The sequence below is a fragment of the Coloeus monedula genome (assembly GCF_965178545.1).
Source record: "Coloeus monedula genome assembly, chromosome: 3".
NCBI lineage: Eukaryota > Metazoa > Chordata > Aves > Passeriformes > Corvidae > Coloeus > Coloeus monedula.
This window is the reverse complement of record NC_138783.1, coordinates 105,955,409-106,027,497: the sequence shown is the minus strand read 5'-3', so window position 1 is coordinate 106,027,497 and position 72,089 is coordinate 105,955,409.

Sequence of the window (72,089 nt, the reverse complement as noted above, 5' to 3'; positions counted from 1 at the left end):
TAATGATTTTGGAAAAAAGGTGGAGCTGCCTAAACTGTCTGATTACCGATGTATTACAGTGTCCTGACAATTATGAGGCAAAATCCATTTTCACATTTGCTAATAGTTCTTCCACAGCCACTGCTGCTATTTGCCTGACAAACCCCCATAAATTAGCAATTTGGCAACTGCTATGTCACCTACATGCAGCTGATCAGTAGTGTCTTATACAATGCTTTGGTGGAAGCAGCAAAGAAGTGGCATGCTGTTTATCACAGGAACCACAGTCCCCAATGTTTTGTTACTGTAGCTGTGGCTGCCTCTTCACAGTCAGTGTTCATCATCAGCTCAGTGCCTAAGTTGCACTCACTGCTGGTTCAACTCCACCATTATCACAAATACTATTTTTTGTGATAATGTTATGAGCCAGTGTCTGTAGCAGGGGCTATAAAAGTGTTAAGATGGGAACAAGGAAGCTGATTTATTGCCTTGAGCTCAGGATTGTACAACAGGACTACAAAGCAAGCCTGTGCTTGTCCAGCTTGGGTTCATGCTAGAGCTGGCTGGCATCTCCCTCTCAGGTTTGTAATGTAAGCTCAGGCACTGGAGCTTGTTCCCACTTTCCAGTCTTTCCTTCTCATAAAAAGAAAGATGGAAGCATGGCAGCCCAAGGTGTCACAGTTTTCTTCAGGGCACGTTGCAAGCCTTCCAGGCAGTGCATAGGTGGCCTTATGATCCTGACACCTGCAGCTGAGGGCAGCAAGAGGCAGCTGTCGTGGACTGTATGGCTCCCGTTGCAGGTGCAGCTTCCACTGCAGGTGCAGCTCCCATTGCAGGTGCAGCTTCCATCACCAGGTGCAGTTCCCATTGCAGGTGCAGCTTCCATCACCAGGTGCAGTTCCCATTGCAGGTGCAGCTTCCATTACCAGGTGCAGTTCCCATTGCAGGTGCAGATTCCATCACCAGGTGCAGATTCCATCACCAGGTACAGCTGCCATTGCAGGTGCGGCTCCGCATTTTGCATCCCAGAGCAGGGAGAGGGCTTAACATTTGCAGCTCAGCCACTTGACTTTGTGTAACACCACTTCAAAGTGTGCAGACTTTTAGTCCTAATGTAATGTTCAAGCATTTCAAGCCTGCCCCTGGAAAAGGCTCTGTGCCTACCTTACTGTGCAGAACCTATAGGTCCAGAAGGGATACAGCACTTCTGGAAGCTAGACTGCATGGGAGCAGTTGGCCTTGCACTTCCAGCAACCTATTTTAGTATATTGTTCAGTAAATAATCACTGTGAACATAAAAGACTGCCACAATGCCATATGAGAAGATTTTCAAATGTGAAGACGCTGCCAATTGAAATAAAGTGAGCTTCAGCTATGTAGAACTGAATCTGCAACAGGGTTTTCTTACAGAGAATTATTTTTTCCATCAGTCTGATAGTTCGAAATGTTCCAGATTTCATTTCAGGGAAACATTCATTAAGCAGTCGTAGCTGAGTGTCTGTTAGGTGGTTGGTGAAACAAAGTTTATTAACTGATCCATATCCAGAAATGTTATTAAAATCCAAGAATTTTATGTAATATTGTATTGCTCAGATACCAGATACTGCTAAGCCAAAAAATTTTAATATAGGGCAAATCTACAAAAATCATGGTTATTCTTTTAAGTGGAAGTTGCCATAAGCATATTCAGCTGCTGCTATAAATATAATGTGAAAATAGAAATTTGTGATTTTTGGTTAGAAAAAAAAGAAAAGTTGATCCAACTTCTTATCATTTCAGGAATTAGATATTTCCCAAAACTTTTTTTTGCCCTTTTCAATCATCTTATACTGGCTTCCTGTGGACAGTGAATTATTAGCTTGAGGATATAAGAAGAAACTGGTAATATCACCTGTGCTGCTGCTGCAAATCAAATGTTCATGAGCAACAGCAAATAACCCCACTGAAGTGCAGGAGGACAAGGAAATTTGCTGGAATATTGCTTTGGACTTTTTGTGACCACCAGCTCCTGTACAAAGCTGAGGACTGAATATTAGCCAACTGTCCTTTGTGAAAGTCACTTAAGAGAAATTGCAGAAAGTGAAGAATGAAGCATCAACATTTAGAATTTTAAAAACAGTTAGTAAAGGGAATAAGAATGTATCTCTCTGCTGGATCAGAGCCTTGGCTTGCAAATGGATCCCTTCAGCTGTTTGCATGAATCCAGAAATGGATCTCAGTTCAAGGATTTCTTAGGAAGCCTCCATTAGACCTAAGAAGGGCTTTGAAAACTTATTTTTAGACAGTAAAGGACAGAAATGATCAGCAGAATGATGGAGTCTGACCTCCTGCATAATTCTGCACCTCCTCCACAGCGGGAAATGAGCTGCTTTTTGTAATGACATGAAGTGAAGCCAAAATTTGGAGCAGTGGTAGTTGCGTCTGTTTGATGCTGTGTTTGGCATATGCCTCCCTGGATTTGGAAATCAATCCTGCAAACTTAAGAGTAGCTAGACACATTAAATTTCACTCCTAGGACAGTATAACAAACATTTCTAAGCCTGACACCTCTGTGTGACACAGGAAAAAGACCACATTTAGTTCTATTGCAGACATTACTGCTGGGTCTCAGGACAGTTGCAGTGGGTGAGGAAGGATCTTTGGTCAGGACTGTACAAACACAGCAGGAACGGAGAAGGCTATAGTCTAAAGGCAGGCAGAGGCAAATGCTGAGATCCATGAACTAACTTTAGAATATCTGGATCAGGCACTGGAAGTAACAGAAATACTGCTAAAGCACTGAACTGAGCTGCTGCTATTTTACAGCACTGCTAAATGTGAAAGAGCACTAAAACATTTCATGAGCTGGTCTAGAGACAGAAATCTATATATACAGCATGTTCTTAAGTAAAAGGGGAAAGCAGAAACTAAAATGATTTCCCCCTTTGTCACAACTTAGTCACAAACCTACACTTAAGAAAGTGACCTTAGTGCAATGTCAGGTTCCAGAAGGACCTGGACTGCAGCCAACTGCCAGAGAGAGATCGCAGGAAGATTTGGAAATCATTCTGAAGGGAGTGACCAGAATTTGCTGAGGAACGGAAATCAATCCAGACTGGCACTTACAGGGAGATAAACAGAGCTCCTGTATGGGAGCATCACTAAGGATACAAAACCCAAGAGAGAAAGGCACCAGAGGCAGATAACTTTCATCTCTAGAAAGGAAGGTAGTTCATAAAAATTGCATACATGTGCACATATCTGGTGTGAAACAAAAATGACAGTTTCTTAAGTGCATTGTGTTAAAAAGAGACTCCACAACTGTGGCAATCAATAAAAATGGATATGCCTTATGGAGAAATTCATTGTGTTCCCTCCAGATTTCAGGGTGACGGAGGCTGGGTTAGTCACTGGCAGCAATGTGTCTGGGATTCTCAGTTCTAGAACTGATGGACATTCACTCACATTTGCAGGAAGAAAAGAGAGACTGCTGCTCCCTGATGCTGCCACAGAGTACAGGAGTGGGTGTAGCTGCAGCAGTGGAGGCAGAGTCATGCTTGGCAGCTCCTCTCCCGAGGTGTCAGGGAAGAGAGCCTGTGCTTCCAGGTATGCTGAGAAAAGGGCAGAGTATACAGATAATTGGTTAAATGCTTCTGTAGTCTCTTTCTCAACTGGTTAAAAAAATGGACTTCTTGCCTCCACAGATTTTACAGGCTCATTATTTTGTGGCTCATTCATATTCTGTTGTTGTACTGTATGTATTATTGTTGTGGAATGAATAGATCTAATGGGGACACTTTTCTTACTGTCATGCTTTACATAGCTGTAGAAAGCAGGGGAAAAAACAACATATGAAAGTATTATAAGGAACCAATTCATGCAAACTTTGTTTTTGCACTAAAACTGAAGCAAGTTCTGTGTCTCGGTCTGCTCTATTAAAAACATTCCCAAGGCCTCCTTATGCACCTAAGCTCAAAATTGGCATCTGACTTCCAATGACATGACAGGGCAGTTTCCTGCAGCACTGAGGAAATGAGGAAATGAGGAAAGAAGGGATCTGCTTGACTCCTCTGATGCTTTCAGCTGTGATTGTGGTACTGCTTCTCTTCTTCACTCTGTAATTAATTGCTTCTTCAGCATACCCCTGAGAGAAATCGTTTTTCCTTCCCTCTCCCCTTCCATTCCCTGCTAGTTTTCCAAGAGATGTCCTGGAACTTCCTCCTCTATCCCTTTGTTTTTCCTTGCACAATGAACTTGTTACTAAGATGGTAGTTCAGCAGTGATCCTTACCCTGAAACTTGCAGGTGTCTCTGTTGCTGTCTTGTTTCCTTCTTTTCGGGATAATACTTTCTCCTACCTCTGATTTTTTCAATGGGTGTCAGGTTCAAGACAGCTCACTTATTTGTCTGCAAACTTTTCTACTGCTTTCTTAAATGATCAAACACCACCACCATACCGCCCACATCAATCAAAGTGAAAAACTGATCCAGAGCCCATTTCTGTCCCTCTTAAATTTGTATGCAAGACTGCCGACAAAAAAAACCGTCATGAAGATGACCTCTCTATATCAGATCCAGAGTTTGTTAAGTCTTTCTCCATTTTCACAGATTGCATCTCAGATTCTTCCAAAGCAACAGACAAATTTGGAAGGACCATAGCTTTAATAGTCAGTGTTCTTCCAAGTTCCATTTTCAGGCAGAATGAATTTAAAGCACTGGAGGACAACCTAGCAACTTTATTTTTTAATGATGTCTCCACAGTTTTACACCTTTGCTATTAAAGTTTTGCTAGTAATTAAGGAATAGTGATTGTGCGAATCATTTAAGTAATTGAGTTAGTGAACTGAGGTTACTCTACAGTTAATGAGGTTAAAGTTGCTGGCTCCTGTATACAGTATTTAATTCTGTGAGTAGTCATTTTGAGGTCATTATTGCCTGTACCAGTTCCTTAAGGTAGCTTTGATGCACGTATTTTGTCTTGAAATTACCTGACCTTAACTCACAAAGTACTATTCTAAGCGATGAAAAGTGTTGAGGTATTTGTGTAACTTTCAGTTAGGTTTTGAATTACAGCAACACTTGAACAGGGGAATTTTTCATTGGCTGAACTGTCACTGAAAACACACTTGTTACCATCACTGTGATGCTTAAGATGTTATCCTGTTGACCTGATGTCAGGTCTTGGTGGGTTAAAGTTTCTTTTTATAGGAGTTTTGAGAGGATGGGCTATAAATCCATTTTAAAGATGAAATTGGTGGTTCAGCTATGGCCTTCCAACAGTGATTTCCTCTACTTGAACTGCTTTTAAAATCTTGTTATTTCAAATAATATAAATTGAAATTCCTCAATGGCTTTTTTTAAAGAGTGAATAAAGGGCCACGCCAGAGAGGAGACACTTAGCAAGGAAGTCATGTCAGTCATCCAGCCTGTAAAGCATTTTCCACGGAAGCAACTGCAATGTATGGAGAAATGCAGACAGCAGGGAAAGCCCCCCTTGCCTCTGGAATAGTAGTGGCAGAACCTGGAACACGATTCCACACCCCTCCCAGGAGTTTGGCCCTCTGCACTCAAGGGCATGTCTCCAGTCAGAAAGAGATATTTGAAAAGCCCTTTTTACCTTTGGGCTTTTTTTACCAAAAGCTGGAAGAAGGCTTCCCATGGCAGAAGCTGGCCACAGCTGCTTGGGAATGAGACTGCTTCCTGCTTGGGACTCTCCACAGTAGGTGTTGCAGCCTGTTGCTTGTGCCTGTACACACACTAGATCCTGGCCCTGACTTGTGGACTGATTTCTTGACCTCAGGCCTGATGTCTTATTACTTATTTAGGATTTTTCAGCCTGGAGGGTATGGGGGGACCTTATGGCAGCCTTCCAGTATTTAAAGGGAATTTATAAAAGAAAGAGGGAGAGGAACGTTTTGCATGGGCATGTGCTGATAGGACCAGGGGTAATGGTTTTGTAATGAAGGATGGTCGATTTAGATTAGATATAAGGAAGAAGTTTTTTACAATGAGAGTGACAAAACACTGAAATAAATTGCCCAGAGATTTTCCATCCACGGAAATATTCATGATCAGTTTGCAGGTGGGTTGGACTTGATTTTTAAAAGATCCATTCCAACTCAAAGTATTATATGATTCTGTGATTACCAACTTGCCTGTCCTGGGATCTTACCTCACACAGTGTGGTGAGACTGGGCTCTTGCTGCTGATACCATTGCCTTTACCAGCTCTGTCACCCTGCTTGGCTCTCAGCTTCCTCTTCCTCATGGAACAGCTCCCTCATGCTGCTTCCTGACATAGTAGGACCAGAAAGCATCATAGTACATCCAGATAGGATGCAATTATTGCAGCTCTGCGCTCCAGATCCCTGGGAGTGAGGTTGACAGATACCAAAATTCGCATCTGCTGAGGGAAGCTCATTGATAATGCTATTTTCAAGTCTGAAAAGTAGAGGAAGAAAATCAGAGACCCTGTTCTCTGAAGAACTTTGCAAAGACCAAAGAAAAAACTACTTGTGGCTTGCTCAGGCATTCCTTGATTTTTGCTTGTTGGCTTCCATTAGTTGGTGGTCTGTCAGTGACTTTTCAAAACTGAATTTGGAAGTCTGTAAACCAAAAACCTAAGTAGCTTAAAAAAAATTACAAAAATAAAAGAAATATCCATAGGCCCTCCTCAAAAAATCATGGAGTCCCCAGGGGTAGAGGAGGGAAAGATAATTCTGCACTTGCACTTGTGTATCTTCTTAAACACTTTGCCTGTTCAGTCATCATGGACCATTCATCATGAACCATCCAATGTTAGAAACTGCTAAGCTTTGATCTCACAGAATTAATCTGTTCTAATGCCGTTATCATGCACTATTCTTTGATGTGGGTAGTATTCTTGGTTGGTAGAATAATAGCCTTCTACTTGTGAATTAGGATGGCACTGACACACAGGGCACAAGAGCCTTTGCATGACTTCTGGCTTTGTTTCTCTCTCAAGTGATTTGATTCCACTTAAATACTAAATTTCTGAGACCAATGCAGAAATGCTGCTGCCTCTTTTGTCACCTGAGTTTTTGCAAGAAGTCAGCAGGGCCTGACAACCTCTTGTGGGGAGCAGCAGGGGATTAGGTGAGTATGTACTTAGCAGAAGTTACTTGCTGCTTTAGGTATACAGGCACTATGTAAAATGTTGCTACCTACTTGTCCACAGAATGTTTGGAAGAAAATGTGGCCCACATCACCCTCCCAGGAAACCTGTAACTTCTGGTCACAAGAGCTTTGTGTGTTCATTCCTTTCCTCTATATGGTGTGTGAAGGGGGACTGGACAGTAGGGGAATCAAAAAGTAAAGGTGTCTTTTACTCTTTGTATACTTACAACAATATATGAAGATGACACACTGGCAAAACCAGCTAAATTTCAAGCATGGCACTGAAGTACCTTGAGTGCCAAAGGAAAACTGAGACTCAAGCACTAGTGAAGTGTGTTGTAAGGTTCAGTCATTGTGAATGTCATGGGTCATGTACCCCTCAGCCCCAATTACTGCAAAAATGACTGGTACCTGCTCTTGCATTTTTAAACTATTTTTTGTATTCTAGAAGTGGTTCATGTGAGAGACTGCCATGGCTCAGTGCCTTAAATGGTAGCCATAAAAAAGCACATGCAAAGATCGAATCCTTTCTGGGGGATAAAAGTCATGATCCATCAAATTAGAAATGTGCTGGCAAAACATCTTGTTTTCTTGCTGTATGTGATAAGGCCATAGTCAGTGGCTTAATAATAAAAACATAAGAGCATGAAAACTGTTGAAGATGTACCCTAGTGTTTTGACTGAGAAATATGACTCCAGCTTTCAAGTGTATCCTTCTCTCACTAGAGCTAAATCTTTATTCACCAGAGAGATAAATGTACATGCATCTTTGCATGTACATTTGCATGACATACAGCATCTCTGCTGTAGAAAGTTAGATTTTCTTTGCAATGTAGTACAACATTTATTGCAGCATCTCTTTTTCTGGCATGTTTTTCATTGATTACTGTAAGGGTTATGTGAAATGGTACATCAAATGGAAGCCATGTTGCCTGTGCTGTCCCTCTCCCTGCAAGCTAATCAACATAGGTTGGAAAAAGTCAAAGGCATTAAACAATCAAAATGTGAATAACTGGGGCTGCCCAGAATAGTTGTGGTGGTACATGCTAAGCACCAGGAGCAGGTATGACTATTTGAATATCTAAGTTGCCTTAGCAGGCATTTTAAGGCCATTAAAGGCACTCTTGTCAACCCTCTGAATGGTTGTAGGTTGGTTTGGCTTTTTTTTTTATTTTTTAATTAAGGGTCTTCTATCTTCCTAGCATGTATTAGAATTAAAACATATGTGTGTGTGTATATATCTATCTATATCTATCTATCTATCTACATATAAAAAGATATGATTTGAAAACGACACAGCTTAAAAACACAGGTTATTTTACACTATTACCATCTGGTGAGTCTTACTGAAGTAAATATAGCTATGCTCATCTACCACCGGCAAAAAGCTGGAGAAAGCAGCTTGATCTTGAGAAATCAAATTTTTTTCTATGTAAAAATATGAATATTAGAAGATAGCATTTCTTTCCTACTTTTCTTAAATGACCTTTCAAGTTCAGACTTAATCTATTGGCTGCTATGCTTAAAAGAAATAGTACTAAAATACACATAAAGCTGGTCGCATAAGCCAGTTCTGCTTTTATGCTACAGACATTAGTCTTTCCTGTGGTTTGCTCAGTTCTCTCCATAAAGATCTATGGAGATAATTTCTTCACATTGTGAGGATACTGATGAGTACAGTCAGCTTTATTCTTCAAGTCACAAGAGTAGCAGTGCTGTACTGATCAGTAGTTCTTAATCTTCATCCACAAATGGCAGTGTTCTGCTCACCAATACATGGTCAAGGAATCTTGTTGTCACTTAAAGTTCCCATTCAAAGTACCCTACTTCAGACAGCATGTGGAACCAGAGGAAATAAGTTTTTCACCATGAGAGTGACCAACCACTGGCACAGATTGCTCAGGAAGGTTGTTGAGTCTCCGTCCGTGTATCCGTGTATCCTTGGAAATAAGGACAAGTTCCTTGGCAGCAAGCCCCAGGTGGCCCTGCTTGAGCAGAGAAGGTTGGACAAGATAACCCCAAGAGGTCCCTTCCTACCTCAACAATTCTCTGATTCTGTGGTTCTGTAACATTGGAAAAAAAAAGGCTTTTTTATTTGTTTTTATTTCACTTCAAACTGAAATTTGGAAATGTGTGGGTGTTTGTGCAGAAGTTGAATGTCAACATCATTGTTTGCTGGGTTTTAGAAAGGAGGGCAGAGGATTTGCTTGGCCATGTATAGCAAGATTTAGTTCCAGATTGAGAAGGAAGATATTTAAATTCAGGTTGGCATGGCCAGTATAAAGGCAACAGGGTCGATTGGTTGGCCAGGAGGATTCAGGCCTCTGCAGAGTAGAAGCCCATGGGGCAGAGAGCTGTGTCCCTCTGCAGAGGTCACTGAGTACAGCAGGAGCAGAGGTACCTGCCACACCCACAATCCTGTGCTTCAGGTACTAGCTGAGTCCCAATCAAAGCATCTCATCAAACCCAGAGAGTGTGCAGACTGGAAAATGCATCTACTCAAAGTGGAATTTGGCTAAAATAGGGATGGTAACAGGAAGGAACTTCTTGTAAAAATACATAAATACCCAGGGTCTTTGAGTACTCAAAGGACTGTATTTTTACCTTTTCAGATGTACTTCAACTTTAGCAGCAAACTGTACTTGGTGCATTTCTTGGACAAAGATTTGATCAAACAGATGGATTTACTTGCTACTGATGAGAGCAAGAAGTGAAAATGTCTGCTTGCAATGAGCTCTCAATCTTTTATTGTGTATTTTGATAGAAATCCGTAATTATTGAATGTTGGATAACTTCCAGTTATCCAGAATCCTGTACCTGCTGGTTTTGATTATTTATCAGCTTCACTCCCTTGCATGTATCCAGCATGAAAAATGGACATTTCCAAGTATGCAACGCTATTAAGTGCAAGCATTAAAAAATTAGGAGAAAATCTCCTCCGTTCCATATAACTCCCGAGAATTCTACCTAATATTAAATACTTAAAATGCAACTCACTTGACCATGGATTTCAGAAATATATATGATGGCCTACTAGAAAATCTGACTTCTGCATGAACAAAATACAGGGAGATGACTTCCCTGTGGATTTTGGGAAAGGATTGCTTTTGGGATGACTGAAAGTTCAGATTCAGTGCCATGTACTAGACACAGTGAGGTGAATTCTGCATATATTTCTTTTATTGTTTGTATGTTCTGACTGAGAGGATTGTGACTTGCACTGCCATTTTCCTATTGGAGCAGGGGGTAGTGAGAAATAAATGTGCATTTCATTATCCATCACCAAACAAGCTACCAATCTGAAGGTTTGCCTTTACAGAAGTGTACAGGTTTTAGTTCTTTGTCTCTTTTCTGGTTGGTACTGACTTGGCTGTGAAGAGATACCTTCAGCTGCTGAGGAATATACTTCAGTTCTTTAATATTGCAGCAGAAGATAAAACTGTTAATGTTTCCCTCCACAATCAAGGAGGTGATTACTGCATTAAAACTCTTATCTATTATGCTGTGCTAATTATATTACAAGATCTTGAATGGGTACTCTTGGTTTTTTTTTGTCTTCCATTGATAAGTAATCTTTGTGCTAAAAGCCCTATCATAATAATATGTTTCTTCAGTGACGGCATGCTGACATCGAGGGCCAGCAATGCAAACAATTAACATGAGACTGGGCAAATAAGTCTTAGGATATGTAAAGAAGCACTGTGTGAGTCAGTACACAAAGTATTTCCATAGGCTGAACACAGTTACCCTGTTCCCTTCTTTGTATGAAGGGAACACATCCTGTGAGTCTGATTTAATATCACACCATTATTGTCAGTGGATGTTAGATTGGACCTTACCCATCTAGATGCAGTGTATGGAATGGAAAGTCTTACTGTTACAGTCCTTGAAGAAGGCAGGTGTGAAATGATGAACCAGTAGAGTTGTGTCAAGAACCTAAGTGTGAAAAAATATTTACTTGCAGAGGAAAGGAAGCACATTTGTTTACTGAGATTTACCACAAAAATGTAAAAGACGTTGAATTTAGGATAAGCTGGTCAGCTGCAGGATGATGGTTCCAGGTTATGAAGATGTAAATATGTGTGGAAGTTACCTCAGTTTCCCTGTCTGCTTTAAGTGAGGAAAGCACAATGTGGGGTGTACACATTTGTCTCTCTAGCGAGAGATATTTATGTCTAGCGAGAGATCAGAGCAAATGAACGGTAGAGGTCTAAGATATGACTGAGGAGAGCTTGAGGTCCGATATTAACTATTATGAGAATTTTACGTAGCACCAGAGCAAGGAGCCTCTGCTAGGCTGGTCACCAAATCCCAACTGGTTTGCTGTCTGTTCCAAGCATCTCAGAGAGACAGCTGTCCTCATATGTGCTGTTAGTCTTCTCCAGCTCAGAGATTATTTTTGTGGGGGGTGGCTTTGAAAACCAAACAGATGAGGTGTATATTCCATCTGGTCAGACAGGCTTCTTGATGACAAAATCATATGCTTATCAGTAATCTGGGTTGGTAAAAATGCTCTGTTTCACTTAGTCCTTCATTTGGGAAGTGTCTTGCATTCTTGTACTTAATTTTCCTTTACAAATTGGGGTGAGGGCAGAAAGAAAGGAAGAAGAGATGGCTCTAGAAAGTGCTTGAGAACTCCAGGAAATGGATAGGCTGGACTTGTTAATGCTTGTGAAATGATTTTTGACTCAGGCATTCAAATGAAAAAATGAGATATTAGAAAGATCATAGTCTTTTATCTGCTGAGGAAGATGGATTGGTATGACTTAAGATGTCATGTGTATGAATGGATGCTATAAAGGGATCATTCTAATGACATGCTGTAAAAGACAACTGTCAGGAATAAATTATTCTTCTCTTCTAATGATATTGATGGTAATGCACTCAAATTCCCCATGACACATTTCCTCACCTAAAGTTAAAAGCTTTTCCTAAAATGTTTAATGGGCGCAAAGGTCTTTGTTGTGCATTTCTAACTCCATGAAAAACATCAGGTAGTGGCTTACGTAACAGCAATTTTGCCTGCAATTAGTATGTTTGCATACAAGTACACAGGCTTTGATTAAGCAAAGGAAAGTACTTAAGCGCATGTGTAAGTACCTTCAGCAGCAGAGCAATGAAACTGAAATATGAAGGAAGAGAGCCTGACTTCAAAAATAGCAGGGCTGATAAGAAGAGCAGTTCTGAGCAGCTGAGCAGATCAGGGCTCCGTCAGGGGTGGAGATGAGCTGGATGTAGCTACCCCCAGGGATACCTGTGCAAAAGTCTCGTCCTGCCTGTACAACCTGAGACCAGTACCACACTTTACTTGTTCAAGGAGCAGCACTGGTAACAGAGGGAAAGACAAAAGGCCAAAACCAGGGACATGTCCGCAGGTATTGACCACCAGCTGTCTTAAGAGCCTAGAGATGAGGGCCCTCAGGCTGGAGGCAGCTGAGCACCACTGCACTGCTGCCAGCCCCTCCTCCCTGAACTGCCCATGACTCACAGGCAAAGCGTGTGGCTGCTGCTCGAAAGCGGCTTGGTGCGGCTCCAGAGAGGATGTTGTATCTACCTGTGGGCACCTGTTTGCTTGGAGAAGTCAACAGACCTGCATGCTTGAACATGCTTGGGGAAAGGACACAATAGGGAGATTGTGGCCATGGTTGACCTATGATGGGACATTGCTGAGGGGCTGGGGTTCGTGGGTAACCCACACTGCGAAAGGGAAACTAAGGAACATGGCAGGAAACCTTAACCATAGAGTGTTAGAATGAGTTAGACTGCTTCAGCCTCCCATACAACCATGCCTCACTGGAGGAATTTTGGTGCACTGAGATTAAAAAAAGGCAAAAGTGAGAGTACTTGAGAGCAGGAAGGGGAAGGACAGGAATTTAAATAGGTTTTTGCACAGTGATTTCTGTTTGGCTTTTTTTTCCCCTTACTGTGAACCAGTGACTGTATGTTTGTGTTGGTTGGCAGTAAATTAAGTCAAGTAAAATTCTCTGACTTGATGCAGTTGTATCTTTGACAGACTGGTACAAGAAGTGATGGGCTAAATTACAGTAAAGAAAATGTACCTTGAGCATTTGGAGTTTTCTGATGGTAAAGGAGGCTGATCACAGCCTAGATTGCTGAGGGAGGCTGTGGAGCCACTGGAGGATTTAAGAGCAGATTAAATGAACTTCTGTCAAGAACAATTTAGAAGAAGTTGATCCTGCCTTTGGGACGAAAGGCGAATTAGGTGACCCTCTCGAGGTGCTGCTGAGCCCTGTTGCATTTGATTTCTATGACACGGACGTGGTCTTGTGGACCCCTGGGAGAAAAGAGGATGCTGAGCTTAATTATAGGAAGGCAGTTTCAGTCAGCAGGATGTGTTTCCTGAGGAGAGATGGCTTGAGACAGAAGGCTGAGGATGTTAAAGAGGTGAAGAGTGCAATTAAATGAGATTATGTAATTCTGTATTTGTAACTAAGTGACAGAAAATGGAATCCTTTTCATTTAACCTAGTACTGACCATATGCTTCAGAATAGTCTTCCTTAATTCAATGTATATTAAAAAATTGGATGCTCAAGTGCTCTTTTTGGACAGGGAGATGCTGGCCTAGATGGTACTTACGAATTAGGGAGCCACCAAGGATGCACTCACAGGCTCCTCAGGCTGCAGCTGCTTTAGCCAAAATGATTACCAACTCCAGCTTCAGCTTGACTGTACACACTCTGTCTCAAGCACCTTGCAGCACTCCTGTCAAGGACAAGCACGATTTCATCCTTCTGCCTACCACATTAATGCTGATAGCTATTTTGAGGTTAAGGCCATGTTGGCTTTGAACTGCAGCCTGTAATGAACACCTGGATGTACTTCTGCTTTATTTGCTGGTGACTGAGGTATTATTATTAATTATTAAGCCATTTCTTGTAATATTTAATTATTTCTCCCCATTTTTTGATGAGCAAGCAGTGCCATTATTGCCTGTAACCAAATAACCACCCCCATTTATCATACTAATTGTGGCTTAATGAGGAAGGACCTGGGACCGGGGGAGCTGTCTACCCTAAACAACTTTGGAATGTAGCTTCCTGTGGTAACGTGCATAGGCTGTAATAATTAGGTATGCTAGGTGCTCTATTTATCATGAAGCTTAAATGCAATAAAAATTCATCATTTGATGATAGGCTTACAAAACACAATGAATTGCCATAGTAAACATGGAAATATGAAAATGGAGTATGAACAGATATAAGATTACTTTCTCCTGTATGGTTTTGCCACACTAGGGATAATTCCTTTTCACTCTAGTGTACATGGAACTGGAAGAAAATCACAGCAAAGATGTTGTGCTGAACTGCATATAGCTTTAGGAGGAAGACTAGGTTTTGCTTACTTATGCTGCCCTCCTGGTTCCCTCCCTGACCTAGTAATATTTCACTGGATGCACTTCTGTAGAGCCATTGGAAATGCACTGTACCCTTGATAATCTGTGTGTTTTTTCAGAAGGGACCAGAATACTGGACCTGAGATCTGACCTATGGATTAAAAGGAAAAATACGGTCTGCTACAAACCAACTGTCTGCCTACAGACAATTACCTTACAGATAAATAGTTCATACCCTTTTTCTCCTGTTTTTATGTTTCAGCATGGAATTAATTCACAAATGTTTTTACACAATAATGTCTGTACAACAGGAAAACACTATCTGAATATTCTGGAGACAATATCTTTAGTTTAATAGAGTGGATAATTCACTCAATGTTTTGTAGCATAGGAAAATATACAGTTGTTTTTGAAGTCCTCCAATGAGATAATACAAACCAATAACATCTGTAATTGGAGACAGTGAAAAGTTGAAGTTTTCGGTTTTTTCTCTCTGCTCAGTAATTTCTGCAATAGCTCTTAAAATGATGTAGTATTAACTATTCAGTATTAATCAATATTGACAGGAGTATTTTTTGGAAGAATAAAGTGTAAACGATGGTAGTTTTTCAAAGCTGTTTTTATAGCACCTGATTGCTTGGAAGATGCAAAGGGAACACTTTGTGAGAAAAACATCCATGCTACTCAAAACAAGCACTAATGAAGATAATTGCAGGTTCAAATCTGTATTAATCGTATGTGCACTAGTCTGTACACGTCTGCAAGTTCATTCAGTCCAGTGTTAAGGTGATGGGAATAAAAAGAAGGAAACATCTCTGTCTAGCAAGAAAACTGTAAGAATGATATTGGGGAATGCGAGCTAAGACCAGCTTTCTGTTATTCCTCTCTTATAATGGTACCCTCACTGAACTTCAAACGGTTTTCATCATCTCTTTAATTTGCAGATGCAGTCACCCACAAGGTAGAATGACTAACTAGAATCCCACCTCTTCCTCCTGGTCTTGACTGCAGATTTGCATTTCCGCCTTCTCTGTGACCTTCTTGCAGTGCTGCTGTTGATTTTGGCATGGCACTGATCCAGAATACACCCACAAGCTCTTGAACCACTCCTGCCTCGGTTTTGGATGCAGAGGTTACACGTGATGTAAAACAGGACGTCATTCCTGGGGACTGTGCTCTCCTCAGTGCCAGCTGACCAGGAGGAGAAGGGCTTATTTTAATATATGCACACTTGCATCCAGTGTGTCAGGTTGCCATTCCATTGTAGTTCTGTTCTGGCCTACAGGCTGTTCTTTTTCCTTGTAGTAGTTGAAATACGGCATCACTGTAATGGAGAACAACATAAAAAAAAAGTGTCAAGACTGATTCTTGTAAAAAGGTGACATCAGTGTCTGTACAGAAAATGTTTGACCTTGCTTTGTTCAGCTCAGGATTTCATGGCTGATGAGACAAGCACAGGACTCCCCTGGGTGCTCATGCAGGTGGCTGTGCAAAATTCCTTTGGAGGCTTGCACTGGGTAAAAAGTGGTGTATTAGTCAGCCCTTTTCCTACTTCCAGCAGAGAAAATAATTCTTGTTTTGGGATACAAAGACCTTTTAGGTGATCCTCTTGAAATCAAGTGAAGCCTCATTGTTTCAGGAAGCACTGAGAGGAACACTGATCAGATGGCAGAATTAGGTTCTTAGCAATGCAGGGAGATACTTTTTGTCCACTTCTCTCTCAATAGATTCAGCCGCCAGTGTCCTTGTTCAGAGCTTCGGCCTCACTGCCCTGTTTTGATTGTGTGTGGCATGTAGGTGAAGCCACACATTGACAATGGTAAAGGTCCTGTTGTGTGCATGACTGACATGTGAAGTTTTGAAGCACCAGACTGTGATTGTGAGGACATGAAGAGAATCACATAATCATAGAATTTGGGTTTGGGTTGTAAGGGTATTATCCAATTCCAGCCTCTGTGCCATGGGCAGGGACACCTTTCACTAGACCAGGTTCCTCAGAGCTCCATCCAGCCTGGCCTTGAACACTTCCAGGGATGGGGCATTCACAGCTTCTTTGGGCAACCTGTGCCAGTGCCTCACCACCCTCACAGTAAATAATTTCTTCCTAGTATCCAATCTAAACCTACTGTCTTTCAGTTTGAAGCCATTCCCCCTTGTTGTGTCCCTACATGCCCTTGTGAAAAGTCCCTCTCAATCTTTCTTGGAGGCTTCCTTCAGGTACTGGAAGGCTGCAATTAGGTCACACCAAAGCCTTCTCTTTTCCAGGCTGATCAATCCCAATTCTCTCAGCTCTTTCTAACAGGAGAGGTGCTCAATCCCTCCAATCATCTTCGTGGTCCTCCTCTGGACTCAAAGGGGAGCTCTCTTTCTCTTGTGTTGCCACAGCAGTCTGGGTCATTATTTGGTAGGCACTGGGACTGTGTCCTCGGCTAAGAACATGTATTTAACATATGACTGTGAAAGTGACTCAAAACCCATGGGACATGAGGAACATGTTTGTGTTCCTAGACCTTGGCAGAAGTGGGGTGATCAGTAGTGAGTCACCTGAGAGTCTGTACTGGCATTTAAATATTTTGGGCATGGATAGCTATTTTCTTGTTACCTTGAGGCCTGGCAAATGTTGTACTCTGCTTTAATCTGAATAAAGTCTCATAATATTCTGGATATTGAAGCTGCATGGTCATCTCATTTTCAAGGCAGCAGTCAGATGAAAGCATGTGATACCTATGCTGCACAGGCTGCTGGTTCCTACTCTGGAACATCTCAGACTTTGCAAAATCCTTCTGTCAAAATAGGCTATGTGTTTCTGTTTGTACATCGAGAGCTATGGTTAGCTCTCTGTCTATGCATGTATTACTTTGACATGAGTTTTAGAAAAGATGATGCATTTAGATCACAGGGATGTAATGCCTGTGTTCTATGACTCAGTTTTAGACTTTAGATTTGGACCATTTTCTCTCTATTTTTTGTTTGGAGTATTTTGAAACCTTCTTCTAAAAGTTATTTTAGCATTCTCAGGTGTTAGTTACTATTCTCTCTCAATCTGGAGAGATAGTAATCAGTCCAGCTCCTTAAAATGGTGTGCTATAACAGCACACTGAGAGCCTAAGTTTCTATTGGTTCAGTAAAGATACTCTGGTCATTTATTTGCTTGTTTCTTACTATGTTTTCTGTTTCTTTGACCTTTGCTGGTGAGTATTGTAATTTATGTTGTGTCCACTCACCATATGTCCTGCTCATACTGTAAAAAACATGTCTTTAATCAGTGCTGATGGGAACTCCAGTTCTTGGCTGGGTTCCATAATCCCAAGATTAGAGTAGGCATATTTATTGCATTTAATCTTCAGGGTGATTTTTGTGCTCACAGGAGTAAGTATGTCCTTGTTATCCTTGGAAAGTTTCTGGACAAGTGTTACATTCCTCTGTGAGGGTGAAATATGGAGCTGTGTAGAGCTGCTGGAGAGGACTAACAGAGCGATCAGAAAGGTTTCAGGCTTGCAGCACAGCAAAGGCTTCTGTTTCCCAGAGGATGCCTTGCCTTGCTGCGTGCTTCAGCCCTGGCTGGGAGGTCAGTAGCTGTGATTCAGTCACAGGATTTCCCTGGGGACTGCCCAGCTGCTCCTTGTTACCAACCTGTCTTCTCCTGTGCTACTTGCTCTCTCTCCTCTTGTGTTTGTCCTCTTGGCTTTGGGCTTCTTCGTTGCATTTTTGTTGGTTTTGTTTGTTTGTTGTTTGTTTTCTCCTTTCAAAGCTACTCACTACTCTTCAAGTATTTTCAAGAAAAGAAAGACAATGTTGACTGATTTAAATTTTGGGAATTAGGTTCCACTGGAAAATTTTGAAGTATGTTGCCCTTTGTTTCCCTCATAAGAACAGAAGTGTTGTACTGTTCTTTCATTCCTTCACCTAGTCAACAAATGCACAAATTCAAATGTCAGTACCCAGAGGGAAGAGCAAGTGCCTGGAAATGTGGCGATGTATGTGAGCAGCATTGTTGGTGAGTAGCTGCTGCTCCCATTGAACACTGCAATCTTGCAGTGCAGCCAGGAGTGCTGAAAGAACTGGCTGAAGAGTTCTCCAAACCACTTGAGTTCAGCATCTCTGGGAGAGTTATAGAAGATATGGCGGACACAATAAAAACTAATGTTCCATCTCTATGTTTATAAATTAACAGGCTGTGCTAGGTAGCTTTAAATTGGCCAGCCTTTTATCAGTTCTTAACAAATCATGAAAAGAATGATAACAATCAATATAAGCCATAATCCCTTCATTGTGATGAGTGCTATTCAACATGGTTTTATAATAAACAGTTCATTTATTTCTTTGGTATCAGTTTTAATTAAATTACAAATCTGTGAGATAAAGGCAACACTGTTGTCACGGACTGCAGTAAAACAACTGGCTTTTGCCAGAGAAGCATTCTGATTAGAAAAATAATTACTGCCAAGTGAAATCAATATAGCATATATTAAATGAATTAAAATGTAATAATAAGATGTTTCAATGAGCAAGTTCAGATGCTCTGTTTGAAAAGGCTATGCTTGTCCTTAGCAAGAGTGGGAGATCAAGAAAGTAGGGTGAAGAAGCCCACATCCTTCTCTAAAAATGCAGGGTTTTTAAAAAATTTTCACCAGTGTTGAACAAAATAATTGCTGATGAAGTTTCACAAACAAGAGGTTAATGAAGTATAAAGTAAAGGCAGAAGAGTCATTTAGAAGTATCAGTGTTATCATGGGAGAAGATGGGCTTTCCAGAATGACATGGGAACCGCAGCCAGAGAGGGGGGCAGCCAACAGTGAGCAGCACTTGCTTGCCTGGCTTGTCCGGGCAGACGTAGGGCAATAGCTCCGGGCCCCAGCAGGTGCAGTGACTGCGAGCCTGAGCTGAGCTCCCATTACAGGGATGAGTGAGGTCCTAGCAAATGTCAGTGGGCTGCATATTGAATGAAAATATAGCCATGCTATTACTGTTTTGGCATTAATGAAAGTAGTGCCACTCAGTGCAATTGTGTTGTCTGCATGCTTACATATGAGTAGGTTGGCTAGCTGGGAAGAGTTCAGAAGGCAAATACAAGGCTATTTTCTGACACTTCATCATAGTCTTCCTTTCAAGAGAGTGAAAAAAGAAATTCAGTTCACTGCAGAGGACATTTAAAAGTAGACATAGTGCCTGTGTAGCAAGAAGCTGTCTCACAGCAGAAGTCTGATGAATTTTGGAGTGAGCTGCTTTTGGCTGGGGTAGAGTTAATTTTCTTCACAGTGGCTGGTATGGGGCTGTGTACTGGATTTGTGCTGAACACAGGATTGATAATACAGAGATGTTTTTGTTACTGCTGAGCAGGGCTTACACAGAGCCAAGGCCTTTTCTGCTTTTTGTACTGCCATGCTGCTGAGGGGGCTGGGGGTCCATGGGAGGTTGGGAGGAGACACAGCTGGGACAGGTCACCTTAACTGTCCAAAGGGACATTCCAGACCATGGGTCATCATCCTCAGTATAAGGGGAAGTAGAAGAACGGGGAATGTTTGGAGTGATGGTGTTTGTCTTCCCTAGTTACCATTACGTGTAATGAGGTCCTGCTCTCCTGGAGATGGCTGAACACCTGCCCAGCCATGGGAAGCAGTGAATTAATTCCTGGTTTTGCTTTGCTTGTGTGCATGGCTTTTGCTTCACCTATTAAACTGTTTTTATCTCAGCCCATGATTTTTCTCACTTTTACCCTTCCAACTGTCCTCCCGACCCTGCTGGTGGGGGAGTGAGCCAGCAGCTGCGTGGGGCTTGGCTGCTGGCTGGGGTTAAACCATGACAAGTAGATACACTGGGAGTGGACAACTGGAAGCTGAAGCTTGGGAATTGCAGACAAAAGTGCAAGTTTCTAGCAGTGGGGGCTGGAGAAACAACTTGCTGGTCCTTTAAAAAAATCATGCATTTTCATAGTAAAGACTTTAGGACTCCAGTTTTAATTATGATATCATTCAACAGTTCTCATCCTGACATTATTTGGTTTTTTCCCCCAAGTTTCTAAGAGGAAAGCCTATAATTCCTATTTTCCTGCACATTACCTTGAAATTATGCAAGAAAGTAATGCACTCTTCTTGACTAGTGATAAATTCACATGCTTTTTTTTTTGAAATTATGCAAATTAATTATTCAGGTATCTTGTACTAGCACATATCTCATCTGTCCAACAACAGAATTAATTTAAAGACAATAGAATTATATAGTTTCTTTTTCTCTGTTGATTACAAATCTAAACTTTTCTCATTTGTTTTCAATGTAGTGATGCTGTGCAGAAAATTGGAATAATTTTGTTTACCAAAGTGATTTAATTGCCATGGTTTTTACGGTCAGTGTAATTGACATCACCTTTCTGTTTTCAAACCATTCAGATGCACTAAAATTTCCCCATTAGTTCCTTGCCCTTCTGCTCTGGTTTTCCAACAAGGTGGTGAGGATATTCTTTTAAAAGCAAATAATGGGGAAAAGCTCATGTATGTGCAACAGCTTCTCTTTTTTACGGATTAAGGGTATATGTACGTTCAGCATGTTGGCATCTTTTTGCTGTATGAACAGGATAGGAAGCAATTCCATGAAGGACTTGTTGGCAGCTGTTGCTGCTGGTGGCAATGATACTGTACTTGTGTAATTTACATCTTGGGAGAAGAGGGTCTCACATTCAAGTAAGCGGTGATTCATGCCCAAATGAGAACAGATTTCTCAGGGGAGAAAGTGATGCCCTCTTCCATTATTTCATGGCAGTTTTGCAGTATTTTTTACCATCCTTAAAACATTTCTGGCACAAAGCTTATCTGCCAGAAATTTTCAGTCCCTGACCCTGTTGTTTATCTCTCAGATTTACTGCAAGTTTTCTGTGATTAGTATTCCCAGCCTCTGCCTGCTAATACAGTGTCCAGAGTTCAACAAGCTTAGCTTTAGCATTTTTTATAAAACTGTGGGACTCTGCAGTAGACTTGTCCCTTCTGTCTTATTGCAAATATTTATCCCAATTCTCTTCATTAAAAATCTGAGTCATCTTTAGTTGTGTGCTTATAAAAATTCCACTGGAAAAACACATACACACAAACCAACCAAACAAAAATCCCAATCTTCCAAAGGCATTATAGAAAAGATGTTTATTCCTAGCTAAAAATAATTTTTTTTATGTGTAACACACTCATTTAATTGAATTATTATTAATTGTAATTGTTTACTTGAGAGAAAAAACAACTATATAACGTAGCAGTTTTGCAATGCTTGCTGTTACTGAGCTATGCTGGTGTCTCTGTGATTTATTGGAAGGAAGCAATATACTTGTGCCATCTCTGGCATATGCTAATTACCCTGTTTGTTTTTGTTTTGCTTGGTTGGTTATTTTTGTTTGATTTTTTTTCTCTCCCAAAAAATAACCCAGCTTCTTTTTAGTAACTCAGACTTTGTCTGAATCAGGGATATAACCAGGCATTTTTCTCTTGCCTTCCTTGATTTGCAACACATGGAAGTCTGCAGTGAGAAGTTGTATAGATCCTGCTGATTCACTCTGGCAGATTCTAATAGTTAACTGCCTCCTGTCTGCAAGAGTGTGGGATGATCTCAGCAGGATGCAAACAAAACTGAATTAGGAATCACCAAGCTTGGATAAAGTGACTCCTTTTTGGTTCTGTCTTAAACACCAAAAGAAGTGCAACAAATATGAAGGTTTCTTATATTGAATGTAATAAGCGCAGGTTCACTACAACACACATTTACAGGACTCTTCATGTCTAAGTTAAAAAAAATAGTTATTAAAGAATATCCTGATCCCATTGAAGACAAGGCTACTGCATCCATTAAACCCAGTGTTTGAGCCTTTTTCTCCATAGGGTACCCATGCAGTGTTATACATCTTCAGAACATTATCTACTAATTCAGTGACTGGGAATATCAGCGCAGTTAGCTGCCACTGCCATGGAATTATTCAAGACTGTCTAAATAGGAAAACAGATCAGAACATCAGATCTCTGTCTTCTTTGCCATTGGAGCTGGTGGTGGAGCTTTTAAATATTTATTAATCTTAATAGACACAAAAATCTGCAGATGAACTAGCTACTGGCCCAGATACCAGATCACTGCATAGCAGCCCCTGCCCAGCCTCTTTGCATCATAGTTCTGTGCTGCACGGGCAGGAATTTTTAAATCTAATATTTGCAATTCAGCATTGAGGCTCTGCCACACTGCCAATCTATTGAAAATGTAATGGTAAGAAAGCAAAATTTCCTGTGACTTCTTGTGAATTCTGGGGTTTAAATCACTTTACATTTATGATCATGAAGTCTGATGATGAAGTGCTTGACTCATTCATCAGCATGAAAGGAAAAAGATACATGCCCCTCAAAATATCCTTTCCATTCACGGAGTTTAAAATTCAGTGTGTTGCTGCCCAGTGATGATTTCATCTTTATTGCAGGGAAACTAAGTGAAGTCGTCTTACTCAGTTTAGCTATGGCCTTTTTTTCCCAGGTGGATCATGAAAACAACTCTACAGTAGCAGGCTTTTGAAAATATTATCTCTTTTCCCTACCCCAGAATGTTACAGAGGATTTACTGGATAGTTTTATTTGCTTCAGCAAATACCTGCTGCACTTAAGTCATAAGACACTGAAGAAATACTGCAGTAGAGTTCTTTTTATATCACCAACAATGTAACTGCATTGTCAATTAGTCCTGAAACAGTGCTGAGGAGTTTATGGGAGGGTTGTGAATCGTACTGGAATCACTGTTTTGGGATTAATTTCTCTTTTAAATCCCATCAGGGAAAGATTTTCATACACTGAAAATGGATTAAAATGTGTTGTGCTCTTTTGTGGTACAAAGAGAGAAGAATTAATTTCCAGAGGGGTTACTGCTGATTTTCTAGAGAATGTCCGTGCAAGTGTTGCAAATATATGATGTGGAGCTACATAGCCAACAGTGGATTTTGGAATAGCTTTGATCCTTTTGCTGTATCTCTGGGACTGGAGATTAGGGTTTGCTAGATGTTATCTCCTGTTATTTGAAATAGCCTAAATTTTTGTAATAGTTCAGAATGTATTTTCTTCCCAGCATGGATCAGAAGTGAATTGCCAGAAACTCAGTGACTAGCACATTGGGAGTGTTTGGAGAGATCTGTGTTCCAGCCCTTTATTCTGAATCACGTCCCTGTGTGACTGGCTACTATGAAATCTTTTTCTCTCTTCCTTTAGGTTCACAAGAAAAAAATGTATTATTTGCGGAGAAAACACTTCATTGGACCTGATGTTTTCCTGTTAGAGGTGGGGCTTTCTATGCAGTTGCCATTTTTTCATAGAAGAAATTCCAGAAATGTAAGGCTCTGCAAGTCATTTTCATAGAGCTTCATTATTTGCTCTGTCCCTTGAAACTCTTTCTCCTCAATTCATGTGAATGTGTACAGAAGGGCAGCCTCATTTGGAAGCAAAATTCTGTAATAAAGGCATGTGTGGGAGGAAGCGGATCATTTTCACTGATCTTTTTGTCTCTCCTTATTTTGTTTTCACCCTTTCTTTTGCTATAGCAACGGTGCTGAGTGTTGATGCCATAACATGTTGAAGAGATGGTCTGGACATTAACTTAAACTCAATCCATCCTTATTTCCTGTAGAAAATGGATTGTCACATGTGAACACTTTTGTAATCTACTCATTGTATATCTCCTTATATATATACTCCCTCCTCTTCAATGGATCCTTCTCTATATATCTTATGCATAGGTGGCATATTTATCGTAACATTTTCACCTATGTGCAGTGAGGTCTCATTTTCTGTTTTCAGATGCCTCTCATTAATATTTCAGGTGTAAAAGGTCCCTTCAGATTGGAATACATCACACCTGGCCAAGGAAAAGTGGTGTTGCATCTTTCATTAAAGTCTATCAGCTATTCTTTTCTGTGATAGTACACCTGGTCACAAGCGGTGGACTCTGCTGTTTCAATCTCTCATTTCTTTTGTTTCCTTGTTAAACAGCTTGTCTTTTCCAAATAAATTGTAACATATCTAAATTTCCATCCTGGATAATAGCCCTGATATGGTGTCTATGTCAGTGAAACCTGGCAGAGTGAAATATTGCCCTCCCCCCAGTTTTGACTCTATCATCAAGTTTGCATTATATCAGGTCATCTAGGAGCTACTGCAGTAATCCTTCATTCTTATTCTAGCTGTCCACTAGTGGCCTCTTATGTTTCATCAAGTGAAACATTGAAATAACAAGGTGTGCATATTTATAGCCTCATTGTTGATTAAGTATAGTAGCTAGCTTATGAAGTAGGTGTTGGGAAATAGGATCTTAAATCAGAGCTCATTTTCCCCCTTCAGCTCAGATGACAAAGGAAATGAGATATTCCTAGAAGTGTTGTCCACAACAAGATATAATAAGGAACAGAAGGTACAACTATTTGACTATATTAATTAACTCTTTTCCAGAGTTACATATCTGTCAACTGGTAACTGCAGCAGCTTCTCAACTTCATTACTTTAAGAAAGTATATTTAAATAGCATTTTTTTTGGTTGGTTTCATTTTTGTACAGGCCCTTTACTTGCAGTGATACATAGCAAAATGACTTCTTACCAGTCTATGAAATGGCAATTTACCGTTCTCCAAAACAAGCAAGTAAGAAAAGTCAACAGAACCCCCCCCAGAGCCTCTGCTAGCAGTAAAGATAGAATGTACTGTAAAAGGAAATTTTACAACATAGCAGTCATCAGACTGCACAAGACATCAGTCTCCTTCATTTGGAGGTATACCTGTGTAGTTCACAAATTGTCCTTTGGCCTCTTTTTCTGGGTTCTTTAGCCAAAAGACCAGCTAAGATGAAGGGATGTTGCAGATGCAATGAATCCTTTGACAAGCACTTCAGCTTATAGCTACAGAATGGCATTGAAGTTCCTCATGACCCAGATCCAGGCCAGAACTGTGCCCTTCTGATATCAGGGTGTGTTGTAACTGTAAGGGAGGGTTGTCTAGTGACTACCTACCAGTGTGAGGATTTGAGGTGAATTGCCCAACACATTCCCTTTCTCTGGGAAGCTGGTATGATGATGGCCCCAGAGTGCTCCTCAAGAGATTATTGAACCATCTCTTCACTCCTGATCAAGAAGGTGAGCAGTCCCGTCTTATTTTTTGTTGCTTGTTGACATTAATATTACATCTCCTGACTCTCTGATGAAAAGCTGTTCTTTTTTTATGTCTTAAGGCTATTTGCACCTTGCTGAGAAAAGTGCCTGACTGCAAGGCAGAGACTCTCTGACCACTCTGCAGTCTCAGGCCTCAGTAGAGCAATAGTTGTCTTTGTTTGTTCTGGTCCAAGTTACCATTTTTTATCACTGCTTTCTACTATCATGATGCTCATGGTAATCATGGGCCTAAGGCGGGAGTGGGTGGATTTTTATTTTTCATCTCTGAAGAAAGGCTCAGAATCATTGGTGGGTGGTTCTATACCCCCCTCCAAGGGTCTCTCTTAGTTTAGGTCTCACCTCAGATGACAGTTTTCTCTCTCTATGTCTCCTCAAGAGATTCTGAGGGAAGGCATCTAATGTGGCTTTACTTCTTTGCATTTACTTTGTTTGTGACCAGAAATAAGAAATTATCTCCTCATTAGAAGAAAATAGGAAATCCTGATTTAATCTGTTTGGCACATACTGTTCATTTATTTATTGTGTGATTGCTGTGTGACAGCAGAGTAGGAGTAATATGGCCACACATTGCTGTTTCAGGGTGCATTTCTTTATGGTGTCCCAGAAACAGATCACCAGTCCCTCTCTCCACCCCTCCTTTCTGCTCAAAACCTGCCCTGCCCCAAAAAGTGTAGCACAACCAGTGCACTGCAGTTCTGAGAATGCTTGCTCCAGTTCACAGAGCACTAGTGATAAACAGGCATCCTCTTGAGTTCTCAAGGCTTGAAACTTTTGTTTACTCTCAGCAAACTTCATTTAATATTCTTGTGAAATAAAAAATAAACCTGAGAGGTGCTTGAACCCCTTTTTGAGAGTGTTGTTTCGAGTATCGGTTACCTTGGCCTGCCTAACCTTTTACTACAGTTGAAACACTTCTACTCTCTTACTGCTTCAGCAAGTCGGAGTTATGTTTGTTATAAATATGGAAGTTGTAACACCTCCTGATGTAGCATGAATAGTTTTCAAGGCCAGGCTTTTCTGTTGTTGGGATGTCTTTTACTGATCAACAAGTTCTCCTTATTTCAGGTTGGGGCTCATTAACCTGAAGATACAAAGGGCTGGGATTAAGTTTGTATTTCTGAGACCTGATTAAGAATTGTAACAAGTGCAAATGAAATTTCTGCTATAAAACATAAATTACTGTAAATCCTCATTTGATTACGGCTGTGCTACCGGTACATACTTTTCTCTGTAAGTTAACCCAAATCTATTAGAATTTTTGCTTTTTGAAGTCAGTTGCTCATAGGTAATATCTGCTTTTAATGGAAGTAAAATTAGATTATTATCCCCAGTAATGAATCAGAGAAACCGGGGAAAGTGCTGCCATGATTGTTCCCATGTTCAGCCAGGTTGTGTAAATATTACATAGGAAAAGAGTTGCCTAGAAGATTGTAGGATGAACATCATAAACTCTTAAAGGGATGGCACGACAAGAACAAAAGGAGCTGAGTGCAATCTGAAGGGACAGAAGAAGGTGAGAGGTTTAAATCAGCACTGCACATTGAACTACAAGTAAATGCAAAGGGAATAAAGTGAATGCTCACATCAGCAAAAAAGTCCCAAAATATAAAGTGAGGCTGAAAACGAAGCAATATTCAATTTGATTTGGAGCCATGTGTTATTGATGAACTGAGCACAGAATCTTCTTTCTCGCAAGAATGACCTGAAAAATGTTGTTTCTTGTCCTCTTCCCAAATAGTAATATGCTGATACTGAGCTCCTTGTAGGGCTTTTTTTTAACGTTATCTCTCAGTAATAGCAATTGCTGCCCCTCTTTGTTTTCAGTATATACTCTGAGTCATGTCAATGTATGTAGGCTTTGACTTCTCTTACCTTCAGCAAAACAGTCCTGTTCAACCAAGATCAGACAAAAACTGTTTAAGGAAGAGCAGAAAAGCATAGAGCAGAAAGAAGGAGCACCTCTGTGTTAAGAGGATTTTTTAAATGGGATCTGAGGAAGCTGCTGAGATAGGGATGGAGGCTGTAGTCTCAGCAGGAAGGACAAAATGACTGTGCAGTGCTGAAGTTCCTGATGTTTATTGTCTCATTTCAGTCGGTCATCAGCTCATTCACTGTGTATAGGGCAAAATCAGAAAGGAAGTAAAGGCCTATCAATAGCCCAAAATGCAACACAGTTGATAAAATTGTATCTTGTTTTGGAACGACTCCTCTAATTGTCTTCTGTCTCATCAGGGTAAAAAAAATGTCTCCCTTTTTCTTCATTTTAACAAGAGTCAGTATATATATAGACTTTCTATTAAAATTCACTAACTGTGCTATTGCCATTCCTTTTATCTTCTCAGCCAGGTTAATAAGATTCTGTGTATACTGCAGAACAATAACACTCTTGTCTGGTCAAAAACACATTTTACATCTTCTGGGAGGAAGTCAGCCTTACGTAAATATGCTGGTTGCACTGTTCTGTCATTGGGAATTTGCTTGTGTGCTGAAGAAGAAAGGTTCCTAGCTGATTGTTTAGAATTAATTAATGCTTCCAGAATTGTTTTTCATGCTACGTAAGTGTAAGAATACTGATAGAATGTAACTGCAATGCTCCCAATTCAGATTCAGTGGCAAAACTATACTGTAAATAAGTATAGAGAACAAAGATAATTTATGTTGGTAAAAGAATTGTCATCTGTAACTATATTCTAGGTATTTATACTGCCACAGTATTGGCCAGGTGACACATTTCAGAGCCTGGGTCACACAGAAATGGCAGTTGTAGGTCACAGTAGGCATAGTACTTATTACAGATCATTACAAATATGCCTAATAAAGAACTTTCTGGAGCTCAGCTCTCATTAATCTCGTTATCCAAATGTGGGATAGTGATACTTGCAAGGTCTTCTGTGCAAAGAGGGGCAGTAAAGAGGAACTGAAGAAGTGGTAAGAGCTTCCAGTAACCTCTGTTTCAGCTTGAAATTGTCATGCTAGGAGGATCCTTTATGGCCTTTTCAGCCACTAAAGCAGAAAATGCCAACTTACAACTCCATGCAGGACTTCTGGAACAGTTGGATGGAGCTCATAAACATCTGCTGGACATGTGAACTGTAATTAACAGTTCCAGACATGGGCATCAAGAGTCATGTTCCCATGCACAGTGGGTATTTGTCGTGCAGAGCTTGTGTGGCCCACTACAAAGAAAGAGGCCGTATCCGAGAGAAGGACTGGTGCCCCCTCCTTGCTCCATATTTGCATGCATTGGTCCAGCTTAGAAGTGGTTGTAACTTGACTCATGTGATCAGAATGACTTGTTCACTGTGCATATTTAGATAAACAAAACCTGAGCTAAAGAGTAGGAATTACTGCAAATAAGGAGAAAAACATCTTATATGGAGGTAGGATATTGCTTGGATGCCAAGTCTGAAGAAATGACCTTCACTGTGCTTCTAACACAGACTTCTGGGATCACCTTAGATAATGAAAATATACCTCTATTCTCATCTGCTAATGGGAACAAACCTTACCTTATCCTCCTCCTGTTTTACCTAATCAGATGATAAGCTCTGGGGACAAGACCGTCACTTAAAATAATAAGTATGTTCAAAACCCAGTTTGTAGGTGGATCCACTAAGCCTTGGGGGCCACAGTCACAAAGGGATTTATATGCCTTTGCCCACTTACTTCTGTGGGAAGAACATTTGTGGATCTTTGTTGTAGACAATACAGATACACAGTAAGTATCAGAAAAAAAATTGCTAGACTATTCAAAAGATTATGTTGGAAATGAAGAAAGGGAAAGCAGAAAGAAAGCAAAAAAAGAACGCGAAAGAACAAAGTTGCAATAAGTAAGTTTTAAAGTTTCGTGTGTTAAAGATCAAACAGACTGTGCAGTAACCTGCAAAGCAGGCAATGCTTAAACTGCATTAAAGGTTAAGAAGCTAGTAGAATTGTTTCATTCATTTCTTTCCTTCATTCTTTTGTGATGAAGAGCACTAAATCTGTGTTAGGATTAGAAGATGATCCAGACCATGGAATTTAAGAATAGCATTAGTATGAGGAGGCTTTTTTGCTCCTGCTGTTCTAGTTTTGGGGTGAAATCTAAGTCCAGATCTTAATCATGTGCAGTGATTAAGATCTTGCTAACAAGTGGATTGACTATGTAGAAAAGCTCAAGCTTCAAGTTTGAGCATGACAGTCAAGGTGCAGAAAATATTAGGGAATGGAGTCTTTTTCTTTTAAAGGTCTCTGTCATTGATGTGACTGAAGCAGCAAATCCACTCTGATAAAGCAAAATTCTTCATAGCCAGAAAGGATTGGACTGAACTTCCCCCTCTGAATGGGGAAGCAGAGGAGAGCAAACATAATGGCAATACACTGCCAAACTGCTGCTCTTGTGTCCTGCTGAGCTGGAGGAACGACTCAAATCTATGATAGTACCTGTCTCTCATGCCTTGCCTCTAAGTTAGTATTGTGGGGGAGGAATCAGAGGGACAGAGTCCCAGTGCGTGGCCCTTGTCTCCCCCACAGGTAAAACTCAGACCAGAGAGGAAGGAAGTGAACTGTTCTATGTGTGTGGGTATAGACTTCAGTGAGTATAAGACTAACATGTGAGGCCTTCTAAATGTGAGGCCAACCATATTATTGCTTGTGGGGTTTGGTCCTTAGTGCTGGAGAGGACAGGGAGACTAGTGAAGTCAGCTGCTGCAGGACTTTGTGTGTGCTACATTGTGCTACATTGACAGAGAATTTAAACTAGAAACCTCAGGAGAGACGTACAGTTATTTTGCTGTCAGCCAAGATTCTGAAAATTGACGTCTGGCTCTGTTGTTTGATTCTCTCTAGCTGGATGTTAGTTGTTTTTACTTATTGTCACTGACCTCACTGTTTTGTTAATGGCTAGGAATTTCAATGGGTGTCCTGATGGTGAGAAGACATAAATTTAACACTCTTGTGAACAACTAGGAATACAATTCTTCCTGTCTTCCATGAGAATTTTTATTTCTATTTGAATCCTAAAAGCACCTTCTCCTCCCACCACTGCAAGAGTTAGATCTGAATTTTTGTTTGAATAAAGTTGCCAAACCAAGTGTCCAAAACCTGTGTAAAACCACACAAAGAAACTGCTGTGCTGTAGTAATATTGGAAACAAAAGCCTTTCTCTCATTTTATTGAATACTGTGGATCAGCAAAGAGGGAATTAAAGGTATTCTGATTGCTATTTGATTTTTATCTCCCAAGAAAATTAATTAAATTAGTGTTTTGTTTAATAATACTTAATGAAAAAAACCCCAAACCCAAGGGATTGTTTGGATTGCTTAACCATCCAGGTCTGGAAATCCTAGTGAATTACCTCTGAAGTCAAAAGGAGGTGTTGCAGAAGCAGACTTTATGCAGAATGGAAGAAAGGTATTTCTTCATTTTCTTGGATGATAATTCAGCATTGAAAGATTGCTTTATGCTAAAATTGCAAGTAGTAGATTTGCCACTGTAATCTTTTCAGTATCTCCATCCCTTTCTATGATGATGGTAGTTACCTATTTAGGTCTGTTTCTGAGCTGTCTGGTAATTATTGCTGTATTGTACTGCTGTAGTTCAATGAAGCTGTGACTGGATGCACAGGTCCCTTGCTTAGTTACCTGCATGCTCCCCATCACGGCTATGGAAGTCTGACACTGCTGAACAACCTTTATTTCAAAATGCATAGTAGAAAATGTCACATTTGCAGATAAAGAGTGAACATTCCTATCTATGCAGGCAGAACTGATTTTCTCCCTCCACATAAATATCACAGTTCCTTGGGAAACTGTCTTTTATTGATGGATCCGAAAATAGCCTCCTTAAACCTTTCAGTCAGACTTAAGCCTTTCAGTCAGAATGGTCTGATGTCAGATCTACAAAAGTTATGTTGCCTAAGTTATAAGCTTGGTCTACTTTTTGGATGTATGAATTCAAATGTGTTCTTTGCAAATCCTAGCAATTTTGTAGTAATCAGAAGAGATTACATGCAATTTCATTGTCACTGAAACGAACATTCACAAGGCTGCAAAGCACAGGCAAGACAACATTCTTTTCTGTAGGAATAATAGCCCACTGTCTGAAATAGATGTAAGATTTCTGTGATGTATTGGGCTGTCCAGTGGTGCCTCGGGTAACATCAGTTTTATGCATGCAACCAAGGTTCCAAATCTTCCCGGCTCTGTTTCTTTGTGTTTGTGATTTTCCTACATTAACTAATCCCTTTCTGGTTATGTTTTTGACTTTGTTGGGAATCCAGTCAAGGAATTGGTTCAGATCCTGTCTGGGAGTTTCGATAAAAGAATAACTACAGTAGTGATGAAATATGATTAAATATTATTATTATTTTAATGATGCATTTTTATAAACTTGTTTTGTAGTTACTGCATTTTACAGTAATTCCTAGATTTTTTCCTGTCTCAGTGTAACAAAGTGCAAAGTGCCAAAGGAGGTTAACAGCAGATTTTTCACACAAAATATTGTTGTGACCTATAAAATGCAGGTTTGGGTCTTCTGTTTTACTAAGCATTCCGCATTATTTTCTTGCACATGAATCTTTGAAAAGTGATTGTTCACCTTTTTGTGTGTGTGTAATGGTATGTGCAAAAATGGCTGAAAGCAATGCTGGTAGTAGGTATTACAAGGGGGTGGTGCTGGAGTTTTTTTCCACTTGGGTAGAACCATTTCTTTGGTGATGGAAGGATGGAGGGGTCTGGTTTTGCTGTGATTTTCTCTCGATGCAAATGAGCTACTAGTTAAAGAATGCAAGATAAAATATCTTCACCTTACCCACAACTCAGGCTTCCCAGTCTCCAGAAATCTTCCAAGATGAATCTGGTGGGGCAGGTGTTTCTGTTAATGACTTCAAAGCAAGTACTGTTGGATTCCTTTAGAGCAGTTAGACCCTGGCTCTGGGATTGTGCCTCACTAGATCCCCCTACAGGGTGAATGCCATATCAATACCAGTTCAGTGTTTTCTGCATTTTCAGATGCAAAGTGTGCTTTCAGTGCTGTTTGATCCCCACAAACAAAAACCTGAACATTCCCATGTCTGTTCTTAGAAGTATACACTTGTATGAAATACTGCAGTGGTTTTAAATGTATGGGAAAACTGACATTACTGTCCATGGAAATATAAATTAATCCATTTTCTTAGAGTTTCATACTGCAATATATGTGTATATATTTGCAAGATTTTTCTGGAGCAAATTCCCAAATGGATACCACATAGCATAATATCTACTTGAAAAGCTGATTGTTCTTACTGAAGAAATAATTTTTTTGCAGTAATTTCAAGTTCCTTACTTTCCTTTAAATGTTTGAAAGATACTATCAACTGAACTCTAATAGTTTTATCTTTATTAAATTTTATAACAATATGTACAAAAAGGAGTCATTCAAACTATTTCCATTGAGTCTGTCGTTTATTATAAAATCTATAATAATGTAATTTGAGTTTCACCCAGCTTCTAAATGCTATGAGCAAATTCTTTCCCATATTGAAAAACCTGCTGTCAAGATTGAAGAGGCTGCAGCAAAGAATTGTATAAGTGCCTAGGACTGTGAGGATATGAGTTATGAAGACAGATTAGAGAGACCTAGCTACAGGCTGTAGTATATTAGACAGCATAGATAAATTGAGGCTAAGAGGGCATCTCACAGTGGGATGCAATACACTGAAGGAATGCTATAGATTGATACCTCTCTGTGGTTTAAGACTAGTTGCTTCAAAAATGTGAGGTCACATACCATGGAGTTGACAAGTAGACTTGGAAACTTGTAGACAAAGCATTGAAGTGAAGCATTTGAGTTCAAATAAGGGAAGAATGTAGCAAACCATATGAATTAGCAATAAATAGAAATTATTTCAAGAGTAAATTGGATTAAGCAACCTGAAAAAGAATAATAAAAACATGATTTCAGGTGAAGAAGAGTGCAAGGAACGGGATAAAATAACCAAGATATAAACAGAACCTCTCCTGAAGAAAATACGTTTTTCCCCTAATAATTAAGAGATCTATCTTCTACCTTGCCTTGCTGACCTTGCAAAGTTTTTCCTCGTGTTTCAATCAATTTGGATGTCCTTCTGCTGTTAAAGCTTAGGGCTCCCCCAAGGTATATAAAGTAACTCAAAAGGATTGTGGGTTGCAAAGGTTTTTGAAGTACTTTTATTTTTAATTTCCTACTATGCAGTAGTAGCACGTACATGTATCTTAGATCCCAATGAAATTGTACCCTTTTGTCTATTTACTAAGGTTGGCTCACATGCCTGGAAGTAGAAGGCTTCATGTTCCCCATTCGGTGCTTTATAGAATTTCAAATTATAGTTATTTGTAGAAAAGGCTGCTTCATAAGAGTGATTTTTTTCTGTATCTCACTAACTTTGTTAAAACAAGCATTGAATTTTAACTTCTGCTGTACTGACCTCTGTGTGGTTTAAAAAAGTTCATGTTATCAGTTGTGCTCATGGTGCAGAACTAAAAAGTAGCTGTTTCCTGACAATAAAGTGGAAATTTGCTTCCCTTGGAGATGTCCCGCTGTAGGAATGGCTTGTGCTGCTTGTTGTGACCTCAGCCTGCATTAGCAGGATAAGACATACCTGTGGTGTGGTGTGATAGGATGGGAGTGGGGAGGTGGCAGCAGGAGGTGTTCTTTGGCTCCTCCACCCTGAATGTGGTGGATTATAATGCCTTGGCCAGCACCTGGATGCCCACCCAGGCACTCCCTCCCTCCCTTGCTCAACAGGACAGGGGTAGGAAATTAGATGAAAATGCTCCTGGGTGGATATAAAGACAGGAAGATTGCTCACCAGTTATCATCACAGCCAAAACTGACTCGACTTGAGGGAAATTAACTTGATTTATCGACAGTTAAAGCAGATTTGGCTATTGAGAAACAAATACAAAATTAAAACACTTGCCCTCTCCCCAGCCTTTTGCAGGCTCAAGTTCACTCCTTCATTCCTGCCTGGAACCTGCTGTGCCTGGCATGGGGAAGCCCTGGATGTTCCTCAAAGATGTTGCCCCTGACAGTACCTGGGTACCTGCGCCCCCCACCCTGAGATATATTAGTCTTTCTTTTTTTTAAAGGAAGCTTAAAATGTATTTTTGACAATTTAGCTTTTTCTTTTCTGCAAACTGTTTTTGGAGACATTCCTTTATTTCCTTTAGAATCAACCATAGTTGAAATCTTGATGTAAATTAGTCCAAAAGGAAATCCTTTTCTCTGTCAAAACATTCTTTTAAAGTCAAATGATACTTAAGGACTTTAGCTTTGAATACACATTAAGGAAAACATTGCTATCACTTTCCTCATTTCATTGGAGAGGTGACCCTAGTTGATCTGGCTTTTTTTTTTTTTTTTTCAAATAAATTAGTTGCTTAAGCACTGCCAGATATCTAATTAAGCTCCCAATTATTATGAATATTCTATCCTCTGATGGCTTCTTTTATTAGTAAATAGTTCTCACAAGGTCATTGTTTCCACCTGGCATATAAAAATTTTTCCCTGTTTTTTTAAGGAATGCTAGTAGGAAATTGGCATTGTACATTGCCTTCTTGCACTTAGATTAAAAAAATATCTATTTAAGAAACTTTAATAAAACCATACCATGACCAGTATGGTTTTATTAAAGTTTCTTAAATAGATACTTCTATTCACATCATGTTGATGTGAACAATATGATCACACTGGAGAATGATCCTACTGACAATTCACCTATGACAAATTTTACAGCTGGCCCAAAATCGTGCCTAGAAGGGAATCTATGTGTTCCCCTCCTTCAAGAGTACAAACCTAAGAATACAGTAAAAACAAACTAGAAGTTTTCATATTGAACTTACAAAACCAAAGTTTGTCACTGGTCATATAACACAATCTTCTTACCCTGGTGTGTCCTGTTAAGGTGATGTACCTGCTTTTTTTCCCAGAGAGAAGCATTTCATTTCTTTTCTTTCAGCTAAGCCTGGAGTGCAAAGCACAGCAGCTGCGGTCCAAAGATAGTAGACTTACAGGTGTGTGTTTTGCAAATGTGGAAAATGAAGTTCAGCCAGAGATGTTTCTTTCCATTACCTTAAAACTTGCTACTTTAGTAACAGGAACAGCCTCCAGATTTCTCTTCTCTATTTTTTTGTATTTTCTTTCATTTTTTTTTCTCCTTTTTAAAACTATGGTATGTAAATGTTGAGCCAAATATAAAGGCTCCCTCCACATGTCCATTCCAGGCATTCTCCTCATGTAAGATCCTCTAATGTAAAAGTCAAGTTTATCTCTTGGCAGAATATTAATGTTAACATTAACACATTTTCACTTGCATTTTCAACACCTTCATCTCAATGGACAACCAGATCTGCAGAGTAGCCTTTATCCTCCCTCCCACCAGTCTGAATGAAGCAATCTGTTTCAAAAAAAAAAAAGTTTTTTTCTGTTTTCTTCAACTGTATTCTCATCTTACTTTTATATAGGATGTGATTTAAAAAAAAAAATGTAAAGAACAGAGCTAGAAACAAAACTTCAAAGCATTTGGGCAAATATGGAAAATATAGAGCACATTTGAGAGATACTAGAAGTTTGTTTAGGAAAAATACTGCCAAGATAGCTTTCCAAGTTCATTTTGTGTGACTGTGACAAATTATAGTCTTTTTGCTATAATGCAATATGGAAATTTGCAACTGCGTCAACATAGTATCTAGGAGAATTTATATACCCCTTCATCCACACATGTCCACTATCAGTTCCTCAGATTGGTTGATATTTAGAGTTTTATGTCTGAATTTTCGGAGAAGGGGTGACTCAAACATGTAGGTTATACACGAAGTAAAATTCTCAAACTGTTATTTGTCAAAAATATTTTTGTATGAAAGTCAGGAGTCAGAATTTTCCAGCTTGGCTACCTAACAACATGCCCTGCTTTTCAAAACTGTCTAATTTCAGCTGAGTTTTCTATTGTTTGCCTTGAGACCGAAGCATTGGGATTTCTCTTCAGTGCTGCCTTTATACAATGGTGCTTCTCAAATGAATATACTTTGTGTGAGGGGGGAGAAAAAGAGGTCTCAAACCCCCTGGGTGGCATTGCCTCCTAAGTGTAGAGACTGAACTTCACTGAGAGCTGGATGCTTCTGTGGCACTGAAAGGGAGGCCCCAGCCTCATCAGGGATACTGTTGTGCCCCCTCCTTGGGCAGCACTAATGTGGGAGAGGATTTGTGTGTGTGTGTTGACTCAGAAGAATCTTCCTGCTCCCTATCTGGGATGAGAAGGCTCCCTCCATTCTGTAAAACATCAGCTTTCCCCATACCTGGTGTTTATTGACACTCAAGCAAATCCTTCCACCTCTGGGCTCTTTGCAAGACTGCCATGAGAGAAGAGTCACTGCAGACCTCCCACGTAAGAGTGAGAGTGAGTGAGTCTTGTCTCTGGCTTGACTTGCATTTTGGGGTGCTTGGTGACCAAGAAGAGAGCTTGTGAGGATGGAGCCCAAGCTAGGGGTACATTCTTTAGTGGAGTACAGTCTGGGGAATTAAATCAAGCGTCTATATGAAAATCAATGATTTTTTCCAAGAGTAAGGAGCTTAGGCAGAATACATCTGAGCAATGACAAGAGCTGTGACTGATAATGCTGCTCAGCACTTCAAAGTATAGGTCTTCTGTGCAACAGGTACCATGCTGCATGTGTTGTTTCTTCTTCCATGAATTATGCAGTTGCAAGCCTATTAAAGCTCTTCTTGTTTCCTCTTCTGTAATTCAAACTTCATTTTTTTTTCCAGTTAGGAGGCCAAGTCTCCTTTGAGTCAGAATAACTTGTTAATATGGAAAAAAGATTCCATTTGTTTTGAATATGAGCATGATTTTGATTGTTCCCTGGTAAAATGCTGTAGTCAAAAAACCCCCCCAAATGACAACAAATGAAACAGCAAAGCACCTACGTGATAATGTCCTTTCCCAAGCTTATACAGCCCCTGGCTGGAAGGCAGAATTTAGGTTCTTGGTTTATAAATTGCTACAGCTAAGACAATAATGCATCATTCTCCGCTATCACATAACAGAGACAAATCAGATAATACAGATAAAATCTCCTTTCTGTAGCTTAAAGTGAGTGAGAAGCAGAGATAAATTGCAATCCCAAAATCAGTGGCAGTGCAAACAAGAGAGGAACCTCCTACTAAGATGAATATAATTGCATCTTGATTTCTAAGGCTTGTAGATTTGTAATTCCTAGAAAAATTAAACAGGTTTTGCCTAAAGCTATTTTTAGTGTATACAGGTGTATTTTGGTGCTGATAGGAACTGTTGATATGTCAAAGGTAATTTTTGATGGCAAGATATTGAAGGAGAGCATCAAACTGTATATATTATAACATTTGATCATGAGCAGCTGTAAGCCCAAACTAACATAAATTAAATGTGTATCACATTTTTCTGCACCCCGGGGAAGTGCAGAACAAAGTCATGCAGTGATTACACTTTCACCAGCATGCCATTAACAACTCCAGATGGCAGCACTTTAGCTGCAAACATCTCCAGGTGTAATGGAAAGGCTAAAAATAACTAAACAGCAAGGCATGACCTAGTGACAGCCTAATTTGCAAAAGGAATGAAGAGACAACAGGACTGTTTAACTGAAGACATCTGAAAGAAATGGCTTAAGCTGTGAACAGATTCATGTAAATACAAAATTTTCTTAAGGAAAGACATATGCAAGATCTGTCTTTTCTTTCTGCATAACTCATCATGAAGATGAAAAGTGTATGTTCATTCAAGTGCAAGCTTATATGTATAACCTGGTGGGAAAGCACTAAATTCCACTTGAAAAGAGATGAACCTTCTTCATTTAAGGCTTACTATCATCCTGATAGGAAGGCAGAGGAATCTGTATTTGCCTTCAGCAGATTTGTTCTCTGGTTGGTTGATTGGTTAGTTTATTTGTTTTAAGACAAGATACTGGAATTTAAATATATGTCGTAGGAAGCAATGATATTTTCATTTTTTGCTTATTGCCCACAAAGTGCCCTGGGACATCTTAAATAATTAGCATCCATTTAAGACTGAATTTTATAGGATAATTTTATTTGCTCTGTCACTTATGTGCTAACAATCCTTGTATCTATGGGCATGAAGTGGATGGACTGCTGTTGGCTCTAAATAAAACTAGTGGTTTCTGTCAAGTACATTTTGTATCATGTTCAAAAAAGTTACTGAGCCTAGAACAGAGGTGAGGGTAGAAGTGAATGACAGATGCAAAGCTCATTCTGTGAGAAACTGTTATTACTTATTTAAAGTTCAGGTAAATCAAGCAGAAGCAACTGCTTCCCAGTTGTCCTTTGCCAGTAGATGTGGTTGTATGGCAAAGAGCTTCTTCTGGGGAAAAAATAGTATCTTGAAGACAATCCTGTTTTCTTTAATAGTCTTCTAATAGTTTCTTTAATTGCAATCTATTTTGGCACTAGCATAACCTTACAGGCTCAGCTGGACAGATTTCTTTTTACTGCAGCTGATAAAACTTGGGTGTCTTTAAATTGTCAGTGGTGATTTTATTAATGTATTTCAGTTCAGAACTGTTCATGGTCTACAAGGATCATACACAGTATGATGGAAACCGTCTGGAATGTCCCTGGGAACAAACACAGAGAAAAGTTACTATTATTGTCAGAACACTGAGAGGGGTCAGACAAGTCTGGTTTCACAGTCTGAAAGTACAGCCAGTTCCTGTGTGCTGACCATTGCCCCCAATATGCTGTAGCTGTGCTGCAGTCCTGTCTCTTGGGAATTTTGCATTCATCATTTTGTTTCCTGATGTTGCCATCGTCCCTCCCTCTACCACATGTCCCAAAAGGAAGGTCTTCCTTCTTCCCTCTCTCAGGATGAGAGCTAGAAGTCATCTTTTCTCTCCTAAAGCTGAAGGGATTGGCTCCTGCAGTGCCTTGCCCAATCATCTTCTGACTCCCCCACACTAGATGAAAGCATGGATGGCATGCTCACACTAGAATTACCAACGTGTCTCATAGTCAGTGTAGGTGGAGAGAAGGAGGAGAAACTTCTGTCTGTCAATAACCTGAGGTGTGTAAGATTAACTTCTTGAGACAATGGGGAGCAGTCATTATATAACATCCAAAAGATGAGGCTAGCAGTTCTTCCTTGGCTGTCACTTGATTGTGGCTTTCAAAATAGTCAGGCAAAAGATATATCATTCATGATACCACCATTTTAAAAATTAAAAAAAGGCTCACTAAAAATGTGATTTACTGTTCTGAACACTGGCAAGGCAGAGAAGTGACTTCTGCTGATAAAAACCACCTTAGACAAAAAAATCCAGACTTGCAAGACCTGTACATCCCCTGCCTGAGGCACAAGAATCTCATGAACTCCCATTCATTTCTGTCTGAGCTAAAAAATCAGGGAAACCTTGCTAAATTAAGTAGAGTTTCAGGCTTATGAGGTTTATAGTTCAGACTCAAAAGATAAATCAGGCAAACATCAACACTTTGTCTGCTTATCCAAATTAACCCTCATAACTTCTGAAATTTGTTCATGGCTCATTTTTCCAATGCAGGAAGGGAAGTTAATGAGACGCTTGCTTATATTAATCTCACTTCCAGTTTGACATATGTGGATAGCTAATACAATTTTAAAGATGCAGTAGTTCAAGCACACTGTTGTGATGGGCAAATATTTATACATAATCATCTTGTTATATTAAGGAGTTTATTATTCAAATATGTTCTGCCTTTTGGGATATAATAACTTTTTAACTATCCAAAAGCAAAATCGAATGTGATGGCTTTTAAAAGATCATTCTGTGAATGAATGTTCTGGTACCAGAAAAATTTGTTGTTTGGGATTTATTTGCTGTAAAGAACTGTGTCTTTACTGGATACTGAATGCCTTCATCTCTGCAGAGGCATTTCTATTTGGAGTTCTATCCATGCCTGCCTTCCCTGTCATAGCCAGAAGCCTAAATAGAGGAAGATGTTTATCATTTTCCATTTAGAAATTAGTATTCTAGTCCCTCTGCAGTGCATATAAAATGCTTGTTATGCTGGAGTTTCACTGAAGTAGAGGTGATTGTACCAAGGGAGAAATTTCTCTCAATCAGGTTTGAAGTGCGTGCCTCAGGGACGGGGGCATCATCTTCCTTTCTTGCACACAGTCACTCTTCTTATATCAACACCAATTAGGAGGTAAGGTTCAAAGCTTGCCTGTGAGTTTGTTCATATTCAAGCCTGCTGAGAACAACCTGTCCCTTCCTCTCAGCAGACTCTCTTCTCACATTAGAATTCCCTTTCCTTTTTGTATCTATATAGAATATACAGAAACTGTCTCTTTCGGCCAAGGACTTTGAAAAGCCATGAGTTCTGGTTAGTTCTTAATATCCTTTTGAGGTATTCCTCTGAAAATGATCTTCTCTGTCCTTTTGATTAGACTGTAGACTTTTTGGAGTTTGTGCTCTGCTACACAACATTTTAAATGGGGAACACTGGCTTTTACTTAATGTGCATAAAAATTGGGGGAAAAGTTCTTGCATGCAATAACCTTTTTCTGTTCAGGAAAAGTGGGAGTGGATTAAAAATTTGCTCTGAGTATCTGAGTGAAAACTAAGGTTGGTAGAACTATTTTAACCTCTAATGTGTTCTCTCTGATAAAAGCATTCAGGAGGGTGCCTGCATTTGGGGCCTTTTTGGTTCAGGTAATTTTAAGCCGAAAATGATAATGTGCAGTAGGTTACACGGAAAAAAACTAAGGCAGATTGTCAATGCAGGGTTGTGTTTTGTGGCTGAAGGATGGTAATCTTATTTCTGCAGGAAACAAAATAAGTCTGTCTCTGCTGGAGCACAAGCTGTCTCAATCAGCATGTTTGTTTCTTGATATCCTCAGTTAATCTCAGTTACTTTTTTGTGCTGTTTCACCTTGAATTTATCTTGTTAGGAAATTCCTGGTAACCTTCTGTGATAAAGGCAATCCTACATTAATTAACAGATGCCTAATTTTGTGCATAAAGTCCCACACTGTTATGAAACTATCCCTGGGAACCTTCCTAGGAACCTCAGGAGGAGAGAGGTCTGTGAAAGACTATCATAGTACAGTGCTGTGCTGTAGTTCAGTGAAAGTATACAAAAAGCTGGGTGCTTATCTGTGGAAAACTTTTTTGTTTTTGTAAAACTCACCCCAATCTTCATCATTTGGAAAAGGTTCTTAAAATAGCTGCTTGCTTCTTTTCTAATTCAGTGGCTTTAATATAAAATGACTGTAACAAACCAAACCAAACTGTAAAAGTGCTGTGCCTCCACTTCTGATTTCTGCACTGTTATTGATCTACATTATTCTATAGCTCTGGTGTCTGGCAGAATCACAAGGTGACACACCTATCTGACAAAACATGCCCACAGCTTAACACTTTCATTTATCTTAGGAAAAAACCCAACTGAGTGCTCTGAAATTCCATCAAGTTTAATATGAAAACATGTTATTTAGTAGAAGTTTGAGAGGAAGAGTGATTTGAAGGGAGTTCAACTGCTTTTAGAAGTTGGCTAGACTTCTTGAACTTTTAACGTCAGAATAAAAATCTCATTGAATTTCATTTATTTTCAGTAAAAATCTCCCATCAAGCACTGGGAGAATATCTTCCCTCTTTGAGCTGCATGTAAACTATCTTACTGCACATAAGGAGACACTGCTTTCTTTACTTGACACCATTACTATATTAGATTTCATGCTTGCAAACATCATTTCAAAAGAGATGAGGATAGAGGATTTGTTCAAGACCCGGTAGGAGTCTTGCTGAAAAATGAGTGCAAAATTAGCATTAAAGTTTCTTGAGACATCAGTATTTCTTTGTTTTCCCTGTATATTTTCTTCTTACTCCTTCTATAAAAGTCCAGACTCAGTTGTTTATTCAGAATCTATCCAGTTGGATAATTTTCTGTCTCAGGGTGGAGCCAATCTGTTTCTCTTTATAAATCCACTGTTGTGGCATCATGCTACCTCACTGAGGTGGGCATTTTAATGATCTGTAGGAGAATATAAGTTTGGAGCAATTCCAACACCTTCACACTTCACCAGGAAGTTGAGTTAAAAAGTAAAGTGCACTCATGAAGAGACCGGCCCAAGCCAGAACTGAATCTGTGCCAGCCAGCACTACTTCTTACAGGGACCCAGCACTGGTGGTGCTCAAGGCCAGGTTGGATGGGGCTTTGAGCAACTACATCTAGTGGTATGTGTCCCTGCCCATGGTAGGGAGGTTGGACTATGGGATCTTCAAAGGTCCCTTACAACCTAATCCGTTCTGTGAATCTTTGATTCTATGATCTTGGTTGGGGAGCAAAGAGGGAAAGCCCTGCCAAGCTGGGATTTGCTTGTATACTGTCAGGGAGAGGTATTCCTGGAGGTCTTAGGACTGCTGCTCTTAGGAAGATTTCCTCTGCCTTTCTGCCCACTCTTCCCCAGAAGTACCTGCTTTCCTACACGTATCTTCCTCAGACTCACCAGCCATCCTACAAGGCCATGTGTTTTGCTGGCTGGAGCAATCTGCCCCCTCAGATACACTAGACAGTAGAAACACTGTTCTCATGCCTAGAGCTGGCTCTGTCATCAGCACAGTAGTGAGGAAAGAAGGTTGTGCAAAACAGAAAACATCAAATCAGCCTTACTCAGTACCAGCCCTCTGAAAACAGCCCAAACATTAACCAGCAAATCTAATTTGGACACACTGCTTCTCGTCAGTCACCAGATGCTCAGCTTTGGAGAGACTGTCTCACTATCTAATCCTTGGCCTAAAGCTATGTAAATAATACCCTGTGCTGTCAGGGCCCTGAGCACACCCCCAGTCTTGCCTGTGCCAACTCGGCCCCCTCCGGGCGCCCCGTCCCCTGCCCGGGGCTCAGGACCCCATTGGGACCCCATGCCAGCCCCTGCCCCAGGGGTGCTGCAGCAGGGCCTTTCTCTGGCTCCCCGCAGCCCTGCCTGGCCATGGGCCCTGAGCCAGGCACAGCTGCAGCTCCATGTCCCAGCCCAGCCTCAGGCCATTCCTGTTCCCAGCCCCATGGAGATGCCTGGTGCTGGGGCTGCCCCGTTATCCTGCGGCTGCCCCACTCCTGTCTGGGCTAGGCTGGGCTGCAGGCCCTGCCTTGCTGTCCCCAGCATGGGGAGCCCTCCATGGTCCTGGCTGGCTGGGAGCCAGTGGTGCCCTCACAGATGCCATTGACACAGCTCTCCCATAAGTGAATATTGAGATACTGCGAGTTTTTAATGCATTTCTTCACAGAGTGACAGAACTGTTGGATTTGGAAGGCACCTCTGGAGATAATCCTGTCCAACTCCCTGCCAAGGTAGGGTCCCCTGGAGCAGGTAGCACAGGAATGTGTCCAGGTGGGTTTTGAATGTCTCCGCAGAGGGAGACTCCACAACCTCCCTGGGCAACCTGTTCTGCCACTCTCAATGTAAAGAAGCTCTTCCTTGTGTTGAGGTGGAACTTCCTGTATTTTAGTTTATGGTCATTGCTCCTCATCCTGTTACTGGGCACTACTGAAAAGAGTCTGGCACCATCCTCTTGGCACCCATCTTTGAGATATTTATATGCATTAACGAATTCCCTCTCAGTCTTCTCCAGATTAAACAGACCCAGCTCCCTCAGTCTCTCCTAATAAATGAGATGCTCCAGACCCCTAATCATCTTGGTAATTTAACACTTCTAGATTTTCAAGACTTTGGTGAATTATATTCCCCAATTTTGCAGCAGGAATCTCACAGGAGAGAATGTGTCTCCTCTGACCACGTCCAGACCCCAAAGGGACACATTCATCAGGCCTGACCAGTGCCAGGCTGCAGGAAGACTCTGCAATTCATCTTAGGAAGAACAGAAACTGAGGAACAGTAACAATGCCAAAAGAGCAGAAGTGCCTGCAAAATGCAGATTTGAATACATAAATGTTGAGCTTATCTTGGGCTGCCTAACCTTATTCTTGTATGATAAAAAAAAGCCTAGATGACAAAATCATTTTGAAATCAGAATTTTGAGAGAGGAATGAAAGAGATAAAATCTGTGTAGGGGAGAAAGAAAAGTGTGGTGTCCGCTTGGTAGCCTGAAATGTACATTCTAAGGATTTATTTATTAATTTTTAATATTTTAAAATCAATCAATCAATCAATCAATAGAAAATGTTGCCACTGATTGATATACTCCTGAGACTTCTTTGTTTTACCTTCTGATCACTCCCCTAGTGCTTACATAAACAGCCTGAAGGTTTGCTTTTGGTATTTTACCTTGTGGTCATGTTTAGAAGCTGCTCCATCAAAACAAGATTTTATTATTTTCAGAAGTTTATGAAGCAAAGAATTGGAATAGCTGGAAACATACAAAATAGTCTAATGTCACTCAGTAGTTCAGTTATAAACCTGAAATATGCAAAGTAATAATAGAACATCAACATTTACCACTTGAAATATCCTATCAGATTTTCTACAGGAGAGAAAAGTCGGAAACCAAATAAAATTACCTCCTGGGACCTCCCCAAGCAAAATTCAAATGGCCTCTGAGAGCATCACTGTAGGGGAAGGCATTGAACATCAAGAAATTGGTGATTATCACTGGCAATCTTAAAAATGCACCATTTACAGCAAACGACTGGCAAAATGTCAGCGTATAACTTTGCTGTTTCATTCCCATATGTGTGTAACTAAATGCATTGCTATTGTTTATTTCTTGTTGCTGTTGGAAAGAATTTCTGCAGCCAAATACAAATTTTTTTGCTTTTAGAATTTAAGAGGCTGCCTAGTGTGATCAATTTATGTCCAGCTAAACTCCATTTTATATTTTTTCAATGATATAAAGATTGATCAATTGGAAATTAATTTAAATAATTCTTAATATTCTTATTGATCAGAAGGCACCTTCCTTAGAAGCTTCATGTGCATAAATACGTAATTTCGTATGCACATGTCTTCATATGTAGTATTCTACGTATATAGCGTTCATAACTGCTTAGTGTTTTATCCTAGTTTGGTGAGATTGGATCTTAAATTTGACTTTGATTCTGGTATAATGTAACTACATGACAAAGTAACCCCCCCTAGCTGATCAAGGGAAATCAGTTGATGTAATCTTTTTGGATTTCAGTAAAACTTTCAATACTGTCTCTCATAGGATCCCTCTGGACAAAATGTCCAGCGCACAGCTGGATAAACACATCATGTGATGAGTGAGCAACTGGCTTGTGGGTCAGCCAGAAAAGGTTATAGTGACCAGGGTGACATCAGACTGGTGACCTGTCACTAGTGCAGTTCCACAGGGCTCCGTCCTTGGCGCTGTGTTCTTCAACATCTTCATAAAAGACTTGGACACAGGACTAGAAGGGACACTAAGCAACTGTGCAAAACTGGGAGAAGGTGTTGACTCCCTGGAAGGCAGGAAGGCCCTGCAGAGAGACCTTGATAAATTAGAGGACTGGATAATCACCAACCATGTGAAATTCAACAAGGGAAAGTGCTCCATTCTGCACACGGGAGGGGCAACCCTGGATGTATGGACAGACTGGGGAATGAGATGCTGGAACGCAGCACTGCAGAAAGGGACCTGGGGGTCCTGGTTGATGGAAAGTTGAACATGACCCAGCTGGGTGCTGGGGGGCATCAGGCACAGCATCGCCAGCTGGGCCAGGGAGGGGATTGTCCTGCTCTGCTCTGCATTGGGGCTGCCTCACCTTGAATACTGGGGGCAGTTTTGGGCACCACAATTTAAAAAAGACATTGAGCTCTTAGAGAGTGTCCAGAGGAGGGCAGTGAGGATGGGGAAGGGCCTTGAGGGGAAGCCGTATGAGGAGCGCCTGAGGGCGCTTGGTCTGTTCAGCCTGTAGGAGACTGAGGGGAGACCTCATTGCAGCTACAACTTCCTTGTGAGGGGAAGATGAAGGGCAGACACTGATCTCTCTGTGAGCAGGCACAGGATCCAAGGGAATGGCCTGAAGTTGTGTGAGGAGAGATTTAAGTTGGGTATTAGAAAAAGCTTCTTCACCCAGAGGGTGGCTGGGCACTGGGACAGTTTGCGCAGGGAACTGATCACAGCACCAAGCCTGAAGGATTTCAAGAAGCATTTGGACAATGCTGTCTGGCACATGGTGGGATTTCTGGGGTGGTCCTGTGAGGGATCAGGACTCAATCATCCTTGTGGGTTCCTTCCAGCTTGGCATATTCTGTGATTCTGTGAATTCTGCGTATGGGAGAATGGGGACATCTGCATAACTTGAGCGCTGATCATATCAAGTTTGCAGTGGGTGAGGGCATGGGATTCTTCTTGCCCATCAAGCCTATTTTAAGGGATAGGTGTCTCACCACAATTGAATTGCAGCTCATGACGTGGTGCTGACTGACTTTCCTGGTTGGCCCCCAGGAGACTACACTGGAGTTATTGAGCTTCCACACCATGCAAAGTGTGCAGGTGTGTGGATACAAAAATGCTGCTAGCAAGAATTTTCTTGCTATTTTCTAAGTCCATGAGACTTTTCTCTCTCACAGAAGAGATAGTAGAGTTCTGTAAACAATGAAACACCTGCAGCCTTGAAAAGTCTTGTTTATAGTGAAGTAGAAAAATATTTTGACAATGGATGTTTTAGGATTTTAGCCAATCACCCCCAAGGTGTGGTTGATCCTCGTCCAATTAGACTATGAAGAAAAAAGTCTATAAAAGAGTTTGTAAAATAATTAAATAAATTAGTCTTGCTGCACAGTTCCTGCCTGCTGGATCTTCTCTCCTCCTCCCTATGGCTGCAGGACATGGTAATATACCCTAGGGCATTTTAATACAGGTGCTAGAATCTTTGCCTCCCCACAGTACTTTAGGTTTCACTACAAGTCCCTTGAACACCTCCACCACCTTCACACAAGTGTAGATGATTTGTCATATGTGTTGGTTTTGCTGGAAGCCAAGCTGAGACTGGCTTTCAGATTTAACAGTTTTGGATGACTCACTCTCAGAGAAGCAGCTGCAGGGTATTCAGGAATAGGCAAAAATGGCAATCCAGTGACAAATGTCGTCATGGAGGTGACAGGAGCTGCTAAATATGGTGCAGCGCCTGACAGGTGAATAGACATGGTGAGCTGCTAACATTAAAATTCTTGGACATCTTCCCACAACTCATAGTATTTCTAGCAAAAAAAAAAAAATCTGACCTTAGGACTTCATAGGTAAATAAGTACCCTGTTGCATTTGGAACTAAGTTTAAATATGTATATTGTTGTCATTACCTAAAATATTTTAATCTTTAATTTTGAGCTTTGGATCTGTTGTATCCTTAAAGGTAAAGTATTCTTTAGAGGTGGCACTCTGGACTTCAGTAGAGATGTGCTAGCTGCTGGAGTGGCCTGTCAGTGCATAAATTGTTGAAAGGAAAGGCCTTTGCTATTTATTTAGGATGTGAGTTAATGCGATCAGCCTACTTGCCTGCCTGCCACCCTGTCATTTCTGTTACCTCTGCTGAGCTGCAGAGGAATGGAACTAAAAAACAGGCACTGAGCTTTTCCAGCCAGATTTAAAAAAAAGAGTAAAATTCAAAAGCCTTATTTTTCTCATTGTTAAGGTTCTGCTGTCCTAAAACACCTCCTTCTTAGAAGTTGATGGGAGTATCTGTGGTGTAGTGTGAAGATTTCTGAGCTGGATACATGAGAAGACATTAAATCTTCCATATGGCTGGTGACACCATTTGGCAGGCTCCACTGGAATAAATCTGACTTGTAACCTGTTTGCCATATTTACTGAGTAGCCCCAAGCTCCCAGTGGAGTGTGTTTTCCCAATAATCTCTAGTTTAGTTTTCTTGACAGACCTATGGTTCAAAAAGCAAAAATTTTGCAAAGTCATGCCTTCTTGAGAGATAAAGGTCATGTTTTGAGGGTCATATATTGCAATAGAGGCTCCAGCTGGAAGCCAGAGCAACAACTTACACAGTCTTGTTTTACACAGACTTTAAATAATTCAGATATTGGTGTCCAGGTAAGCACACACAGAGAAGAGTGGACAAATTTTCCGATATCATCAGAAAGCCTCTGTGATTTGAAGCCCATTGAGACAGAGATTTGATCTTCTTCAATCCTGTAGTCCCTCTTCCCCTTTCTCTCTAAACTGCTTCTCACATGTCTAGAGATAAGGGATACCCCGTGAAAGCTGTTTAAACCGCACCAAGAATTCATCCATAAACTGAAGCCTGAGCTTATTAGTGTACAAAATATAACTGGGTTAAAAAGCAGTCCAGGGGATTCATGGCAAGGAGCTGGCTGACAACCTGTAAAGCACCATGCTGTGGGTGTAACCTCCTAGTTTGGTGGTCCCCGAACTCCCAGAAGTGAAGAGGGAATATCAGAACAAAACATGATTGTGTGCCTTCTCTGTCCTTCCACTTCCATTCAGTATCTGCTAATGGCTGTCCTCAGAAAAAAAGACATTGGTGTGGAAAGTCCTATTGATGCGACCTGGTATGTGTAAGTTTTTTGGCAGTCTTAAGCAGAGGGGTAAGGAGTGCAAGCAGCACTGAAAGTAAAGAGTCTTTTCTCCCTCAGAAACTGTCTCTAAGGGTTGTGGAAAAAAATGTTGGTTTTCCTTTGCTGTATTATTCTTCTTTTGTAGACAGTATCCTTCCAGTACCAGCTCAGCCTCTTCCTAGACATAGATGGATTTTTTCTTTGATACAGTGCCCACTGCATGACACAAAGGACTGCAGTTAATCTAAGGCAGGTAGCAAAAACATCTATTTAAGATTCCAGTATTTTAGGACTTGGTATTTAAGACAGAGTCATATAGGCATATGGATTGAGACTTACTTGTAAAGAGAATAATTTGGTCTCAACCTGTTTGGAAAGAAAGATTTATATTGATATTTTCATCTAACATGAACATAAATCTCAATGATCCACTAAACTATATACCTGAATATTTCTAAAGCTTTCTAAGACAGAACCTTGTACAGACTGTGTGAAATTCTATTACTGTTACTGGGTTGAACCGCTTGGTTTAAGACTCTTTTCCTTTCTTCTTTCTAATTGCATAACATCATCTCTTGAAATGGTGTTTTAAACAAAAGCAGACTTTAAAGCAATGTGGGCTTTTCCCCAACACCTACACTAATATCTAAAAATACTCTTAAAATTATTCAAGAATGAAGCTTTTTAGGGTGAAGTTCCTCAGATACATTGTGTTTTGCTTTTCCAGGAGTGAGTCAGTTTTTTATTCACTGTAATACATTTGGTTTGTGAATATTGCTTTCATTTTTACAATTGTGGAGCAAAGCAAAAAGATGCTTGCTTGTGATTTGATCAAGGTAATGGCTTTAATCCTATACTTTGTGGAGGGAGTATGTTTGATCATGAGAACTGGAGGGCGTACCCTATTCAATCCATGAAAAGTCAAAAAATGTAACAGTTAAGTTCCTGCTAATTAAGTAAGTTGTAACTGACCAAGAATCACCCATGGTAATCTGTGATGGTACCATGAAAATGCATTGTAATTAGATAGCACAGCTTGAATATGAATTAGCATTATTCAACAGAAGCATGCCTCTTTGTTGGTTCCAAGTATCGAACAGTTTTTCACTGAAATGGAAAATCAAGTAATAATAACAACAACAACAACAAAGGAAAGAAATTTATATAGTGCTCCAACATCTCATTATTAAAGAAATAAATATTTTTATTTTATTTATTATTCACTATTCAGGTCTTCTTTTAAGGAAGTCTAATATGCTGTTCCAGAGAAAATACTTAATTTTAGGAAAGAGTGTTTAAAACTAAAAGGTTTTTCCTTCTAATCTGCCTCTCGTTTTGTTTCTTCTATGTGGGAGAAAATGAAAATATCTGAATACATATGAAATTAATTCATCTTCAGCCCACATCCCTCCAGAAATGATAACCTCTGTCATGATGCTACAGACAACATGACAAGAATTACATGCCTAGCATGCAAAGACTAGTGCTTGCAGTAATGGTGAGGAGCATTTCATAGGTACAATATGCTTGTCTAGTCTGTGTATATGCCCTTGGTTACTCTTACATTTCTTGTCCCTGTGAAGCTGTACAAGGGGGTTTATATTGGCATTTATATTATACTGTATGTATGGTGCACAGTTGTGTATTTGCAGGGGGGATGATCCTGCAGAGGTGGGCAGAGAATGCAAGAGTTCCGACATCCACGCTAACACCCTCTTAAAGATGCACTTCCACCCTGCTGAATGAGTGCCCATGAGCAATGGAGCACACTCAGGGCACCCCAGTTTAGTTTCATCCCAAATGAACACACCCTGTGTGCTCTGAGATTGCCCTGCAGTGAAAAGCAAAATGAAGTAACGGGGAATGCTTAGGAGAGTCTCTTCAAAAGCACACTCCTGTCCCCAGCTAAAATACCAGTGGAGCTGGGGTTTTCAAACTGAAGTAGAAGATTAGTCACCCCAAGGGTTGTACTCAGATGCCTGGAAAAAAGTATTTCTCAACAAGAGATAGACTGCTGCATCCTTCATTTGCTAAACTGGAACACAGGGTCTGTATTTTGAATTCTATGGAAAAGTCCAAGGTTTTGATTAAAATGCTTTTGGGTCTTAATATACTACTGAAGTGTAAGACCCAGGGAAGTTTCATTAAACACAATCTCTTCTGCTTCAGCTTCCAGCCATATCCTGCCATGTTTAATAGGAAAGCTAACTATCCTACCCTGCAGTAGAGACTTGAAGCCCTGCAGATAATGTGGCACAAAGCTGCAGTAAATATGTTTTCTGCACACCGTTCCAGCCCAGGCATGGTGCTGGGAGAGGGCTTGCATTTTTCTTACTTTATCACTTTGTATAGGGCCAGGTGGGTTATATGCTCTGCCTGCTGGCTTTCACTGGGAGTTAGAACTCCATCTCTCTGATGTTCCTTGAGTTGAAAAGCTCATTTTCATTTCATTACTACAGCTCTCCAGCCTCCTGCTGACTCAGCCTTTCCTCCTGCAGTACAAAGTGTCATGTGGACACAGTCATTTTCATATATCTTGCTCAGACTTCATTATAATTTATTATTAGCTGTATTAAGTCTCTAATACGTAAGTCTTGAGCAGCTTACCTATCAGTATGGTGACTGAGTGAGCAGCTGGGAAAGTATGTCACTAATTTCTTTATCTCATTTTATTAATATCAAATATTACAATTATTGCAATTCATTCTTGGCACCCACATTTTTTCATTAGCAACATACTGTTCACACATCTTTCCTTGCTACCTACTTTAATCAGAGAAATGGGGAGCTAATCACTTATCTGTGCATTGCAGTAGAAATGAGTAAAATGATCAAAGTTTGGGAACTGCTGTTACACGCACATGTAAGTGATGCACAACATACTTATACTGATAGAAACAAAAATCACTTGTGGTTCCTCTGAATAAACTATAAGTTGTCTATTGTGTTCCAACTGTGACATAAACCTACTTTTTGTTGAATAAGTAGTTTATTTTTTTAAGCCCTAAATCTGATACAAGTTGCACAATTTTAAACACATGCTTGATTTTAGGAAGATTTTTAGACTTGGGTTCCTTGTAATATTATGGACTTTTGGGCATGTATTTTTATTTTAAAACAGAATATTGCTCAAAAAGGATCCCATCTTTACAGCACTGCAGGCTGAAATATTCTCTACATGGAATACCTAATTGGGCCACTATAAAACTCTGAGTTCAGCAATCATAAAAGTTCATAAAGTTCAAAATTTGAACTGCAAAATTATATTAACTTCAGTAGAATTTAGGGGTGTGTCTACTATTTTGAGCATTTTTTGAGGCTGATAGGTATTCAGAATGTGTTCTTCATTTTGGCTATATGGAATACCTGCACATAAAACATGAAAGGCAGTCTACAGGGCTTTCATGTTTCTCAGCAAGGTTATCTCTCAGCAAGTTAGGAGCAAAAAGCTTCAGAGTCTTCCAGGTGCCCTACCTCCTAAGTGGCGTGTTTCATTTCTTTTACCTGTACAGCTTACCTGGAGGCAGAACCTCTTCTGCACTGATTCAGTGGGTTGCAGCCTTAAGGCATTGGGAACCAGGTCCTGGAAGAAACCTCTTGCCTCCTGGCAGTGCTCATTACGCACTTCAAGATAGCCTTTTCTTCAGGACCTGGTATATTTTGTATCTTCTGCAAATAGCCAGTGAAAAGGTAAAACATCTGTACCAGTGAAAGCCTGTCCATCTAGGTCTTATTTGTGTATTAGCCTCTCCTTGCAAGTCGTGGCTAGTTCCAAAATTGCTTCTGGTTGGTGGATAAGAGCCTGCTGTGGAGATCCTTTCCCTGAGTTATGTAACATTTCCCTACTTCCTCTCTGATTAGTGATCACTTACCCCTGAATGCAGCAGCTCTAAATAACGCCTTTAAGGTGAACCCCACAGACTGGGAATAAGTAAGCCAATAATATATCTGAAAGCAGAGAAACAGTTATTTTTGAGGTGGTTAAACAGAGATCTTCACATCAAGGTGCTTTTCCAGTTCATTCCTTAATTCTCTGTTTGGTTTTCAGCAGATCTGAATTACAATAAGATGACTCTATCTTCCATCACAACTGGCTGTCAACTGTCTTGAAAGGTAGGCTCTATGTTTATAGTTGCATTTGTTGGTACATCCCAAATTATCTCTTTGGGAGAAATACTGAATATGCTACAGAAGTTCACCCAAAGAAATATAAATACACTTGGAGGCTGTCCACAAAAAGGATGGAAATTCTAAGTACCATATAATAATTTAGCCTCTTGTATCACTTGTAATTAATTTTTCTATACTATTTTATGTGTCAATAATAAGACTGAAGATATTTGCATTTGTTTTCAAAAAGTAATCTGGGAAGCACACATACAACATTGTTTCAGCTAGTTTTGCAGAGCAACCTCCTCTGGATTCTGAATTAAAATACCCTACGGAAAGCGTCTAGGGAGCGGTCAGGTGGGCCCTGGGGACGTGAGCACCCAGTGCTTATCGTAGCAGCACGTGGTCTGGGCATCTCACTAACGTCCTTTTGTAAGACTGAACTGTGGGATTAGATCAGGGAAAGCTTTACTCAATGCTATAATTGACTCCCCTGCCATTCAGGAGAGAAGACCCAATGGTCCTGTGTAGCAGCAGGATCAGAGTCCCAGTCACAAGCCAGATAGTGGCATCCCTTTGTGCTTGGTCTTGGGCAAGCATAGATGAAGAAGCTGATGGCTTTTCCACTGTTTGTGACTTACTTGGCAGTAGATTTATTTCTTGCTTTGCTTCTCTCAGGAAAACACTGCATCATGTATTATGGAAACATCAAGGATAATGTCTTTCCTGTGCTGTTTAGTAAGCGACATAGTGCTTCTTGGTAGAATATAGATGTCAACATGACTACTGAAAATGTCCAAGGGTGTCATGAGTCCTTGCATGTAGGGGAGAGATGGCATGCTGTTAATGATCCTTTCTTCCACAAGCAAATTCCAGTCATGTTATATAAAGTTGGGACAGAAATAAAAATAGCCCTTCATTAAAAGCAGCCTTGTCTGCAGTACCTATGGCATACTAGACTTATTTAAATAACATTGTGAATTCTTGGGGAAAACAGAACCCAGAGATGCAGCTATTATTTCTGCTGTAGTGTGGCATCACTTTGCTGCTGTGAATAATAACAGCCATGTTGATGGGTAGGCCTAAATAAAAAGTGAAAGAGGTTATTCATTCATTGCAAAAATCCATCTTCATGTGAAGATGAAGGAGTTTGGGGAGTTTTTACATTTTATTTTTGCTTTTAGCTCTATCTTCTATTCAGGGCCATGTAAAAGTTGGAAAATGGTTAATATTATGACAGATCAGTGAAGTTTTAAACTCTTTGAGTTCGTTTTTTACTTGTCCTCTACCAGGCAATTACAAACTCAGTGGGGGATTTTCCTTGGTGCAAAGTGCCGTATTTGGTGTCTAAAAGAAAGTGGTGACTCTTTTCTTCACTTTTTTGCATATATTGGTCAACATTAATCAAACTGCTCCCTTGCTGTAACATCTGAGGTCCTTACCTATTTGCAATTAGGAAATATCCTTGGTATTTGAGAATGCTAACCAGTGACAAGCATCAACTGATAGAGGGACTTAGGGGACTATAAACAGCTTATTTGAATGGGCAGGGCCTGGTGGTGAATGTGGGTCAGTGGAACAAAGTGCCTGAGCTGTTCTGAGCGCTTTGGATGGTTCCATGGCTTCAGGGACTCTGTGGTACCAATGCTCAGTGTACTCCTTGCAGCTCACAAGTTTTACTGATGGAAATTAGAATTCCCCCCTGCCCACAGCCACAGGAATGGCCGTGCTTAAAAAATGTTTCTCCATTTGCTACTGTCAGAGGGTTTAAAAGCCACTGAGCCGCTCTATCTGTCAAAACGTAGTAGTATGACTGACTGCAGGTGTAAAGAGGGAGGGTGCAAGTAAGAAGAAAAGAATTTAGTTCCATCTTGAATTATGTATAAAGTAATTTAAGGAAGCCAAGTTGAAGAACTGGCTGATTTATGTGCCTGAAGGTATTAATCCAGGCACAAATAATGGAGGATGGATCCTGAAATATCCTTGAAATTAGGCCCTATAAAGTGGCCTTTTTATTTACTTCTTTTTTTCTCCTTTGGAAAAAAGTTTTTTTTTTCTCTGCTGTATGTAAATGCAAAAATGTCTGGTGGTCATGATACATTTTGCTTTCATTGGTGTCAGTTTCTGAGGAGGGGAATATGAATTTTGAACCTATTTTGAACTTTGTATGTTGGTAATTTACTCAAGAAGGTGAACTGTTAAAAAGCTTTCATCTTCCATTATTATAGGCCCTTGAAGCCAGAAGCCTTCACAGCAGCATGCTGAGAATGTCAGAAGGAATCTGTCCTTTAATCCTTCCCCTGGATAAATAGCTGTGGTGTTCAGGAAAATGCAGTCTGAAGTCTGGCTAAGGAAATGAAAAAGCAAACAAGTAGGAGCTTTATTTTTAAGGAGGAATGGTGCTTGGAACGCTTAAGGGTCTGCAACAAGAAAGAGAAAAAAGGCTAATAAGTGGTAAGATCATGCATCAGCATTCAATTAAAAACAAAGCTGAAGTTCAATAAATGTAATCCTAACATGTCAAAAAGAACAAATACTCGGGACTTAGTTGTGGCTGGGTTCAGGAGTAGCACTTCAGCTTTGAACTAGAAGGTCAATTATCAATACCAAGCACATGTAAATAAAATATTTTTCTCTGAAGAAAAGTTACCAGTGCCTTATTGCTGTGAGGTACATTATTTAGTCTTCCCACCTGAAGACCAGGCTGGACTAGCTAGAACCAGGCCAGTATTTCTAATGGGCAGAAACATTTCTTGGCACTCTTGGAGTTTTATCTTCACATTTTTATTCTTACAGAAGAAAGTAAGTGAAGCATAATTTCCCCATACTAAGCAGTGATTCTGAAGGAGAGAAGTGAGGAAACAGTGCAGGAAGCTTCAAGTGACTGTGAGACAGGCAAAACATTTAACATTGTCCATAAATTCAGGTTAAAAGGTTGCTGCATAGTGATGTGAACAGGTTGGGACAGAATGGAGTGCATGCTGAGTTGAAAGTCAAAGATGTGGTGAGAGCACTGCCAATTTACGTTAATTAGATACAACATATATTACTGGATGTATTTTGTCCTTCCTTTCCTTTATCCCAGCCCCATGTTTGTTAGAAGCCTCTAGTGCCCAAAAGTTGGTCTATGTACAGAGTCACAGAAGGAAGAAGTAGATTTAAAAGCTTTCCAGTAGCAAAACATTTCAGGACTGTGATGAGAAATGCAGGGTGATGTAGTACTTTGGTGAGTTCAGACCTAGTGCAACACCTTCCATCTTGTGAAACACAAGACAAGTGCTGTTTCCCCTGAGTATGTCAGGGGGAACCTGTAAGCAAGACAGCAGCAGTGGGAATGTGCTGTGGGACACAACTGCAATTGAAAAGAAAATCTCTTTGTAATTCTGCCATGTGTTATCATTTTGCATGTGTTAGGAATGTCTCCTTCTGTCCTACATCTTTCCCCTCTCCATACACTTGCACACAAGGCCAGGATTAGCAGCTGCCCAGACTGACAGGGTATTTCCTCTATTGAGTCATAGCCATGCCAACAGCAGGTCTGACGACAAGCCTTGGCAGCTCCTTGGGAATACAAAGAGAAGAAAAGTTTGGGGATTTTTTCCTGGGTCAAATTAATTTCCAAGAAGTTGATATGAATCCATTTGCATCTACCTTACAGATATGCATTTCACCATTTGTATTCTAGAAACACTGGCACTGAATTTTTCCAAGGAATGATCTGTGGATGTACTTTGACATTCCATGACTGTGTCATAGCTATTATTCTGTGAGAGGCCTGTATTTAAGCCTGGTAATTGCTCAAACACTAAAGGCCACAATAGTTGAAACACTAAATTTCTGCCATAATTCTGGACTGATTGACTAGAGAAATCATGTGGTACTGTTTCTACTCCAGAATCAGATGTCTTCCAGATCCACAGACAGTTTTGTCAAATTGTGCATCAACATTTCTGCCACAAATAGTCATAAAAATGATGACAGACATATGCAAATTTTTTTTTCTTCTCATAGCCATTCCTGTAATTAAATATTGTTTGCAAATTAAACCATAGAGTTGTTGTGGAGTTTTAATTTACAGGCAACCAGTTCCAGTAACTTTAAAAAGGCTGGAAGGGATAAAAAAATGATTTATAGCTTCACCTTTAAGTGATTACATAGAAATCTGTGTTTCTAGAGGTAAAGCTGTTTATTTCTGTGGTGTGTGAGCTTTGGCTGACATATGTGGGACATGCATGTGAATGCCTGCACAGCCATCGATTGTGACACCGTTGCAGAGACAAAATGATACCAGTGACAGAAGGATGTCAATGGATTCTAAGTAGTCCCACAAGACTTGTCAGATGTGCCACATTAAAATTAAAATTTAGTGAATGAGGATAAAACTTTAATGTAGCTTCAATGCCCTGACCTAGATAAAGTTGTTAATTTTTGATTTATAACTGGGTAGAGAATTTTAATCTGCATTAAAAAGAGAAATTTTTCCATTTCTGTGAAAATAAGCATCTTCTTTAAGTAGTGAGAATCTTAGACGAAACTCCTGTAATGTAACAGTGGCACCTCAATACTGAGTTCAAAATCTGACATACTGAGTTATTGCACCTCAATACTGAGTTCAAAATCTGACATATCCTTTGGACTCTGCCCATTGAAAACTTGGTTGTTTGCTCTCTCTCTTTCTCTGCACAGAACTGCTTGTGAATAGATGCTGTTTCGGATGCCTAACAACTGGTGTGATTTTGGATCTTAAATGGGATTCTTGCTTGCTCATATGAAGACTCAATTTTCTCTCAAGCTCTTGCCTCTCTTCTGTTGTTGTCTCCTACCATATCACCTTGCCAGGAGGTCCCGTTACCTGCAGATGTCCCCTGACCCAGTTAATGGCCTGCCAATTATACACCAAGCATTACAGGTTTTGCAAAATCCCACATCCCTCCACCTCATCAAATGGATTCTGTTTAAACAGTGTCTTCCTCTAGACTTAGAGTGAGGTTGTTCTCATTTCCTCACAGAGCAGAGCCCCAGGATGTGCGAAGGCCCAGGCACCATGTCCGCAGTCAGTGCTGCTGCGCCCTGTCCCAGGCTTCTGGCGGGCGAGGGGCTGCCCAGTGCTCCTGGAGAACGCAGGCTGGACACACGGGATGACAGGAGTGGGACAGCTGTAGAGCTGCATTGCCCTCTAGTGTCAGGCTCCTAATTAGCTTGTTTCCACCTCACCTTTTCAAGTTGTGCCAGATGTTGCCTCCACTGGATTTCTACCCATCCAGGCAGGGGTAGAACAGCAGTACAGAGTAAAGACCTGGCTCTGGAAATGGACTCTGGGAGTTCCTAAGAGGAGGTTTCGTAGTGTAGAGCCACTGAGAAAACTCTGGCCCATCTTTTGTATTAATTGGTTTCCAAAGAAGCATTGATTTCCTACCTGCCAACATCACACATTCAGGCTGCCAGGAAGAGGGATTTGCCTCCTCTGTGCCCATCCTGCCATTAATGCATATTTTTGAAAGCAGAAGTGAGCTTCCAGTTAAAGCCCATCCAACAGCAGTTATATTCTCAAATTTTGGTGGTATGGCAAATAACAACTCTTTTTTCTTTTCGCTAATAAAAAGTGAGGCAGTTGGATCTGAGATCACTAGAGATTCAAAAACACCTAGTAGCAAGAAGGGATTTACAGCTTCACATATAGAGGAAAAAAGCAATTTAAAGAGGCCATCAAGCCAAGGTTTTTTCAAAATCAGTGAGGTCACATTAAAAAAAATTACCTTATTTTTTGCCTACTTCCATAATGTCTTTGGTTTTGGACATTTCTTGGCATCTTCTAAGCTATATGATATAATTCCAGTGAATTAGAGAGCAGGTCAAAAGAAAGAGATTGATTTTATGATGATTTTTTGAAGGTTATATATCTATTTTTGTTCCAAATTGGCACAAAGTCACAGCCTTATAATTCTGTTAGGTGAAAATGTTTGAATCAAAATGTCAGTTTTCAAATTGAGAAAGGAAGCATTTTGATTCCTTTTTCTCTTCCTTGTTTTCCTTTTGAAATTGGCATGGACCCTCTTTAAAATGTCAGTGAAATGAATGCTTCTCTGCAAAACATTTTAGACTTAACAAAAAATAGTCTGATTGACTTTTATCTACATGGCTATTTCTCTGTTCAAAAATCCCGTTAAAGAAAATACTCATTTTGTAATTACTGTTTACATTTTCTGATTTATGACTAGTTTCTTTCACTCATTCTTTCCAGAATTGTGCCTGAAGTTTCAAAAATTGAGTCTTCCACACTTCGGGAGAACACAAAAACAATTAAATCATAGTCCCATTACAGTCAGTGGCAAATAAATGCTTCACTGGATCACAAGTTTCAGCTGTAATGGTACCCCAAAGGCCATTAAATCTTCTGTCCATTATTTGTATTTGAGTGACATTGTCCTGAACTCATCCTGCAGGTTATTTTTTTCCTTACCTTCTCTTATGGCATAGCAGCTCAATAAGACCTTTTTCTTTCTTAGCAATGAACTACTTCCCAGCGTGCCAAGCTGAAACTTCTTTCAGACAAGCTACCAGGGGGAAGGACATCTACTGAAGAATGAAAATTTTGATTTATCCATCCTTGCAGTCTCAAAAGTGGAAGAGGAGCTTTTTGAGGTATTCTGCTTATGAGTGAGATGGAAAGGAGTGAATGTGACAAACTCAGGATATGGACCCAATCAGTTGCACAAAAAAGCAAGAAAAGAATAATTCCCGTGTGCCAACTCTGCCTTTCACCTCTGGCTTTCTCTCCTTTCTAGTTCCACTGGTTGTAGAAAGCATGCCTCTGAGCATGTGGAGATAATGCTCAACTGTTTCAAGGTGAAGTTACAGCAAACTGTGTGGTTTTATGTTTTATTAATTATGAAGACATAGAATTTTAGAGGTGTTTCTATTGCTTGTGTATTTCTCTTGGTCATTATTTTCCTAAGTTTAAAATAATACATTTAATTGGATGAAATCATCATTCAGTCCAGATTGGTGTGTGGTATATTTTTCATATGTCTGTGATACATTAAAGATAAATAGAAAAATACCCAAGGTTGGGAAAATTCTTCTAGAACAAGGCTGTTTTCAGTAGGCTTCAGTTTTTCCTTAGAAGACTATAAGGACACTGAGACCATTTAGCCTGTGTTCACATTTAGCTTCATCTGAAGCACTGTTTTAAACAACTGGAATTATCTTTCCAATAATTTCTTCACACTGTTGCTCTTTACCTGCATGCTGTGGTTCTCCACCGACAGTACTGAGAAATAGTCAACCTCTTTTCCTAATACCTAGTTCAACACACTCAGACAAACTACTGCTTAAATTTTTTTGTGGTTAAATTCTTCTTTTAATGTGCAAGGATTAAGCTTTATAAAGTCAAAATCATAAAGAGGAACAGGTTGCCACACATGTGTTGGCTGAGGATATTGCCCTATCAGTGGTGGGTATGTGTGGTATATTTGCATCAGACCATCCCCTTCACAACACTCCGAGCAAAGAGGCCAGTGTGTGTAAGCAAAGGATGCCCATCCAGCAGCACTGTAGTTAATAATGACTGAGAGGGTTGGGGTTGATCAGTCTAGAGAACAGAAGGCTCCAGGGACAAGGAGCAGTGGTTTTAAACTGAAAAAGGGTTTAGATTAGCTATTAGGAACAAATTCTTTACTGTGACTGTGCTGAGGCACAGGAATGAGTTGCCCATAGAAGTGCCCCATCCCTGGCACTGTTCAAGGCCAGGTTGGATGGGATCCTGAGAAACCTGGTCTAGTGGAAGGTGTCCCTGTCCATGGCAGGGAGATTGGAACTAGGTGATGTTTAATGTGCCTTTCAACCCAAACCCTTCTATGATTCTGTGATAAAGCATGCCCACCTTGCACTGGTAGGTAGTGAACATGTTATGCTGAGGCTGACTGACTCACTTTTCATTATAAGCAGCAGCAGGTAGTTTAAAGCTAACTCAGACTTTCTCACAGTGCAGTCAAAAACCTAGTGAGTGCAAAGGAGGCTCATCCCTAGTGAGATTCTAGTCAGAAAAGTGGAAAAAATGTGTGAGAAACTGCAATCCTAATGCCTATACAATATAGATTAATAAACTATAGGTTAACACTTACCTACACAAGTTGTTAGCACTATTACCTGTACTAACTCTTCTGTGTGGAGTAAATAGTCAGGTCCTTATTCTATTTTCGTTTGGTCCTTATTGAGGCCTTTAAAGCTTGTTTAATTCTAAGGGTGGGGTAAGCCAAGTCTCAGCTCTCCCTGTTTCCAACCAAGCACTTCTTTTTTTCCTCCATCAGTGCAGAATCTCAGCTTATTAGGAAGGTCTCTCATGCAGCAGTGTCTGAATGTACAAATTTGCTCACAATCACAGCTGGAGTGGCTTAGAGTGGAGACAGGTCATGCTGGGATCTTTCACTTTGGCACCAATTAAATTCTTCTATGAGGGCAGAGGAGGAAGTATGAGTTTGCGTTTTAAAGTCAATAGAAGCTGCAGAGCACAGAGCAACTTGTCTTTTCGTATGCTGCTCTTTGTAGATAAAATATTGTTAAGAAGTGAAACTCATGCCTAGCCCTAGGGCTTAGTTGCCTATCTGTACTGTCAAATCTGTCCAACTAGGAGAAAAGCATCTGAAAATAAGGCCTAAGAATATTTTGAAGAATGTGCTGTCAGGGTAAGCTGTGGCAAGTCTTTGTAATGATCAGACTGGAACATCTTAATAGGCTATGTTTTAAAACAGTAAAATGAGGTGTACTTTGTGGGCTTTTTAAACCTTGCTGCTTAAGGTGTTTCAAAGACCATACTGGACCTCAGTGAGCCTTGGCATTATGACCCTTGAAACTTCAAAAACAATGTTAGAAATGCAATGATGCAGAATTACTAATAAGTTGGTGGTGAACTTGCTCAAGAATTTGTTGATTCAGCCCTGTGCTTTCTTAGGGTTTTCATAGTGTGTCCTAAAACTTTAATTATAAAGCAGCTAGTCTGTTTAATTTTTTACTCGGAGTTAATGGATGCTGAAGTCTGGTTTGTGATTTCCATTCTTATTGCCCACAAACACAGGCGAAGTTTGCCTGCTTTGGTTGTGGTTGTGCTTTGAATTCCTATGTTCATTCCAAACCTCAAGAAAAGGTAATAATTAAAAGATAATCTATATTAAGTTCAAAACAAGATGCTCGTAAAGTCAGATCTAAAATAAAAGCCGAAGGGTTTTTTTGCATGATTGAGAATTTGCAATACTGTATGAGATCACAATAGTTACCACTTAACTTTCTGCATTGACATGGAAAACTTTTTTTAAAATAGTCTTGCTACCAAATTAGTGACTAGTTTCAGATCAAGAGAAGGAATCTGTCTGGTTGTTTCACAGAAATTGACCTAGTTTGCTTTTCACAGGTAGAAAAGGGCAAGTACAGACAGTGCAATACATAGTCAAGTGGCATTTTACCAGGATTAGATTTTGGTTAGTTAAGACTTTCTCTGCCACAGAGTATGAATGTGAAGTGTGAGCTCACATGTGTGATAGTTAAACCACCTGAAGTTAGAATTAGTGGATATTTGCTCTAGAAGTATTTGCTCCCAATGGAGAATTGACAGAACAATGTATGACTCATTTGATCAATCATAGCCAATACAACTAAAATGATAAATACTGAGCACTTCATAGAATAGCTTGTGATGCATCTGGAGATAATTTCCCTCCTAAGTAATTGTTTGGGTAATTGTATTGCATGATTGTTTTGGATAATTATCTGAGTAATGAACATATTTAGAGAAATTGTGGTTTTCTCTTACAATATAATGAACATAGAAGTTACCAATTAATATGATAATCTATTGGTTTTGGTCAGCGGGTAACTTATTTTAGATACAGTGGAGGAAAAGAATGCTAATTCTCTTTTTGAATTAAACTGCAGTAGCAAATTTGGTGTGCAAGCACTCACATTTGAACCATACTGCCCTGTATTGTTTGTATGGTTCTCTGTAACAGAAAATTCTGTTTTCTTTACCATTTAATTCTCCATGGAAGAGTTTAAAGAAAATGGACAGTTGTGTTTTATGGTTAAAAGGCAGTGCAATCTCTGCAGTCATGTCAGCTTTATAGAGTCATGTGCTCAGCAGAGGTCCAGACTTTGTGTTTTGTCTCTCCTTTGTGTGAGGATTTTGATTTTGCTGTAATTGTTTTGGAATTAGATTGTGCTGTGGAATGAGTCATCTCCACAGACCATAGACCATGGGTGTCTTTGCAGTTTCTTTCTCAAATAATAGCTGCACTGTTTGCCTTTTTTCGTTTGTATTGATTATTGCTGTGAGGTGACGAGGTAAAGTAGCTTGTGCTGCTGCTGCCAGTTATCCTGGAGTAGCAGAAGAGGAGGGAATGCTGGAAGTCCCTGTTCTCAGACATACCAAGGTCCCCCCAAAGCTCTTCTTGATCCATTAAGTGGAAGCTCAGCTGGGTAAAAATAAACACAGGAAAAAGCCATAGGTCTGACTTTGAAAAAGCCTTCAAAGTTTAGTCTAAAATCTCATATAAAAATGAATGTACAAGAAGTATGAAGGAAAGTAGCTGGGAAACTCTCCTGGTTTTGCACAGCTTTAAAAACATGGTGTGTTATCTAATTCTCCAATATACTGGCAGTGGGGAGACTTCTCTGCAGTGCTTACTCTTCTGGCATTACAAAGGCTGCTGATGCATGGCTTGTATGCTCCATGCTAGACAACACCCCTTGGTTCATTTGAAATAAAAAAATACAATCTGAATCACTTGGCTCTTGAAGCTCTGTGAATGTTGAGGAGGCAGGTGGGCAGCAAGGCCGTGGGTGCAGCAGAAGGAGATGCTCTCCTCTCAGGGAGGTGTAAGGACAAGGCCAGCCAGACTGGATGCCTGTTCACTCCCTCCTACCTGTGTGGTGCCTCCTCATGTCTGTACAGCACTGAATGGAAACCCTGCCCTCCTCTGGGAGCTGCCTGGGCCTAACACCCCTTTGCTGTGTGTTGCCCTTCACTGGCAGAAGCTCCTGGTGCTGTGACAGCTGGTGGCTCATGGAAATATCTGCCCTGGAGTGCAAGTGATCAGGATATATCCTGCCTTGGCTCTGAAGGATGGGAGATGGGAGCACATCGGCTGCCCTCTCCCCAGGGATGGTGCCTGCCTGGCTCAAAAGTGACTGATGCTGGAGGAATGTTGCACCCTCTGGATGCTGCCTCCTGCATGGAACGTGCCATGCTGCTGTTTCACGAGCACAGTGCTATGTTTGCCACCTTACAGTGTCACTGAGGTCCCCTGTGGCTGCATGGCCCAGGGATGTTCCAGATTGCAGTCACAACATGAGTTAGCTGGGTGTATGTGTACCTGGGGATTTGGCATTTTTGGATGGTAATTGTTTCCTGGCTTAGTTCAATAAATTAGAAAAGGCAATCTTATGGCACTGTATATGCTGAAGCAATAAATACAACCATTTTTCCAGTACTATGAATAACTAAATCACTATTGCCACATATTTATTTACTGTTCTTTATGCTCTCTGAACAGCTAAAGTTTTCCAGAAGAAAAGGTTTTAACAGAGAAGGTAATCTAAGCACTGAGAGAAATAATTATATTCTTCTGCATTACTGCTAAGCTAAGCAGGTTTTAATTGTGTTTGATTCTTTTAAATTTGCAATGTATTGAGAGTATTGATTCCCACTTTTTGTAGGTATGTATTTGTATGTGGGTATTTTTATATCACCCAGTAGAAGTTTAGTTTCTAAACAAGCTAAAATTAACCTGTGAATTCATGGAGGTTTAATACATTGACAATTTAATTCAGTTAATATGCACTCAGAGTCCCTTGTGCTTTGATCCCTGCTGGCATCCTCTGTTTCTAATAGTAGGGCAGCTGACTGAGCTATTGATGAATGATGGGCACAGTGGGATGTCTGAGGATTTATATATCAAATCCCTACTCTAGTTTCTGGCTCAGTTCTTAACGGAGTTGCTACACATCTCAGAAACAGAATACAATTTTGAACCAATGGAGGCCTGTTAATGCTTGATCCTCAGAAAAAAAGTTTTGGAAACACAGCTACCAGAATGGAAATCAAAGGAGTAAAGTACCAAAGAGATTTCTAGTGCATATTTTAGAGAAAAATACGAGTATCCAGGGAAGTGAAGGAGGAAAGCTGAGAGAAATGTAATGTGTTCATGTAATGCCTATTTACAAATATCTAATGTTCACACAATGTTACCATGGAACTATAACTGAAGAACACTACCCTTTGTAATATTGCTTTGGACAATGCTTCAAGGTACTGGGGAAAACATAAATTATTATTGGATGGATGGGCTAGGGACCAGTGTTCTGACCTTTCTTCTGAAAGCAGAGGTATCCCTGGGAGCAACCACCACTCCACACCCAGGTATCTCAGAATCATATAGTCATAGGGCTTTTGAGAGGGCTTCAGAACCCAGCTGGAGGAAGCCATCTGGGCTTTTTCAGAGCTTCTTTCACCTCAGAGAAGATCTGCAGTTATGTGAGGCAAAGAATAAACTAATGTCTTTTGAATTCCAGCACTGTGTTGGGATAATGAGGATCCTGACTACTTGTTTCAGAGAGCCTGTGTCTCTGGAAATGCTACAGTGACTACTAAAAGGTGGTGGTGACTGAGAGGCTTTGACAAAAATGGCTTTCTTCAAGTTCCAAGGAACTAGTACTGAATTCCCAAAGATGTCAGCTCCCCTCATATTTTTCCCCTGAGAAAGACAAATCATATGCTTGACCCTTCCCCTCCTTGTAAAAAGTACACCAAAAAAAAAAATTGGATTGACAGTGTGCTATTCCTTCCTTCCTGTGCTGATAGGATAATAAAAAACCCTCAGAAGCATTCTGATAACATTCAGTAAAGCTAATTTAATAGTAATTGAATTCTTGAAAGTTCTCATTAGGATGCTAAAAGCAAGCATCTGTGTAATATGAGCATGGTCAGCATCACAGTGGAGCATGGGGAACTGATGCTGAAGCTGCCTGTTCTTCATACAAGCAAGACTCTTATTTTGCTTCTTAGTGACTTAATGCAAATATATTTGGAAGGGTTGCACAGGGGAAAGAAGAGGGAGAGACAAAAAATGTTCACATTGTTTTCTTTGCCAGAAACCTAATGGTGTATGTGCAGCTGTATATATTCTCAGCATATACTAGGCCTGATCAAAAGGTATTGTACTCCCTCTAGCTTAAATTCAGCTGCCTTATGTTGTGCTGCTGGTATTGTTCCAGTTCATCATATGCTTAGATGACTCATAGTGAATGCATTGTGGTATTTGCCATAATGTCTTCCTCTTTTTAAATTAGTCTGCAGTGTATGATGTGAAATACAATTCACAATTAGCATTTCAGCACTATTAAATCCAGCTTGAAGTGTTTTGATGGAAACAACAATCTGTTTTATTCTTCAAATTTCCCTAAACAAAGCAAGTGTATCAATTGCTGATAGTGTACATTATACAGAATTAACTGGTGTCTTTCAAATACAATAATATTTAAGGATTGCTTTTTCATAAGCCACTAGGAGTCAAAGAACCCAGTCTCACCTCTTCCAACAGTATTTAGTTATAACAGGTTTGATATGCTTTTGGGTTATCCCCATCCAACTTCTGTTGGAGATGGTTGCTCATAACCTACAACAATCTGACAACAGAAAACTAAGCAGGCTGACTGACGTGGTGCAGGATTGTTTTGGTAAGTGAGATACTCTGAGTTATTGGCATCTCCATGTCGATTGTGAACCCCTTCCATGTTTGACACTTAAAGGTATGATCTCTGACAAGGCCTTAAAGAAGCCCCAGCTGCAAGAGCTGAAGAGAAGCTAATAGTACATTTTCACATTCTAGATGGATGCAAACCATGTTGAAGAAAAAGGAGACATGGCTCTGAAAAATTGCTACAAGTAGAAGAAATTGAGGAGATGCAAGGGATAGAAAAATAAAAGAAAAATGAAGTAAAGAGGGGGTTCAGGTGAAACAATGAGAAGGAGGGAAAGAGCAGTGATCTAATTGACCATCCCTCAAAAGCAACATGAAAGTCAGATGGGGAGACACTGGGGGGTCATCGAATGAAGAGCAGAGGTCAGGAGGACATTGCTCCCCCTCCTCAGCACCACCATGTGCAGTGTGTTAATGCAGTGATGTGTGTGAGCAGTAGTGCTGCCAGGGCTGTCTGATGATCACACATCCTGTATAGGAAGTCTCTCTCCCATCTAACATTGCCTGTGCATACACAGTAGGTGCAATGCCTTGAGGAAGTTTTGGACCAGCTAAGCCTATGTTTATCTTCTTGTAGAATTTGCAAAGTATTAAATCCTAGTATGTCTTTTTGTCATCTGCAGAGCAAAAATACGAAGTGCAACAGGCAGACCGCAGACTATTCAGTTGAACCGTGTCTGCCATCTGGATGGGGGAGTCTTGCTTCAAGCCAAGATCCCTTTACCTGTGACATTTCTGGTGGTTTCAATCAAACAGTGCTTAAGACCATGCCGATCAAGTGTTCACAACTTCCAGAAAAATTTATTCTACTGGTTTAACCAATATAAAAAACTTCTCAAAGCCCTTCGCTACAATCTAAATTTTTCATATTTCTTCTGATTCACAAAGAACATACTTTCTTTTGTGCCTTGCAAGCATTCTTTCCAAGATAAAACAATTCCAAATTTCAATTTTTTTTTCAGAGATCAAATCTCTTTCACCTTATTCAGCATTCTCCTTTGTGTTCTCTTTTGATTGTCTACATTCTTCTTGAAAGGATACTCAACACCTGACACATCAGATCTGCTGAGACTCCAGGGCTGGTGATGAAAGTAGGAAAGAGGATTATTTTGTACCACTTAGAGATTAAACTCCTCTTTGTATAAGGAGTATAAGCTCCTAGCATAAGGGGCATTAATTTCCACAGCAGTAGATCAGTGCTGAGTCATTTTCTGTTTGCCTCCTCCGGATCTTTTCCAGCATGGCTGCTGCTGTAGTTAGCTGATTCTCATGTTGTATTTGTGTACACTAATCTAGAGCTAGAATTTACACTTAGTGAATTGCATTTTTCCAGACCATTTCTCCAGTTTGTCAAGAACATCTTGCATTTAATGTCTCCCAGTGTTTTCAGTCCCACACATCCCCTTATCTAGCAAAGCATGACCTCTGTTATGCTTAGGTTATCAAGAAAGTATTAAATGTACAAGGCTCTATTATTACTGACCACTGAGTAACCCTACTAGGAAACTAATTCACTTGCTCTGAGACCTCTCTGAACCCAAGCAGAGAGAGAAGATTTACTTTTCATCCTAACTAAAGCAATAGTGTAATTGCATGTAAGGAAAACTGTAATAAAGGGAAGGAGATAAGAAAAAAATGAAAATTATTGTCTAAATGGTAAGATGCAGTAATACCTGCTTTCCAGTTTTGGCACCAAAATAGCTTGTGACTATCTTCTGTCTTTTCTTCATTTGCTTTTAATTTTGTCCTTATAATTCTTTTTGACTATAATGTTGTATGTTTCCTATCAAACAGTTCAGTCAGAAATAACCAACAGATTTATGGATTCCAAAATCGGCAAAATTTCTTTCCTAGCTCCAACTTTGAACTAATAATTGACAAGCCCTGAATGGAATCCTCAGGTCTTCAAATCGTAGAATCATAGATTTGTTCCAACCCCATGCTGTGGGCACCTTCCACTAGACCAGGTTTCTCAGAGCTCCATCCAACCTGGTCTTGAACACTTCCAGGGATGGGGCATCCACAGCTTCTCTGGGCAACCTGTGCCAGTGTCTCACCACCCTGACAGTGAAGAATTTTTTCCTGATGTCTAATTTTGACCTGCCCTCTTTCAGTTTGAAACCATTGCCCCTTGTCCTATCCCTACCTGTTCCTGTGAAGAGTCCCTCTCTGGCTCTCTCGTAGCCCCTTTAGGTACTGTGAGGGTGCTGGAAGGTCTCACTGGAGCCTTCTCTCCTCTAGGCTGAACAACCCCAGCTCCCTCAGCCTGTCTTCTGATCTTCTTCTTGGCCCTCCTCTGGACTCACTCCAGCAGGTCCAGGTCCTTCAGATGTTGGGGACCCCAGGGCCGGATGCAGCACTCTGGGTGGGTCTCACCAGAGTGGAGCAGAGGGGCAGAGTCCCCTCCCTGGCCCTGCTGCCCATGGTGCTTTGGATGCAGCCCAGGACACTGTTGGCCTTCTGGGCTGCAACTGCCCATGGCCAGCTCACATCCAGCTTCTCACCCACTGACACCCTCAAGTCCTTCTCCCCAGGTCTGTTCTCACTCTGTTCTCTGCCCAGCCTGTGTTTGTGCTTGGGGCTGTCCTGACCCAGGTGCAGGCTCTTGCACTTGGCCTTGCTGAGCTTTGTGAGGTTCACATGGGCCCATCTTTAAAGCCTGTCAAGGTCCCTCTGGATGGCATCTTTTCCCTGCAGCATCTTAATCACACCACACAGCTTAGGATTGTTGGCAGACTTGATGAGGTCACATTCAACCCTGCTGTCCATGTTACTGACAAAGATGTTAGTGCTGATCCCAGTGCTGTCCCCTGAAGAACACCACTTGTCACTGGTCTCCACTTGGACATCAAGCCATTGACACAACTCTTTGAGAGTTATCATTCAGCAAATTTCTTGTCCACCGAGTGGTCCATTATTATGAGGGTTTTTGTAGATTGGGAACTTGAGTTTCTGGAAAGTATTCTTTGGTGTCCTGCAACCAGGTAAATTCAGTAACAGAGTTCATTTTATCCATTTATGAGATTGACGTGGAGTCTGAATTCAGTAGAAAGACAACACGAGAAATTAATTACTACAATTAGTATAACAATTAAAACTCTATGATAACTCACACATAAAGTATCAAAAGCAGATACCATAGCCTTGAAGCGCAGAAAATATCAAGTGGCTCAGAAAACAGATAATAAATTAAAATAAATGTCATTGAAGAACTGGGTATAGTAAATAGTATCTTGAGAAAGAATGAATTTTCTCTATTTGCACTGTATGACACAGATCATAATGTGCTGCAGTTCAGAGCATCTTTGAGGTATATAGGCTCCATATTCTTCCCCTACTTGATTTTGTTTTATATTCAACCCTCTTAGAGGATTCTTGGAGTGTGCTTAATGTATTATGGATGTTTTCTACATAATGAATAAAGCCTGTGTTTAGTGTCCTGTGGACTAAGAACCTCCAAGGATCTGGCCAAGGAAAGGATTTGCCCTTCCTGTTTGATAATTGTACAATCTGATACAATGAGAGGAATATACAAACTCACTTTAAGAAAAATGTTTATTATTAGTAATAAATACCAAGTTACTAGTAGCATAAATAGAACGAGGCACTACTCTACCTCTCAGAAATAGAAATATCAACAAATCGAAAAGCAAACAACCAGCAAACTTGTATACTGTTTCAGTCACCTTGGTACTCCACCCTTACTGTTCTTCTGGTGATGTCCTGTGAAGTTTTTCTTCCTTGTCATTGTCCTGCAGGGTCAAATAGTCTTTAGTGTAGGATCTCTTTAATGTATTCTAGGGCTTCAAAAATCAGCTGCTTTAGTGCATGCTAATGATTTGGCTTCCATCTATCAGTGTGGAGAGAGAGTGGCACCTCTGCAGAGCAATTTTAGGGCACTTAAGATGAATGAATTGCTGCCTGGAGTTGTGTGTGGCTTTCCCATCTCATTTTCCAGGTTAAGGGAGACTGAGTGCATGCCTCTGATCTCCACCTCATCCTACAAGCTGTTCACCTTTCTCTGTTTAGTAGCACTCAGCATTCATGTCAGCTGATTCTGAGATCCTTTTTGGCTTTAAAGCCTGCTAAATGACTGCACTGGCCTCATGCTGAAGGGTGGGGGTGAAAAAAAAAGAAATTCTACTCCAGAGTAGTAAACAATATATATAAAGTAAGAGTGAAAAGACCAAAGAATAAAATGTATACCCTCAGCTCTGAGGCAGCATTTCATTTGAGGCAATAATTTTCCAGAATTATCTGAACTGATACTTACACTGTCATTTGCAAAATGGCTTTGCTATTACAGTAATTTCAGTGGAGAGAGGCATTAGTCTGTCTCATCTTCATACTCTGTATGTGTGAGCATTACAGAGCACATAGGTGAGTAGGGGAGCTATTAAATATTCTTTCTGATATAAATCAAATAAAAATTAAAACCTGAAGTAAGAGTGTTTCTTTGCCTGAGCACCCCAGGTCTCTGGGGCTGAGTGCCTTCAGTTATATTTTCTTGTGCTGGAACTTGGCTTGGGAAAACTTTGTCTTTCACCTTAGCATTTTTTGCCTCCTAAAGGAAAGGAGGCATTCTACTACCCAGTAGGCATGAAGCATGTTTTCTGTTGATCCTCTAAGGCAGTGTGGTTGTCAGGATTTGTCCCACAGCTGCTAAAGAAAATTTGCTTGTAGCAAATCCTTTGGAGTGACCCCCTTTGCCACCTCTGCTCCTGCAGAACCCCCAGTCCATTCTCTTTGGCTTCCTCACCTGTGATCTCCTTTATCAGGATACTAGGCAACATACTGTTTTTCAGCTCTCACTTCTCCAGGCAGTGTTTTATGACAGTCTGAAGTACAACCATTTCCTTCATTTTACTGGATTGTAATTTTTAATATTGGGTGGCTAAGTGCACATAATTCAGCACATAATAATCTGATTTTGAGATTAATGAGCTTCATGGCTCATCTTTTTTGGACTTCTTCGTAGTGTTTAGACTAATTTTGCATGTATGAATAAAGGATAAGTGCATGGTTTTAATGTTTTGAGCCATTGCTTGTTTTAATCTCTTGCTGGAAGTGATTTTTTCCCCATTTTTTTGCTGGTTGATACAGAACTGAGCATAATTAGGGACTCTGCAGAATTTTAGTTCCCCAGATTGATTTCTGAATAAAGATT